Source organism: Salmo salar, chromosome 19 (genome assembly GCF_965601325.2).
Source record: "Salmo salar chromosome 19, fSalSal1, whole genome shotgun sequence".
Classification (NCBI taxonomy): Eukaryota; Metazoa; Chordata; class Actinopteri; order Salmoniformes; family Salmonidae; genus Salmo; species Salmo salar.
This window is the reverse complement of record NC_138309.1, coordinates 4,331,613-4,403,701: the sequence shown is the minus strand read 5'-3', so window position 1 is coordinate 4,403,701 and position 72,089 is coordinate 4,331,613. Positions and strand designations below refer to the sequence as shown.

At 43.1% G+C, this 72,089-nt stretch overlaps 1 protein-coding gene across 4 annotated transcripts; it reads left to right on the top strand.

Moving 5' to 3' along the window:
• Window positions 1-23,732: 23,732 nt before the first annotated feature.
• On the top strand, window positions 23,733-66,900 carry LOC106578298 (conserved oligomeric Golgi complex subunit 7). 4 transcript variants are annotated; one of them, XM_014156971.3, is made up of 19 exons: window positions 23,733-24,026; window positions 24,146-24,365; window positions 28,680-28,828; window positions 30,823-30,939; window positions 32,017-32,185; window positions 32,432-32,514; window positions 33,612-33,734; window positions 34,067-34,265; window positions 37,763-37,890; window positions 40,395-40,549; window positions 50,674-50,790; window positions 51,004-51,069; window positions 51,277-51,463; window positions 51,701-51,841; window positions 59,463-59,546; window positions 61,500-61,614; window positions 63,481-63,624; window positions 66,102-66,289; window positions 66,628-66,900. In XM_014156971.3, exons 2-18 carry the CDS (start codon window positions 24,203-24,205, stop codon window positions 66,266-66,268), a joined length of 2,307 nt encoding a protein of 768 aa, XP_014012446.2. In that variant the 5' UTR covers window positions 23,733-24,026; window positions 24,146-24,202; the 3' UTR covers window positions 66,269-66,289; window positions 66,628-66,900. The 4 variants fall into 4 exon arrangements, with proteins under 4 accessions (XP_014012446.2, XP_014012445.2, XP_045557951.2 ...); XM_014156970.3 differs by having other exon boundaries at window positions 23,737-24,026; window positions 31,999-32,185; XM_045701995.2 differs by lacking the exons at window positions 23,733-24,026; window positions 28,680-28,828 and having other exon boundaries at window positions 24,183-24,365.
• The last annotated feature ends 5,189 nt before the right edge of the window (window positions 66,901-72,089 follow it).

Genomic DNA, 72,089 nt, shown 5'->3' with positions numbered 1-72,089 from the left:
GAACGAGAGGAAGGGAAGCGACAGAGCCATTAGGCACAGGGTCAAAGATAAACCTAGAGCAAGTGTTATTATTAAAAACTTCTTAGGGATTGGTGTGCCGTCAACGGGGCAGTTGCAAATCATGCAGCGCCGTGTGTCACGATCGCATATTTTAGAAAAACAAATGTCGGTACATTTACAGTTGAAGTCAGAAGTTTACATACACTTAGGTTGGAGTCATTAAAACTCATTTTTCAAATACTCCACAAATCTCTTGTTAAACTATAGTTTTGGATAGTTGGTTAGGACATCCATTTTGTACATAAGTCAAGTAATTTTTCCAACAATTTGTTTAGACAGATTTTTAAGTGAAATATTCACTGTATCACAATTCCAGTGGGTCAGAGGTTAACATACACTAAGTTGACTGTGCCTTTAAAGAGCTTGGAAAATTCCAGAAAATGATGTGATGGCTTTAGAAGCTTCTGATAGGCTAATTGACATCATTTGAGTCAATTGGAGGTGTACCTGTGGATGTATTCCATGGCCTACCTTCAAACTCAGTGCCTCTTTGCTTGACATCATGGGGAAATCAGCCAAGACCTCAGAATAAAAATTGTAGACCTCCGCAAGTCTGGTTCATCCTTGGGAGCAATTTACAAATGGCTGAAGGTACCACGTTCATCTGTACAAACAATATTATGCAAGTATAAACACCATGGGACCATGCAGCTGTCATACCGCTCAGGAAGGAGACGCATTCTGTCTCCTAGAGATGAACGTACTTTGGTGAGGAAAATGCAAATCAATCCCAGAACAACAGCAAAGGACCTTGTGAAGATGCTGGAGGAAACAGGTACAAAAGTATCTATATCCACAGAAAAACAAGTCCTATATCAACATAACCTGAAAGGCCACTCAGCAAGGAAGAAGCCACTGCTCCAAAACCGCCATTAAAAAGCCGGAGTACGGTTTGCAACTGCACATGGGGACAAAGATTGTACTTTTTGGAGAAATGTCCTCTGGTCAGATGAAACAAAAATAGAACTGTTTGGCCATAATGACCGTCATTATATTTGGAGGAAAAAGGGGTAGGTGTCCAAGCCGAAGAACACCATCCCAACCGTGGTGGCATCATCATGTTGTGGGGGTGCTTTGCTGCAGGAGGGACTGGTGCACTTCACAAAATAGAGGGCATCATGAGGCAGGAAAATTATGTGGATATATTTTAGCAACATCTCAAGACATCAGTCAGGAAGTTAACCTGTTGGGGCTAGGGGGGCAGTATTTTCACGGCCGGATGAAAAACGTACCCAATTTGAAAAGGTTACTACTCTGGCCCAGAAACTAGAATATGCTTATTATTAGTAGATTTGGATAGAAAACACTGAAGGTTCTAAAACTGTTTGAATGGTGTCTGTAAGTATAACAGAACTCATATGGCAGGCAAAAACCTGAGAAAAATACAAGCAGGAAATGAAAATCTTGTGGCTGTACTATTTTCGAGTCATTGCCAATGGAACACAGTGACAAATGATTCATTTTGCAGTTCCTAAGGCTTCAGTCAACAGTCTTTATAAAGTTGTTTGAAGCATCTATGATGAACAGAGACCGGATGAGAAGGAAGGGAAGTTGATGTCCCTGGGATGACGTCACTTCATTATTGCGCGTTCATGTGAGATGAGACCTTGTGTTCCAAACGTTTTTCAAGACACAGGAAAGGTTCGGTTGAAATATTGACGTTTCATGTTAATGGCCCTAAAGATTGATGCTAAACAACGTTTGACATGTTTGAACGAACGACAGTGGGCAAACGTACAAAATCAGCAGGGGATCAAATACTTTTTTCCCTCACTGTAGCGCCGCTCCACCTTGGCTGCCTCCAGCTCCTCCTTAGGGCGCCCATACTCCCCAGCCTGGTGCCAAGGTCCTGCCCCATCCAGAATCTCTTCCCATGTCCATGACTCCACAAAGTTCTGCTGCTGCTCCTTCCTCCGCTGCTTGGTCCATTTGTGGTGGGTAGTTCTGTCACGGTTGTCATATGGATTGGACCAAAACGCAGCAGGAATATGTATACTCATCTTTTTTATTTTGAAGAAGGAGAAACAACTAAATACGTATACAAAAAAGAACAAACCGAAACAGTCCTGTCACGTGCAACAAACACTAAACAAGGAACAACTACCCACAAAATAGAAAAACACCCTTTTTAAATAGGACCTTCAATAAGAAGCAATGAGGAGCAGCTGCTTCCAATTGAAGGTCCACCCAGTAAACATCACATAGAAATAGACATACTAGAACTAACATAGAAATAGACTAACAAAGAACATAGCCCAACAAACCCCGAAACACTCTAAACACACACCCCCTGCCACGTCCTGACCAAACTACAATAACAAATAACCCCTTATACTGGTCAGGACGTGACAGAACTACAGTAAGTAAAGTGTATTTACACCCAGTAACAGAATTACGGTAACAGAATTTCATCATGGGTCCCTGATCTTGTCACGTCCTGACCAGTAATAGGGGTTATTTGTTATTATAGTTTGGTCAGGACGTGGCAGGGAGGTGTTTGTTTCATGTGGTTTGGGCTATGTATTTAGATAGAGGGGTGTTTGGTTTATGTGGTTCGGGGTTTGTTAGTCTATGTTCTCTGTTAGTGTATTTCTATATTCTGTCTAGTCTATTGTAGTTCTATGTTTAGTTAATTGGGGTTGGACCTTCAATTGGAGGCAGCTGGTTATCGTTGCCTCTGATTGAAGGTCCTATAATTAGTAGTTTGTTTGTCATGGGGTTTTGTGGGAGACTGTTTTTGTTTAGCTGTTTGCCTGACGAGACTGTGAAGTTTGTTTTGTATACATTTTCCTTCGTCACCAATAAAAAAAAAAAAAAGATGAGTATACATTTTCCCGCTGCGTCTTGGTCTCTACCCTACGACAACCGTGACAGATCTGTACTACACAGAAATGCTCAATTATGGATGTGTCATTCTCTTAATGGTGATGTATCCTAAATAGGTGACAAGCAATATCCTCCTTTGCATATTTGGGTATTATTCTGCACACTGGCTATTATTTCAATGAGCTCCGCCCTCAAACAAGACAACATTTGGTTGGTCCGGACTGGGCCAAATCTGAACCAATTACAGAAATCTATGATTGTTTCACAAGTTTTGACATCAAAGTGCAGTATGGCAGAGCTCATCAGAGTACAGGACAGTACAGCACACAAAGTAGACGAGTCAAGTTCTGTACAGTTCATAACAGTAAAGTATAGTACAGTCAAGTAGAGTATAATTTAATACAGTACAGTAGGAATATCGGCTCTTGGACCAACAGGCTAACAGATAACTTCTACCCCCAAGCCATGAGACTGCTAAATAGGCCGCCGTTGTAAATACGAATTTGTTCTTAACTGACTTACCTAGTTAAATAAAGGTTGAATAAAAAATATAAAAATAGCCAGAAACAATCTTTCTGCACTGACTAGCGTCCTGTCCAGGGACTCTACAAAACATTAAGAACACATTCCTAAAATAAAAAATCCTGCTTTATCCTCTGTCCTCTCCTTCATGTACACTGATTGTGGCTTTAACAAGTGACATCAATAAGGGATCATAGCTTTCACCTAGATTCACCTGGTCTGTCTGTCATGGAAAGAGCAGATGTCCTTAATGTGTTGTATACTCAGTGTATATACACACCATATACATACACTACATTGATACTCCCACAAAAAACCCAGACACATTCGCATATGCACACACAACACACATACTTTACCCTGCCTTCATGTACATGTCTACCTCAAATACTATAGCTCTTAACTCTCCACATTGATCTGGTACTCCCTGTATATAGCTCCACAGTGATCTGGTACTGGTACTGCCTGTATATAGCTCCACATTGATCTGGTACTGGTACTCCCTGTATATAGCTCCACATTGATCTGGTACTGCCTGTATATAGCTCCACATTGATCTGGTGCTGGTACTCCCTGTATATAGCTCCACATTGATCTGGTACTGGTACTCCCTGTATATAGCTCCACATTGATCTGGTGCTGGTACTCCCTGTATATAGCTCCACATTGATCTGGTACTCCCTGTATATAGCTCCACATTGATCTGGTACTGGTACTCCCTGTATATAGCTCCACATTGATCTGGTACTCCCTGTATATAGCTCCACATTGATCTGGTACTCCCTGTATATAGCTCCACAGTGATCTGGTACTCCCTGTATATAGCTCCACAGTGATCTGGTACTGGTACTCCCTGTATATAGCTCCACATTGATCTGGTACTGGTACTCCCTGTATATAAGCTCCACATTGATACTGGTACTGCCTGTATATAGCTCCACATTGATCTGGGGCTGGTACTCCCTGTAAATAGCTCCACAGTGATCTGGTACTGGTACTCCCTGTATATAGCTCCACAGTGATCTGGTACTGGTACTCCCTGTATATAGCTCCACATTGATCTGGTACTGGTACTCCCTGTATATAGCTCCACATTGATCTGGTACTCTCTGTATATAGCTCCACATTGATCTGGTACTGGTACTCCCTGTAAATAGCTCCACATTGACTGGCTGGTACTGCCTGTATATAGCTCCACATTGATCTGGTGCTGGTACTCCCTGTATATAGCTCCACATTGATCTGGTACTGGTACTCCCTGTATATAGCTCCACATTGATCTGGTACTGGTACTCCCTGGTACTGGTACTCATGCTACAGAAACAGGAGACAGGCTCCTATCCCAAGCCAAGGCTTGTGCAAGGCTACTTTGTTAGTGTATGTAGCCAATCAATCAAAACTGACTGGTTTAGAGTTATGCCTTTTTACTGATGCGTTTGCCACAAGGTGACAGTGGAAACTGGTATACACCAGGTGGGAAAAAATATCAGTCTCTTAGGGGAAGCAGGGTTGTTATGCTTTGAATGGTTTATGTATGTTCAAATTACTGTGTCTCAGGGAGGAACTGCAGTCAATCCAGAGGGAGCTGGAGGTGCTGTTGGAGCAGTACTCTCAGAAGTGTCTGGAGAACGCCCACCTGGCCCAGGCCCTCAGACAGTGTCAGAGGGAGAACCAGGAGCTAAACGTACATAACCAGGTACACACACACACACACACTGAGCAATGGGGCAAACGGCGCAACTGCGCTCCCACTTTCAAAGTAAGGGTGCAAATGTGCACTTTTTTTTAACAGATAATTATCATGATCCATTGGGTAATTTGTCATTTTCAATGATTAGTAATGTTTTGAGCTAGTCTGTATTAAAACAGATATGTCCATTTTATATATGATATAATAATTAACAGATTGTATTTTCTCTCCCGTCGACTCAAGATTAATGGTTTTGACCACTTAAAAGTTTTGCTTCATTCCCGCACGCCACTGTTTTGGTTCAGTGCAGTTAGAAAGCACTAGCTGCACCACTTGTGTTTGAAATGAATAGTATCCTGCAAAAATAAAATGGTTTATGTATTTTGTTGAGCTTTTACGTTTACCTTTTAGTCATTTAGCCTCTCTGGGCTAGGCGGGACGAATTCGTCCCACCTACGTAACAGCCACTGGCAGCCTGTGGCGCGATTTTCAAAACCTTAAAAATCCTATTACTTCAATTTCTCAAACATATGACTATTTTACAGCTATTTAAAGACAAGACTCTCGTTAATCTAACCACACTGTCCGATTTCAAAAAGGCTTTACAACGAAAGAAAAACATTAGATTATGTCAGCAGAGTACCAAGCCAGAAATAATCAGACACCCATTTTTCAAGCCAGCATATAATGTCACCAAAACCCAGAAGACAGCTAAATGCAGCACTCACCTTTGATGATCTTCATCAGATGACAACCCTAGGACATTATGTTATACAATACATGCATGTTTTGTTCAATCAAGTTCATATTTATATCAAAAACCAGCTTTTTACATTAGCATGTGACGTTCAGAACTAGCATACCCCCCGCAAACTTCCGGGGAATTCGCTAACATTTTACTAAATTACTCACGATAAACGTTCACAAAAAGCATAACAATTATTTTAAGAATTATAGATACAGACCTCCTCTATGCACTCGATATGTCCGATTTTAAAATAGCTTTTTGGTGAAAGCACATTTTGCAATATTCTAAGTACATAGCCCAGGCATCACGGGCTCGCTATTTAGACACCCGGCAAGTTTAGCACTCACCATAATCATATTTACTATTATAAAAGTTTGATTACCTTTTGTTGTCTTCGTCAGAATGCACACCCAGGACTGCTACTTCTATAACAAATGTTGGTTTGGTCCAAAATAATCCATCGTTATATCCGAATAGCTGCGTTTTGTTTGTGCGTTCCAGACACTATCCGAAATAGTAAAGAAGTGTCGCGCGCATGGCGCAATTCGTGACAATAAAATTCTAAATATTCCATTACCGTACTTCGAAGCATGTCAACCGCTGTTTAAAATCAATTTTTACGACATTTTTCTCGTAGAAAAGCGATAATATTCCGACAGGGAATCTCCTTTTCGGCAAACAGAGGAAAAAATCCCAAAGGCGGGGGCGGTCGGGTCACGAGCATAAGCCCAGTGTCCCTTGATCGGCCACTTGAGAAAGGCGATAATGTGTTTCAGCCTGGGGCTGGAATGACGACATTCTGTTTTTTCCCGTGCTCTGAGCGCCTATGGACGACGTGGGAAGTGTCACGTTAGAGCAGAGATCCTTAGTAAATGATAGAGATGGAGAAGAAGTTCAAGAAATGGTCAGACAGGCCACTTCCTGTAAAGGAATCTCTCAGGTTTTGACCTGCCATTTGAGTTCTGTTATACTCACAGACACCATTTAAACAGTTTTAGAAAATTTAGGGTGTTTTCTATCCATATGTAATAAGTATATGCATATTCTAGTTACTGGGTAGGAGTGGTAACCAGATTAAATCGGGTATGTTTTTTATCCAGCCGTGTCAATACTGCCCCCTATCCTAAACAGGTTAGCAGATTCTCTTATCCAGAGTGACTTACAATTAGTGCATTCATCTGAAGATAGCTAGGTGAGACAACAACAACACATCATTGTATCAAGTACATTTTCCCTCAACAAAGTATTTATCAGCAAAGTCAGTGCTAGTATCCCGTGCAGTCCCGTGTGGCTCAGTTGGTAGAGCATGGTGTTTGCAACGCCAGGGTTGTGGGTTCGATTCCCACGTGGGACCAGTATGGAAGAAAAAAATGTATGAAATGTATGCAGTCGCTCTGGATAAGAGTGTCTGCTAAATGACTAAAATGTAAATGTAGTAAGAAAAGGCCAGTGCCTTTTTTATTTTGGGGGAGGGGGCAATCCCCCTTGCTGCTCCGTAGGCAAACACCGGGGTCTTGAAGATTATGTGAGCTTTGAGAGGAAGCCAGTGGAGTGTGCGGATGAACAGAGTGACATGGGAGAACATAGGAAGGTTGAACACCAGGCGGGCTGCAGCATTCTGGATACGTTACAGGGGTTTTGATTGCACAAGCGGTGAGCCCAGCCAACTGAGAGTTGCTGTAGTCTAGACGGGAGATGACATGTGCCTGGATTAGGACCTGCACTGCTTCCTGTGTGAGGAAAGTTTGTACTATTAGGTTCTAAGTTCTAGTACAGATCCAGACGGACAAAGAAAAGCTCAGACTAGATGTGTTCACCACACAGGGCGTTGCAGCTGCAAAGGCACACATACAGGTCACAGCCTCAAGGGAGGAGGTCAGAGACATGACTGTGTGGTGCAAGGACAACAACCTCTCCCTCAATGTGATCAAGACAAAGCAGATGATTGTGGACTACAGGAAAAGGAGGACAGAGCACTCCCCCATTCTCATCGACGGGGCTGTAGTGAAGCAGGTTGAGCACTTCAAGGTCCTTGGCATCCACATCACCAACAAACTAACATGGTCCAAGCACACCAAGACAGTCATGAAGAGGGCACGACAAAACCTATTCCCTCAGGAGACTGAAAATATTTGGCATGGACCCTCAGATCCTCAAAGGGTTCTACAGCTGCACCATCGAGAGCATCCTGACAGGTTGCATCACCTCCTGGTATGGCAACTGATCGGCCTCCGACTGCAAGGCACTACAGAGGGTAGTGCGTACAGCCCAGTACTTCCCGGGGCCAAGCTTCCTGCCATCCAGGACCTCTATACCAGGCGGTGTCAGAGGAAGGCCCTAAAAATTGTCAAAGACTCCAGCCACCCTAGTCATAGACTGTTCTTTCTGCTACCGCATAGTAAGCGGTATCGGAGCGACAAGTCTAGGTCCAAGAGACTTCTAAACAGCTTCTACCCCCAAGGCATAAGACTCCTGAACATCAATCTAATCAAATGGCTACTCAGACTATTTGCATTGCCTCTCCCCCTCCCCTCTTCTACGCTGCTGCTACTCCCTGTTATTATCTATGCATAGTCACTTTAATAACTCTGCCTACATGTACATATTACCTCAATTACCTCGACACCGGTGCCCCCGCACATTGACTCTGTACCGGTACCCCCTGTATATATCCCCACTATTGTTATATACTGCTGCTCTTTAATTATTTGTTATTCTTATCTTTTACTTTTTTAACGTATTTTCTTAAAACTACATTGTTGGTTAAGGGCTTGTTAGTAAGCATTTCACTGTAAGGTCTACACCTGTTTTATTCGGAGCATGTGACAAATAACATTTGAAGCACAAATATTTATAACTTCCGACTAGGCCCCCTCCTCTCTCCGACTAGACCACCCTTCTATATCTAGGATGAACAGTCAGTCTCTGTTGCTGGGCAAGAACTGAGTCTGTTCCTCATGTTGGTGTTATCGTGTCCCAGCTTGAGTCCGGAACCTTCGCACTCCTCCGTGCCTTACACATTCCTATAGTCTTCTGCAATCCACTAGATCATTTCTCATACACAAAGAGCCTAAACGTAACACTATTTTCAATCTCTAAGAAAATATAAAAACTACATATTCATATTAAGAGTATATAAGGATATAGAACAGTAATTACGATCTATCAGCTCTAACTTCAGACACATGGCTCCTATTCCACACTATGGAATAATTTTTGCCCTCAGAGACAGGCACCCTTTCTCTCTGCCCAAATACAATGCACATACGGTGCATTCAGAAAGTATTCATCCCCTTGACTTTTTCCCACATTTTGTTACGTTACAGCCTTATTCTAAAATTGATTACATACATTTTTTTCCTCATCAATCTACACACAATAACCAACAATGACAAAGCGAAAACAGGTATTCAGAAATGTCCCTTCTGTTATAGATGTTTCAGTTACCACCAGTGCCTTGGTGAACTCTCCACCATGGTTGGAAGGTGCTGATATGGCCTCATCACCCGTGTCCTATTCTAACACCCCATAAGATTGTTTATCTGCTTCTAGGCTGTTCCATTTACATTGGATAACCGTCTGTTCCAAAATGACTCTGCCAGTATTGGTTTGCTCACTCATATTGATCAATTTGATCAACTCGTTTCACTACAATTGTGGTTTTATTAGTGTATTGCTCGGTTAACATCTTTCTAAGAGTCGTTATCCCAGCACAACATTTTATCGGGTATGAAAAGTCTGTTTCTATCTTTAACTTAATACAGTACACTATCGGCATTTGGGGAACAAACATTACTTTGACTCTACTCAGCCCTGAGCTACTCTCTGAAGACTGAACATTTGTGACATGTCTAGGGTTGGTTTCCTGCTCCCCTCTCTCTGGGAGGATGTGAAAGGATATGGTTTCTAAAGTGTAGTTTTCACCTCTTCCTCCACACAGGGGCGGTGTTGGCGCAGGCAGGAGGGACAGTCTCGTCTGGTTCTTCAGATGTGAAGTGCTGTACTGCTCTCTCCAGATCCCTTCCTGTAACACAATTGCTCTGCCCGGGGCACAACCCACCCTGAGAGTAGCCTTTTATCTATCCACTCTCCTATTCATTGTACTGGCATTGAAATATGGTCATTATTACTGTTCCCATGAATCACCACTGCTAGTGCTAGGAATAGGGTTATTAGTACACAGATGGATGCTGTTATGACAACACTTTTCTTAACATAACTCCTACTCTCCAGTCTCCTTTTCTCCAGCTGTTCTGCTAGTAGCGCCTCCTCCAGCTTACCCATTAGTCAGCCGGATCTCATTTCACATGAGAAGTATAGACCCACCGAGGAGAGGCTGGAGCTTTCACCGCTGTAGGCGTGGTAAGGAGTACCGTTTAAGGCCCAGAACAGTCCTGGAAGCCCGGTCAGCAGCTGGAGACCACGTGAACAGAACCTTGAGCGAGGTGAGTGCGGACAGGGGGGAAGCCAGGTTGCTGTAACCCCGGATAAAGCGGCGATTGAAGTTGTCGAACCACAGGAAGCGTTGCAGCTACACCCTGGAAGTAGGCTGCGGCCAATCTACCACCGCTCTCACCTTCCCGGGATCCATTTACACACTCCCTGCGGCAATGATGAAACCCAGAAAAGGGATGGTGGAACGATGGAACTCGCACTTCTCTGCTTTTACAAACAGCTGGTTCTACAGGAGGCATTGGAGAACCTGTCGGACGTGGATCACATGTTCTTGGGTGGAAGGGGAGAAGATGAGGATGTCATCTAGGCAGACAAAGATGAACTGGTTCCACATGTCGCGGAGAACATCATTGACCAGAGCCTGGAACACAGCAGGGGTGTTGGTAAGGCCAAATGGCATGACCAGATACTTGTAGTGACCGCTGGCTGTGTTGAAGGTGGTCTTCCACCTGTCCCCTTCCCGTATCTGCACCAGGTGGTAGGCGTTCTGTAGATCCAGCTTGGAAAACACAGTGGCCCCCTGGAGCGGCTCAAAGGCCGAGGTGATGAGTGGTAGCAGTTCTTCACAGTTATGTCGTTGGACCCCGGAAGTTGATGCACGGGCGCAGGGTCTTGTCCTTCTTCTCCACAAAGAAGAACCCTGCGCTGGCGGGAGAAGAAGGACGGATGAATCCGGCAGCAAGGGAGTCCCCAATGTAGGTCTCCATCGCCTTGGTATCTGGTCCCGACAGAGTGTACAGTAGTCCCCAGGGCGGAGTCGTGCTAGGGAGAAGGTCAATCCCGCAGTCATAAGGTCGGTGCGGTGGGAGCGAAGTGGCCCGGGCCTTGTTGAACACCTCCCAGAGGTCCTGGTACTCTGCAGGAATGGAGGAGAGGTCCGGGGCAGGTTGTGCTAAATTCAGGCAATGGATGTGGCAGAACGGGCTCCAGCCCATGATGGCACCAGTAGACCATTTAATGAGGGGATTGTGTCGCTGGAGCCAGGAGAATCCCAATACCATGGGAATCTGAGGGGACTTGATGAGCAGGAACTGGATAGCCTCGCTGTGGTTCCCTGACAAAAAACACGAGAGGGCCCCAGACAGAGATGGTCGTCTTGCTTCAGGTCCTTATAAAGCTATGCAGTTATTTGTTTTTTTGTGTATTATTTCTTACATTGTTAACCCCCAAAATCTCAAGTGTTTATACATACAGCCGGGAAGAACTATTGGATATAAAAGCAATGTCCTTACCATCACTACAACCAGGAATACGTCTTTCCCGAAGCAGATCCTTTGTTCGGACCTCCACCCTGGACATGCGATCTTATGCCAGAGGCCGACGCAAAATGACGCGGTCGCCGCAGGAGTGGCAGACGGAGTGGCCTACTGGTCCAACTCAGAAGGCGAGCACACCATCCACCAATGTCCAATCTCTAGATAACAAGGTGGATGAAATTAGGGCACGAGTTGCCTTCTATAGAGACATCAGAGATTGTAACATTCTCTGTTTCACAGAAACATGGCTCACTCGGGATATGTTGTCAGTCAGTACAGCCACCTGGTTTGTTCACGCATCGCGCCGACAGAAACAAACATCTCTCTGGTAAGAAGAAGGGCGGTGTCTATGCCTTGTGATTACACCATGAGTCGTTAATCATAACATATAGGAACTCAAGTCCTTTTGTTCACCTGACCTAGAATTCCTAACAATCAAATGCTATCCGCATTATCTTCTAAGAGAATTCTCTTTGATTATAGCCACAGCCGTGTATTTCCACCCCAAGCAGATCCCTCGTCGGCCTTGAAAGAACTTCACTGGACTCAATGTAAACTGGAAACCATACATCCTGAGGCTGCATTTATTAAAGCTGGGGATTTTAACAAAGCTAACCTAAGAGCAATACTTCCTAAATTCTATCAGCATATCAAATGCGCGACACGAGCTGCTAGCATTCTGGATCACTGCAACTATAAATCCCGCGATGCATACAAAGCCCTCCCCCGCCCTGGCTTTGGAAAATCTGACCATGACTCCATTTTGTTGCTCCCAGCCTATAGACAGAAACTAAAACAGGAAATGCCCATGCTCAGGTCAATAGAATGCTGGTCTGACCAATCGGATTCCACGCTTCAACATTGCTTCGATCACGTGAACTGGGATATGTCTGGATAGCCTCAGACAACAAGATTGATGTATACGCTGACTCGGTGAGCTAGTTTATTAGCAACCTTCCCTAACCAGAAACCGTGGATTGATGGCAGCATTCGCGCAAAACTGAAAGCGCAAACCATCGCTTTTAATCGTGGCAAGGTGACCAGAAACATGACCGAATACAAACAGTGCAGCTATTCCCTCCACAAGGCAATCAAACAAGCAAAGTGTCAGTAGAGAGACAAAGTAGAGTCGCAATTCAACGACTCAGACACAAGACGTATGTGGCAGGGTCTACAGTCAATCACGGATTACAAAAAGAAAACCAGCCCCGTCGCGGACATCGACGTCTTCCTTCCAGACAAATTAAACAACTTCTTTGCTCACTTTGAGGACAATACAGTGCCACTGACACGGCCCGCTACCAAAGCCTGTTCTTTGAGAGACTAATCAAGGGTCATATCACCTCCACCATACCTGATACCCTAGACCCACTCCAATTTGCTTACTGCCCCAATAGCTCCACTGACGACGCAATTGCCCCTGCCCTATCCCATCTGGACAAGAGGAATACCTATGTAAGAATGCTGTTCATTGACTACAGCTCAGCATTTAACACCATAGTACCACTCGTCATTAAGCTCGAGACTCTGGGTCTTGACCCCGCCCTGTGCAACTGGGTCCTGGCCTTTTTGATGGGCCGCCCCAAGGTGGTGAAGGTAGGAAACAACATCTCCACCCCGCTGATCCTCAACCCTGGGGCCCCACAAGGGTGCGTTCTCAGTCCTCTCCTGTACGTCCTGTCTGTGTGGTCATGCACGCTTCCTACTCAATCATCAAGTTTGCAGATGATACTACAGTGGTAGGCCTGATTACCAACAACGACGAGACGGCCTACAAGGAGGAGGTGAGGGCCCTCAGAGTGTGGTGTCAGGAAAATAACTTCTCACTTAACGTCAACAAAACAAAGGAGATGATCGTGGATTTCAGGAAACAACAGAGGGAGCACCCCCCATCCACATCAACGGGACAGTAGTGGAGAAGGTGGAAAGCTTTAAGTTCCTCGGAGTACACATCACGGACAAACTGAAATGGTCCACCCACACAGACAGCGTGGTGAAGAAAGCACAATAGCGCCTCTTCAACCTCAGGAGGCTGAAGACATTTGGCTTGTCATCTAAATCACTCACAAACTATTACAGATGCACAATCGAGAACATCCTGTCGGGCTGTATCAGTGCCTGCTATGGCAATTGCACCACCCTCAACCGCATGGCTCTCCAGAGGGTAGTGCGGTCTGCACAACGCATCACCGGGTGCAAATAACCTGCCCTCCAGGACACCTACAGCACCCGATGTCACTGGAAGGCCATAAAGATCATCAAGGACAACAACCACCCGAGCTACTGCCTGGTCACCCCACTATCATCCAGAAGGCGAGGTCAGTACAGGTGCATCAAAGCTGGGACCGAGAGACTGAAAAACAGCTTCTATCTCAAGGCCATTAGACTGTTAAACAGCCATCACTAACAGAGAGAGGCTGCTGCCAACATATAGACTCAAATCTCTGGCCACTTTAAAAATGGATCACTAGTCACTTTAAATAACACCACTTTAATAATGTTTACATATCCTACATTACTCATCTCATATGTATATAGTGTATTCTACACCATCTACTGCTCATCCATATATTTATATGTACATATTCTTATTCATCCCTCTACATTTGTGTTTATAAGGTAGTTGTTGTGAATTTGTTAGATTACTTGTTAGATATTACTGCATAGTTGGAACTAGAAGTACAAGCATTTCGCAACACTCGCATTAACATCTGCTAACCATGTGTATGTGACTAATAACATTTTATTTGACACACGTAGGTTGATGGGAGTGGTGTTGTGGGTGACCCGGCCTATAGAGCGTCCGTCCAGCGCTCTAACGTCCATGGGAATGGAGAGCGGCTGACTGGGGATCTGGGGATCAGCTCGGACGCCAGGGTAGCATCCAAAAAGCTCTCGTCGGCCCCAGAGTCAATGAGAACCCGGAGAGATTTGGACTGGTCTCCCCACAGCAGAATGCCAGGAAAAGGGGTACAAGCAAGGGAAGCAGGAACATTCTCCATATGGCCCTCCAGAGTACTGGCTCCTACCGGTGAGCCTGGTCTTTTTAAAAGGACAAGAGAACACAAAATGACCAAGAGTCCCGCAATACAGACAACTCTTTGTGTCGATCCTGTATTGACGTTCCGCTGGCAACAGCCCAGCTCTGCCTATTGGCATTGGCTCAGGAAGCGGTGTTTCGGCCGTCTTCGGCAGCCCTCGGGGCAGGTCGGGAAGCCTCGGGTTCTCTCAGCAACGAGACCGTCGGGAGCTTCCGGGATGACTCGGAGGCAAGGTGGGATCCCTGGGTGTGCGAAAAAAATCAAATTTCCTCTCCCTCCGTCGTTCCCGTAATCACCCATCGATATGGATGGTCAAAGCGATGAGGGAATCGAGCTCCGTAGGTAACTCCCGGGCTGCAAGCTTGTTCTTAACCTCCGAGACGCAGTGCAGGAACATTTTGAATAGTGCCTCGATTCCAAGCACTCTCCGCTGCCAATGTGCAGAAAGCCCCCGCATAATCAGCTACACTACGGGAGTCCTGCTGAAGCTGGCGACCTCTCGCCCGGAGATAGTGGCATCAAAAACCTTCCTCACTTCTCCCACGAACCCCTCCAGACTACCGCATGTGGCCGGCTGTTGTTCCCACATGGCATTAGCCCAGGTGAGAGCCCTCCCCGACATTAGAATGATGAGGTAGGCTATCTTGGAGCGATCTGAGGGGAAGGAGGAAGGCTGAAGCTCGAAGACGAGGGCACACTGAGCTAGGAACGCCCGACAGGTGCTCGGCTCTTCACAAGGCCATGAAGGAATTCCTCGTGCCTACCGATGGTAGCTCCCTGGGTGGAGATGGCATTACGCAGCTGGCTTGGGTCTGCTGGGTCAGTCATGGCCAGCTCGTACTATTAGGAAGCAAAGTAAGACCCGGATGCAGACACGTCGAATTGACAATGGTTTGATATTCCAACAGGGGCAGACAATAGACGGGTCAAGGCAGGCAGGGGTCAGTAAATCAGAGGGGGGCAAAGGTACCAGATGGCAGGCAGGCTCAGGGGCAGGCAGAGTGGTCAGGCAGATGGGCTCAGAGTCAGGACAGGCAAGGGTCAAAAACCAGGAGGGCAAGAATAAGAGGGAAAAAGCAGGAGCTGAGAAAACAAATGCTGGTTGACCTGACAAACAAGACGAACTGGCAATGGACAAACAGAGAACACAGATATAAATTCACAGGGGATAATGGGGAAGATGGGCGACACCTGGAGGGGGGTGGAGACAATCACAAGGACAGGTGAAACAGATCAGGGTGTGACAACTTCACTACCATGACACCCAACAGTACTCGTTACATTTTACATGCTTAGCGGGACATGATTTCTTCATCCCAATTCACACACTTATCAAGAGAATAACCCTGGTGATCCCTACTACCTCTGATCTGGCGGAATCACTAAACACACGTTTTGTTTGTAAATTGTTTGTTTGAGTGTGCCCTTGGCTATCCATCAATTTAAAAAAATAATAATAAAATGATGCTGTCTGGTTTGCTTAATGGTAAGAAATTGAAATGATTTATACTTGTACTTTTCTTCATTATTATTTTATTTTATATCCAGTTGCAGTTACAGTCTTGTCCCATCACAGCAGCTCCCCTACGGACTCGGGAGAGGCAAAGGTCGAGAGCCATGCGTCCTCCGAAACACGGCCCTGCCAAGCTGCACTGCTACTTGACACACTGCTCGCTTAACCCGAAAGCCAGCCGCACCAATGTGCCGCCCGAAGTCAGCTTGCAGGCGCCCGGCCCGCCACAAGGAGTCGCTTGATCACGATGGGACAAGGAAATCCCAGCCGGCCTAACCCAGATGATGCTGGGCCAAATGTGTGCCGCCTCATGAGTCTCCCGGTCACGGCTGGCTGTGACAGCCTGGGATCGAACCCCAGGGCTGTAGTGACATCTCAAGCACTGCGATGCAGTGCATTAGATTTCTGCGCCACTTGGGAGGCAATTTTACTTTTGATACTTATGTATATTTGAGGAATTACATTTACTTTTGATACTAAAGTGTATTTAAAACCAATTACTTTTAGACTTTTACTAGTAGTATTTTACTGGGTGACTTTACTGGAATCATTTTCTATCAAGGTATCTTTTACTCATGTATTAGAATTGGATACTTTTTTCACCAATGAATAATATATTAATAATTTCAAATTCCTTATAATAAGCAAAGCAGACGGAACCATTTTCTTGTTTGAAAAATTGACTGATAGCCAGGGATATGCTAATTGACAAAATATGCATTTGTGTTTAGTCGGGATGACCCCGTGTTCTCTTTATAAGTGTGTGAAATTCATGATTTTCCTGTCCTGCTAAGCATTCAAAATGTAACAAGTACATTTGCGTGTCAGGGAAAATATATTGAGTAAAAAGTACATTATTTTCTTTAGGAATGTCTTGAAGTAAAAGTTGTCAAAAATATATATAGTAAAGGAAAGTACTTTACATCACTGATTGAGAGCATCTTGACTGGCTGCATCACTGCTTGGTATGGCAACTGCTTGGCATCCAACCGCAAGGCGCTACAAAGGGTAGTGCGTACGGCCCAGTACTTCTCTGGGACCGAGCTCCCTGCCATCCAGGATCTCTATACCAGGCGGTGTCAGAGGATGGCCCTAAATAGTTGAAGACTCCAGCCACCCACGTCATAGACTGTTCTCCCTGCTACTGCACAGCAATCAGTACCGATGTAAGTGAAACCAACAGGACACTGAACAGCTTCTTCCCCTAAGCCATAAGACTGCTAAATAGTTGACCAAATAGCTACCCAGACTGTCTGCATTGACCCCCTTTTGCACTAACTCTTGACTCATCCCGTACACTGCTGCTACTGCTTATTGTCTATCCTGTTGCCTAGTCACTTTACCCCAACCTATATTTACATACCTACCTCAAACCCCTGCACATCGACTCAGTACTAGTGCCCAGTGTACATAGCCAAGTTATCGTTACTTGTGTATTTATTCCTTGTTATTACTTTCCTATTATTCTCTCTGCATTGTTTGGAAGGGCCTGTAAGTAAGCATGTCACTGTTAGTCTACACCTGTTGTTTACAAAGCATGTGCATTTTATTTGATGCCATTTTGTACATATACAGTTGAAGTCGGAAGTTGACATACACTTAGGTTGGAGTCATTAAAACTTGTTTTTCAACCACTCCACAAATGTCTTGTTAACAAAATATAGTTTTGACAAGTCGATTATGACAACTACTTTGTGCATGACACAAGTAATTTTTCCCAAAAATTTTTACAGACAGATTATTTCACTTAACTCACTGTATCACAATTCCAGTGGGTCAGAAGTTTACATACACTAAGTTGACTGTGCCTTAAACAGCTTGGAAAATTCCAGAAAATGTCATGGATTTAAAAGCTTCTGATAGGCTAATTGACATCATTTGAGCAGAGAGAAACAAACACTACTCAAAATATATATTAACCCACAAAACCCAGGAAGAAAAACCCCTACTTAAATATGATCTCCAATTAGAGACAACGAGGACCAGCTGCCTCCAATTGGAGATCAACCCAAAAAACAACAACATAGAAATAGAAAACTAGAACTAAACATAGATATAGAAAACAAAGACAAACCACCCAAAACACTCCCTGTCACGCCCTGACCTACTCTACTATAGAAAATGACATCTTACTAGGGTCAGGACGTGACAAGATTGTACTTTTTGGAGCAATGTCCTATAGTCTGATGAAACAAAAATAAAACTGTTTAGCCATAATGACCATTGTTATGTTTGGAGGAAAAAGGAGGAGGCTTGAAAGCTGAAGAACACCATCCCAACCGTGAAGAACGGGGGTGGCAGCAGCATGTTGTGGGGGTGCTTTGCTGCAGGAGGGACTGGTGCACTTCACAAAATAGATGGCATCATGAAGCAGGAAAATTATGTGGATATATTGAAGCAACATATCAAGACATCAGTCAGGATGTTAAAGCTTGGTCGCAAATTGGTCTTCCAAATGGACAATGACCCCAAGTATACTTCCAAAGTTGTGGCAAAATGGCTAAAGGACAACAAAGTCAAGGTATTGGAGTGGCCATCACAAAGCCCTGGCCTTAATCCCATAGAAAATTTGTGGGCAGAACTGAACAAGTGCGTGTGAGCAAGGAGGCCTACAAACCTGACTCAGTTACACCAGCTCTGTCAGGAGGAATGGGCCAAAATTCACCCAACTTATTGTGGGAAGCTTGTAGAAGGCTACCCAAAACGTTTGACCCGAGTTAAACAATTTAAAGGCAATGCTTCCAAATACTAATTGAGTGCATGTAAACTTCTGACCCACTGGGAATGTGATGAAATAAATATAATCTGAAATAAATCATTCTACTATTATTCTGACATTTCACATTCTTAAAATAAAGTGGTGATCCTAATTGACCTGAGACAAGGAATTTTTACTAGGATTACATTTCAGGAATTGTTAAAAACTGAGTTTAAATGTATTTGGCTAAGGTGTATGTTAACTTCAACTGTATGCTTCTTCTCATGAGCAACAAGTTTCCCATATGGACCTATACGCTCAGACCATTACATTTTCCGCAAATTAGACTTTTAGTCCCTCACCAAACATTGAAGAAGCATATCTCCGGTCCCTTTTGAGCGACAGTCATGACATCTCATGAGATACAAGATTCCTATAAGGACCTATAAGCTCCGTCCATTCACAAAGGTGAATATTTTGAAATGGTGTGTAGACTGTCGTCACTGTAAAAATAAATAAAATGAAATGTATTCGTCACATTCACAGTTTACAGCAGGTATAAAAGATTCAGCAAAATGCTTACCTGTATGTGTTAGCTCCCTCACCAATGCAGTACAATAATAACAATGAAGAGATTCAAGTAAAAAATAACAAATAGTAGATGATAGGATTGGGCGTCATCCAGATTTTCATATCATACCGTCCTTCTCTCACCCCAGGATTTACTGTATTACTGGCTTAGATGACAACAGTCCTCTGAGGCACTGGGAGGGGAAGGACTTTACCTGCTGGAGCATACCGGGGAGATTTGATTTGGGCACAAACAGAGCAGGAATTGATGTAGCGGGCGATGTCCTGCACCAAAGTGGGCCACCAGAACTTAACAGAGATCGATTGAGTGGTGCAGGTGATACCTATGTGTCCAGCAGCAAGGGATGTGTGCGCCCAGGTCAATAGCCGATCCCTTACCTCTTTGGGAACATAGGTACACTCCGGAGGACAGGTAGCAGGCGTGGGTTCCCTCTCCAGAGCCTGCCGGATGTCCACGTCTTATGTCCCAAAGAATGGGAACAACGATTCGGGAGGGCAGTATGATGGGCGCACTCAGGACAGGAACCGCTCCCGAATTGTGGAGAAAGGACAGGGCATTGGCTATGATGTTCTTTGAACTTGGGTGGTAAGACAGGGTGAAGTTGAATCTAGTAAAGAAAAGGGCCCACCTTACTTGGCTCTGGTTCTGCTGCGTCGCTGTACCCGAATGTACTCAAGGTTCCGATGGTCGGTGAGGATGAGAAAAAGGTCCGTGGCGCCCTCCAGCCAGTCTATTCAATCCTCCAATGCCAACTTCTTCCCCAGGATCTACTGGTTGCCGACGTCATAGTTCCTTCATGCAGGAGACAGTTTTTTAGAATAGTATGCACCTGGATACAATTTTTGTGGATTACCTTGATGTTGTGACAAGTCAGCCCCCACAGCCACTTCTGAGGCGTCCACCTCCACCACAAAGGGCAGCGTTGTTCTGGGTGTTTCAGTAGACGGAAGGCCTCATCGGCTGCAGGACTCCACACCAACTTACGGGCCACCTTTGAGGAGAGAGGGGAGGGGAGAGGTGATGGAGCTGAAGTGTTTGATGAAACGGCGGTAGAAGTTGGCAAACCCCAAAAAACATTGTGATCCCTTTATGGTGGTTGGGACCGGCCATGACATGACTGCATCAACCTTCCTCTCTTCCATAACTACTCCCAAAAAGGAGACGGCGGCCTGATGGAACTGGCGCTTCTCCACTTTCACGTACAGACGGTTCTTCAGGAGGCATCCCAGGACTACCCGGTCATGGGCGATGTGCTCCTCCAAGGTGGCCGAGTAGGTCAGAATGTCGTCGATATACACGACCACCTGACGCCGAAGCATGTCTTGAAACGCCTCATTCACGAATACCTGGAACACAGACAGAGCATTGGCTAATCCAAAAGGCATCACCAAGCACTCATAGTGCCCTGACATTGTGCTGAAGTTTTTCTCCATCTGTTGCTTGGCGCCACTTGCATAATAAGTTAGCTATATTTTCAGCACCAGGCAATGTTCACCTCCTTTTGATTGCGCTGCGGTTGCAGCTTTACATTTCAGCGCATAAAAAAATGGTCCGCTGACTGATTTATTAGTTGACAGTATCCTGCATTCTCTCTCCTCATGAATAAAGTTAAATTGTAACTTTTGCATTATTTAAGTAGGGTCACTTCCCTCTTGGGATATTGCATTTGGGACTTTTTGCATCTCAGGTCCAAGATAAAACATATATATATATAATTTCTTTGAATGAACAAAAATATTCATAATTAATTTGGGGGGCTTTGGGTGGCCGCCATTTGGGGAGTGCGATTGAGATTGCATCATCTGTGGATCTGTTGGGGCGGTATGCAAATTGGAGTGGGTCTAGGGTTTACAGGATGATGGTGTTGATATGAGCCATGATCAGCCTTACAAAGCACGTCGTGGCTACCAACGTGAGTGCTATGGGGCGGTAGTCATTTAGGCAGGTTACCTTCGCTTTCTTGGGGACAGGGACTATGGTGGTCTGCTTGAAACATGTAGGTATTACAGATTTGGTTAGGGAGATGTTGAAAATGTCAGTGAAGACACATGCCAGTTTGTCCCCACATGCTCTGAGTACACGTCCTGGTAATCCGTCTGGCCCTGCGGCCTTGCGATTATTTACCTGTTTAAAGGTCTTGCTCACATCGGCTACGGAGAGCATGATCACACAGTCGTCCAGAACAGCTGGAGCTCTCATGCTTGTTTCAGTGTTGCTTGTCTTGAAGCAAGCATAAAAGGCATTTAGCCCATCTGGTAGGCTCGCGTCACTGGGCAGCTCACGGCTGGGTTTCCCTTTGTAGTCCGTAATAGTTTGCAAGCCCTGCTACATCCGACGAGCATCAGAGCCAGTGTAGTAGGATTCAATCTTAGTCCTTCCTGATTGACGCTTTGCCTGTTTGATGGTTCATCTGAGGGCATAGATTTCTTATAAGAGTACTGATTAGTATCCTGCTCTGTGAAAGCGGCAGCTCTAGCCTTTAGCTCGGTGCGGATGTTGCCTGTAATCCTTGGCTTCTGGTTGGGATATGTACGTATGGTCTCTGTGGGGACAACGTCGTCGATGCACTTATTGATGAAGCCGGTGACTGAGGTGGTATACTCCTCAATGCCATTGGATTAATCCCGGAACATATTCCAGTCTGTTCTAGCAAAACAGTCCTTTAGCGTGGGATCCATGCCATCTGTCCACTTCCGTATTGAGCGAGTAACTGGTACTTCCTGCTTTAGTTTTTGCTTGTAAGCAGAAATCAGGAGGACAGAATTATTGTCAGATTTGCCAAATGGAGGATGAGGGAGAGCTTTGTATGCATCTCTGTGTGTGGAGTAAAGGTGGTCTCAAGTTGCACATGTGACATGCTGGTAGAAATTAGGTAAAACGGATTTAAGTTTGCCTGCATTAAAGTCCCCAACCACTAGGAGCGCCGCTTCTGGATGAGCATGTTCTTGTTTGCTTATGGCCTTATACAGCTTGTTGAGTGCGGTCTTAGTGCCGGTTTGTGGTGGTAAATAGACTCCCACAAAAAAATATAGATAAACTCTCTTGGTAGATAGTGTGGTCCACAGCTTTTCATGAGGAACTCTACTTCAGGCGAGCAATACCTCGTGACTACCTTAATATTAGACATCGCGCAACAGCTGTTACTGACAAACAGACACACACCCCCACTCCTCGTTTTACCAGATGTAGCTGATCTATCCTAACGATGCACGGAAAACCCAGCCAACTGTACATCATCCGTGTCGTCCTTCAGCCACGCCTCGGTGAAACATAAAATATTACCGTTTTTATGTCCCGTTGGCAGGATAGTCTCAAATTAAGCTCATCCAGTTTATTCTCCAGTGATTGCATGTTGGCTAATAAAACGGATGGTAGAGGTGGGTTACCCAATCGCCAACAAATTCTCAGAAGGCACCCTGATCTCCGCCCCCTGTATTTCCTTATTTTCTTAATGTGAATGACGGGGATTTGGGCCTTATCTGGGAGCAACATTATATCCTTCGTGTCCGACTCAAAGAAAAAATATTTGTCCAGTTCGAGGTGAGTAATCGTAGTTCTGATATCCAGAAGCTCTTTTCGGTCATAAGAGATGGTAGAATCAACATTATGTAAAAAAAAATATTACAAACATTGTGAAAAAACACACAAAATAGCACAATTGGTTAGGAGCCCGAAAAACGGCTGCCATCCCCTCCGGCACCATGGTGAAGGGATCCTGAGAGGATTCGTGTGAGTAGTAGATCTGTATCAACACAGAGGGATAGGCCAACGAGTGATTTTTACCATTCATAGCAATGGTTATCAACTGTACTGCAGGGATGGAACATAAGTTGCAGAAAATAGAGGTTGTGGTGGCAGCTGCAGATAAGTATTTGGGTGTACAAGATTTGACATCAGAAGAGTTACAGGGTGTCTTGAGTGATGGTGTCCTGCCCTTTCAGGCTGTTGGCCTGAAGTAGGACAAGACAGGTTTAAATATTGGAGTAGGGTGTTGTGTTTTTAACAAATTTAGGGTAAAATGGTAGGGTATTTGTTTATTTATTTGACTTTTTTCGAGCAAAGTATAACCTCATCAAAAAAGGCCACCATGAAGCAGGATTTGGTTTTTAAGGGACTTCGAGTGTAACACAAATAAATTTGTTCCTCAGTACTTTATTTTAATCTACACATGTTATAATTGATAGTGAAGGTTAACCTCACGGATGCTTTGAATTAATATTTTATAAAATATTTTATATAATCTTGATACATTGTCGAGCAGAGATCATTGCAATGGGCACGCGATATAGGAACCATTTATCCTCATTTGCTTCTAGGGGAAGGTCATAGAGTGAGCTCAAACCGGAATTTACTGTCATCAAAACTGAAAATCCGGTTTCTTTTTTTTAGATGTTTTAGTCCATTCAAATTAGCTCTGGAGGAGGCAGTTGCTTTGCTCGAACTCTATTTAGTTATTATGGTCATTTCATTCTCATGGGCTGTTTATTTTCTGTTCGTTTCTAAACCTGTAATGGGGAGATATTAGATTGTTTCAAATGAAAAGAAGCAGATCTACATCACCCGGACTTGGCTAACGTTTACCTGCATTTTAAGTCTATGTGCATGTCACATTCAGAAGTGAAATGGTGAGTGTTACTTGTAATATACATGTAGCTACTATTTGATAAATATATGAGCCATATAGTGAATGTTATTGGAAGTTAACGAAGCTGTCAATGTCCAATTTGTTTTAATCCCCACACAGAGCGTTGGGTTCTCTTGACCTAATTCACCAGCTATCTGAAGTTTTTCGGACGGCAGAATGGACTTCTCAAAATTTCTGGACGATGATTTCGATGTGAAGGACTGGGTGAATGGGGCTTTCAAGATGCAGAAGGATGCGCCTGGGAAGGCAGATGCGCACGCGGCGACGCTGGTCATGAAACTGCAGGTGTTCATCCAAGAAGTTAACAATGCAATAGAGGGTAACCAAAGATTTGTTTAACTAACTTTAACCTATGGGTTAACTGTGACGTGGGACATACTCCGTTAATGCCACTTCGATACAGCTACGACCTGAAGTGATTTTCGTAGCAGGTTAACGGTTCATTTTCGTTAACCCTTTTCCTAACATCCTAGCTAATTCCCCTAATCTGCCTTGGAAAAAGTAACTTCCTGTCATAGCTGAATCGAAGTGGCGTGAAAAGAGTGTTTCACACTGTGACGGGACATATACTCGGGGTTGGACTGCTCATTAGGCAGGATTAGGCTGCCATCTATGGCAGCAGGTTGATGAGGGCGGCAGAGAAACTGAACAAGATACACCAACAACACATGCAACCTCACACAATTCTGCCCAAAAACAAGGACAATTTCGCTCAACCAGTGTCATTTGCACATTTTTGGTGAGTGCTGATACCGCCATGTGATAACTGGTGCCCAAAGGCAGGGAAACAAAAATCTAACATAAATCATGTAGCAGATATAGCATATGGTAGAAAGAGTATGTGGCCTTTTCTGTATAAAATGTAATGAGATGGAAACTTTTTACATCATGTTGGTTAATCAGATTGAATAGCCTAACCTAAATGGTGCCCAGTCAATGAAAAAATATGCTGACATGTTAATAAACAAGTAAAATGGACAATATGGAATGGACAATCAGGCTACTCACAACTGCTGTCCAGGAGATTCCTCCTGTGGGTTAATTGTCATGATCAGTAGTTTCAAGTTTGTATCAGTACATTTTTTTTTTTAAGAGCTGCTCATAGCAAAAAAGCGAATACTTCTGTATTTCCCACTGTGTAAACACATTGCAAATAGGCTCAGGATAACTCCTGATAAAGTTGGGTTGCAGATATTCAGATCTTAAATAGCCACATTGATTAGTCACAGGAATCAGGACTAATAAAGCCAATGCAACGGACTGATTTACAAACAGTGAGCCTACCACATGGATGGGCATTCCAAAAATGATATTGCAGGCAGACATGGTAGGCTACATCCCAGTAAGAACGGGCTGACGTCTTTTTTTTTGGTCCTGTCTGGACCTGCCTTTTTTGGGGTGTTTTACAAACGCTAGGCCTACAACATAGATGGGCATTCCTAAAATGTAATTTCAGCTGACACTGTAGGCTGTATCTTAGTAAGCACGGACCGACACTGACGCCTTTTGGATGTCTTTTTTTTTTTTAATTGTATGTAGTCCGGACCAGCCTTGATTTCCCACATCCATGGACGTTAGTTTTTGGTCTGAGATTCTAAATTTGCAGGGGGTGGCAATTTTTTGTCTCACCTAGGTCGGCGAGGACCGGCCCTGCGTATGCTGAACAAAATAATAAAGCAACATGTAAATCTTATTTCTCTCAAATGTTGTCCACAAATTTGTTTACATCCCTGGGTTATGGTATGGGCAGGCATAAGCTACGGACAACGAGCACAATTGCATTTTATCGATGGCAATTTGAATGCACAGAGATACCGTGACGAGATCCTGAGGCCCATTGTTGTGCCATTCATCTGCTGCCATCACCTCATGTTTCAGCATGATAATACACAGCCCCATTTTGCAAGGATCTGTACACAATTCCTGGATGCTGAAAATGTCCCAGTTCTTCCATGGCCTGCATACTCACCAGACTTGTCACCCATTGAGCCTGTTTGGGATGAACTGGATCAACGTATCAACGTGTACGACAGCGTGTTCCAGTTCCCGCCAATATCCGGCAAGTTCACACAGCCATTGAAGAGGAGTGGGACAACATTTCACAGGCCACAATCAACAGCCTGATCAACTCTTTGCAAAGGGGATGTGTCGTGCTGCATGAGGCAAATGGTGGTCACACCAGATACTGACTGGTTTTCTGATCCACGCCCCTACCTTTTTTTAAGGTATCTGTACATCTGTATTCCCAGTCATGTGAAATCCATAGATTAGGGCCTAATTAATTCATTTCAATTGACTGATTTCCTTATATGAACTGTAACTCGGTAACATCACAAGCAGATGTTTTCACCACATCAAATTGGGGGGAATTGCACATAGTTTTTACCTCAGATTGGTGATGTTTAAAGTCAACAAAATTACACAATCAGTTGCTTAAAACAGATCAATATTTTTTGTACTCTTGATTTTTGTCATACGGGCTGGGGTCGCAGTACTTAGAACGCAGGTATAATTTTCTTTCTGAAATGGCATGGATCATTCAGGATGGTCTCTATAAAAGTCACTGGCCACACCAATAGTTGACTGTCAAATCAGTTTATGACTTAAATAGCAGCCAACTGTTGTCACTGTTGATATCTTATGGCGGGTCGTGATTCGTTGAGGATAACTTACTGAAAGTGGTTTCTTACCTTTTCCGTGGTGGCAGCCTTCTGAAATCAACATCTGCCATTCATCTAACCAACCATGTATAGGTTCTTCCATGTGGCCTTTTGGGTGTAGCACTTTTTAAACTGTTCAATCGTTTACCCCCCTGTTCTATTGATTTCAGCGTGATATCACACAAAAAGTGTTGCGTTACACTTACGTTATGTTAGCAACCCACTTAAATCAAAATGCAACACTTCAATATGTAGTTAGCTGTCTTCTACAAATTGTTCTCTAATCAGTGGTGCACACATTATTCCCAGATTCCGTGTGGTTTTTGAGCTGTGTTAGTTTTAACAGGACGTGCAACCTCATCTCCCCCTCTCACGCAATTGATTTCAATGTGACAATCGATGACTGTTTTATAGAAGTGTTGCCTTTCTCCAATATCAAAATTCAACGTTCCAAAATGGAGCTGACTGTGTTCTGCAGGTTGTCCTCTAACCAGTGATGTAAAAATATCTCCAGTTGCTATGTCTTTTTTGAGTTGTTGTGGTAGTTTCAACAGCGCATATCCCCCCCCCCAACCGATTGTGTGATTTATTGCCATTTGTGCATGTTCAGTTTAAGGTGCTGCCATTGAAGTAATATGATTACTGTTGTTGCGCATGTACACTACCGTTCAAAAGTTTGGGGTCGCTTAGAAATGTCCTTGTTTTTGAAAGAAAGCACTTTCTTTTTTTTTGTCCATTTTAAAATAACATCAAAAGGATCAGCAATACAGTGTAGACATTGTTAATGTTGTAAATAACTATTGTAGTTGGAAACGGCAGATTTTTATTAATGGAATATCTGCATAGGCGTACAGAGGCCCATTATCAGCAACCATCACTCCTGTGTTCCAATGGCACGTTGTGTTAGCTAATTCAAGTTTATCATTTTAAAAGGCTAATTGATCATTAGAAAAACATTTTGCAATTATGTTAGCACAGCTGAAAAGTGTTCTTCTGATTAAAGAAGCATCAGCATTTGTGGGTCCGATTACAGGCTCAAAATGGCCAGACACAAAGAACTTCCTTCTGAAACTCGTTGGTCTGTTCTTGTTCTGAGAAATTAAGGCTATTCCATGCGAGTATTTGCCAAAGAACTGAAGATCTCGTACAACGCTGTGTACTACTCCCTTCAGAGAACAGCACAAACTGGCTCTCACCAGAATAGAAAGAGGAGTGGGAGGCACAACTGAGCAAGAGGGCAAGTACGTTAGTGTGTCTAGTTTGAGAAACAGACCTTCATTAAATAGTACCTGCAAAACACCAGTCTCAACATCAACAGTGAAGAGGCGACTCCGGGATGCTGGCCTTCTTTTGAATGGGATTCTGGCCCCAAACTTTTGAACGGTTGTGTATGTCTAGATAGTACATTTTATTTTTAGGTTTTCAATATCACAAAATGTTTTTGCATATTGATTTGGACATTTTAAAACTGTGACATGGGGCTATTTTTCAATGTCTTGTCAACAGGAAGCAGCGACACCATTTTCAACTTAAGTTTTAGGATTTTAAATGGAACTTTCAACATTCATTTCCAATGGTATTGTACTTCATGAGGCAAAAACTGCTGTGTGAGTCCAAAAACGGGAAGTGATTGATCAATTTTGATGACATACTAGAAATCACCAAAACGGGTTTGCCCTGCCTAGACATACTCTAATTATTGTGTTTCATGTTACTGTATTGCTGCCTGTTCCACAAAGCTATTAAGGAAGTAAAGTATTCCAGGTTCAGTTGTTAACTGAACTGGAAGAACCAAGAGTCATAGGATACATATTCCTAACTAATTAAATGTAATTCCTTTATCTCAGTCAGTGCAGATCTACCTCTTCCATCTGACTTGGCACTGGCAGTTGTGTTGTGGTACCAATGCCATGTCGCCAGCTTCTCTGACTATTTACGGACACAACAGAAAACATTTTGGAATTATATTTCAGATAGTAGTAACCAGGCCCTGCAGAACATGCCCAGAGTGCTGCGGGATGTGGAGGCTCTTAAGCAGGAGGCGTCGTTCCTGAAGGAGCAGATGGTCCTGGTCAAGGAGGACATTAGGAAGTTTGAGCAGGACACTGTACAGTCCATGCAGGTATAGAGGTTATTTACAGTGGCAAGAAAAAATATGTGAACCCTTTGGAATTACCTGGAGTTCTGCCTAAATTTTACATCAAATTTGATCTGAGCTTCATTTAAGTCGCAACAATAGACAAACGCAATGTGGTTAAACTAATAACACACACATGATTGTATTCAATATAGACAAGAAAAATACATAATTTTAACATTCACAGTGTAGGTTTGAAAAAGTATGTGAACCCCTAGGCTAATGACTTCTCCAAAAGCTAATTGGAGTCAGAAGTCAACTAACCTGGAGTCGAATCAATGAGACGAGATTGGAGATTTTGGTTAGAGCTGCCCTGCCCTATAAAAAGCACTCACAAAATGTCAGTTTGCTATTCACAAGAAGCATTGCCTGATGTGAACCATTCCTTAAACAAAAGAGATCTCAGAAGACCTAAGATTAAGAATTGTTGCCTTGCATGAAGCTGGAAAGGGTAACTAAAGTATCTCTAAAAGTCAGTTCACTTTAAGACAAATTGTCTATAAATGGAGAAATTTCAGTACTGTTGCTAATCTCCCTAGGAGTGGCCGTCCTGCAAAGATGACTGCTCAATGAGGTTAAGAAGAATCCTAGTGTGTCAGCTAAAGACTTACAGAAATCTCTGGAAGATGCTAACATCTCGAATCTACAATACGTAAAACACTGAACAAGAGTGGTGTTCATGGGAGGACACCATGGACGAAGCCACTGCTGTCCAAACAAAGGATTACCTGGATGTTACACAGCGCTACTGGCAAAATATTCTGTGGACAGATGAACCTACAGTTGTGGAGTTTGGAAGGAACACACAACACTGTGGGGAGGAAAAAAAGGCACAGCACACCAACATCAAAACCTCATCCCGGTAGCCTAGTGGTTAGTGTGTTGGACTAGTAACCGGATGGTTGCAAGATCGAATCCCCGAGCTGACAAGGTAAAAATCTGTCGTTCTGCCCCTGAACAAGGCAGTTAACCCACTGTTCCTAGGCCGTCATTGAAAATAAGAATTTGTTCTTAAGTGACTTGCCTAGATAAATAAAGGTAAAATAAAAAAATCTAAAATAAAAATCCCACTGTAAACTATGGTGGAGAGGGCATCATGGTTTAGGGCTGCTTTGCTGCCTCAGGGCCTGGACAGCTTGCTATCATCGACGGAAAAATGAATTCCCAAGTTTATGAAGACATTTTGCAGGAGAATATGAGGCTATCTTGTCTGACATTTGAAGCACAACAGAAGTTAAGTGATGCAACAGGACAACAACCCAAAAGACAGAAGTAAATCAACAACAGAATGGCTTGAACAGAAGAAAATACGCCTTCTGGAGTGGCCCAGTCAGTCCTGACCTCAACCCGATTGAGATGCTGTTGCATGACTTCGAGCGGTTCACACCAGATATCCAAAGAATATTGCTGAACTGAAACAGTTTTGTAAAGCGGAATGGTCCAAAATTCCTCCTTACTGTTGTGCAGGTCTGATCTGCAACTACAGAAAACGTTTGGTTAAGGTTATTGCTGCCAAAGGAGGGTCAACCTGTTGTTAAATCCAAGGCTTCCCATACTTTTTCCAACCTGCACTGTGAATGTTTACACGGTGTGTTCAATAAAGACATGCACAATTTATAATTGTTTGTGTGTTATTAGTTTAAGCAGACTGTGTTTGTCTATTGTTGTGACTTAGATGAAGATCAGAGAAAATGTTCTGACCAATTTATGCAGAAATGCAGGTAATTCTAAAGGGTTCACATACTTTTTCTTCCCACTGAATATTACAAATACACAGACAGACTGGGTGAAGGGACTTGTACTAAGCAAAGACCCATAACACAGATGCAGCACAGTCCGTTCATGGCCACATACACAGGCACATAATACTCTACGATCTAGCACCTGGACAGGATATCATACTATCCAAATAGTATAACAAGCTCACAATGTGCAAAATATGAATTGTATGTTTTACTATTCTTGATTCTGTGCTGCAGGTCTTGGTGGAGCTTGATCAGGTCAAGTCTCGCATGCACCTGGCTGCCGATGCACTACAGGAAGCAGACAAATGGAGCACACTCAGTGCAGACATTGAGGAGACCTTCAAGACACAGGTGGCGTCAAACTCCCTCTAAAACTTTTGCTCTCCTATCCTGTGATATAGAACACTGGCAATTCACTCTTTGTACAGATTTAATACATTTAGGATTCAGAATGATTATTTTATTGGGTACAATAAAATAATTGGGCACATTTTATTTATGACAATATTATTCTTGTTCTACAAAGAGCACTACACATCCTGCCTTTTTGGTGTTCTTTAATAGTATGAGAGATCCCAAAATTCTAACTCCTCAAAAGGCAGAACTACATATTTATGTTCGGTGGTATAGAGTCAGGGTAGAGATCCCACATTTATGGGAAGCCATAGGGTCTACTGATTTTAATTTCAAATAAAATGGTATTTGTCGCATGCACCGAATACAGTGGGTGTGGATTTGTGTCGGTATGCATGTGTGTTTGTGTTGTCATGTGTGTTATGTGCGTGCGTATGTGAATGGATCTGGGTTTTGTGTCAGTGTCATGTGTATGTGTGAGGGACACCTGCTCATTCCTTGACAGATACTGACCAGGTGAATCCAGGTAAAAGCTATGATCCCTTATTGATGTCACTTGTTAAATCCACTTCAATCAGTGTAGATGAAGGGGAGGATATGGGTTAAAGAAGGATTTTTTAAGCCTTGGGCAATTGAGACGTGGCTTGTGTATGTGTGCTGTTCACATGGTGAATGGCTAAGACAAAATATTTAAGTTCCTTTGAACGGGATATGGTAGTAGGTGCCAGGCGTACCGGTTTGTGTCAAGAGCTGCAATGCTGCTGGGTTTTTCACACTCAACAGTTTCCAGTGTGTATCAAGAATGGTCCACCACCCAAAGGACATCCAGCCAGCTTGACACAACTGTGGGAAGCATTGGAGTCAACATGGGCCAGCATCCCTATGGAACGCTTTCCACACCTTGTAGAGTACATGCCCTGACGAATTGAGGCTGTTCTGAGGGCGGGTGGAGGGGGGGAACGACACAATATTAGGAAGGCATTCTTAATGTTTTGTAGACTTTGTGTATAGTCTTGTGCGTGTGCTTAGTCATTTTGTTTTAACCTAAACCTCCAGCGCTCCCTTGTTCCCCAGGATTTGACAGTGATCTCCTCTAAGCTCACCGCCATGCAGAACAGCCTAGCCATGCTGGTGGATACGCCAGACTACTCTGAGAAATGTGTCTACCTGGAGGCTCTGAAGAACAGGCTGGAGGCCCTGGCCAGCCCCCAGATAGTAGCCACCTTCAATTCCATGTCTGTAGGTAAGATACTGTTTTGTAAAGGATGGGATTGAGAGTTTGAATATTGAATCCGCATTAGTTTAGACATCCTGTTCAGACCATGCCAAGGTCTATGGTGGTTTTCATATACATTGGTCTCCTAAGTAATTGCTGATTAAACTCTTGACTGAATACTGTTGAAATTAAGTGTTTTGCTTTCATCTGAATCCAGTATTTATATTATTTCTAAACTCCTATTTCTCCTCTTCATGCTATTCTTTCCTGTAGACCAAGCCAAGCTGTTTGTGAAAGTCTTCACAGAGATAGACAGAATGCTCCAGCTCCTTGCCTACTACTACAAGTGTCATAAGGTATGTATTGCATTTATCACTGACTAATTTAATCAGTCCCCCCAGGATTTCTCAATGGTTTTTTGTTGTTGTGATATCTGCGGCCAAAAATGCTTAATTTTACGGCGGCATTACAGATTTATGTTTTGATCATGTTCATTTCAAATAAAGCAACTAAAAAGTCGTATGTGCTCAGTTCTAGTATTTTAAGCCGAATAGTCTCCGTCTCTATGCTGCCTGCAGCATGATCTATTTTCTTGCGTGAACACATGATAGACAGTTCTGGAGCCGCTGCGCTGAGCCGGAGGAGTGTAAATCAATCGATTCTTCATTGCGGCCGGAAGTTCAAACAAAAGGAATAATGATTCTCGAGTCAGTAAAACGGGTCATTCAAAAATAATGAATAAATCTCAAGCTGCACATCACTTCAGTCTTCAGTCATGGTGATCTGCTGCTGCTGTGGTGGCTGTTCGGACATAGTTTTCACATGCTTTGCATGACTTTCTCTTGTGTTCCAACACAGGTTGCATGGAGTGTGAAACAATTTGCCCCCACTTTAGCTGTAACTTTTTTCTTGATAAATGAAATGGATTCCTGTTCATTGTTCTGCCTGTCAGTTATCAACCATCAGATTCATTTTTTATTTTTTTTTGTCATTTAGCAGACGCTCTTATCCAGAGCGACTTACAGTAGTGAATACGTAGATTTCATTTCATGCATTTTTTTTTTTTTTTTTTGTACTGGCCCCCCGTGGGAATCGAACCCACAACCCTGGCGTTGCATGCACACACCATGCTGGCGTTGCAAACACCATGCTCTACCAACTGAGCCACAGGGAAGTCCAGATTCACACACTGGCAGGGCAAAAAAGTTTGAGGAGTGGTTTGATGGGGCTGTTTTCTGCGGTAACAGTGGTCGAAATTGCGAACTTTCTTTTGATCTGACCTTTTATGCAGTAAAAGTGCGTGATTGGTCAAAATTACGAGCTCTTTCATAATTTGCATGGTTTGGTTGATTTTTGCATGAATTATACGATCGCGGAATTGCGTAATCCTGGAGGGACTGTAATTGCTAGGGTTTTATGGGGTTTATCTGTAGGAGTGTGTGTTTGTTTCCAGGGTCAGCTGGTGAGTGTGTGGCAGGATCTGTCTCAGAGTGAGCTGAGTCTGAACCAGCAGCTGGCTGAACTCTACGACACCCTGCTCTCCACCTGGCACTCACAGCTACAGTGGAGCAGCCAGGTATGCTCACACAGATGCTGTCTCATACCGTAACACGCACAACAAGGCATCTTTCACACACTTCGTCTCACTGTAAAACGCACAGCTAAGTATCCTCACACTAAGTACAGCAACACACACCCTAGGTATCCTCACACACTCATACCATAAATTATACACCATTTTCATAGCATAACTTACGCTGGTAGGCTGTACAATAAAACACATTTGCCTTTTGCTTTAACGAACATGTCAGCAGAGCTTCAAGGATACACTATATCCATGTTTATTTTGCAGTCTACAGCCTAACCCCATGTCCCCAATTGACTGTGTATCATCTACCCCCCCACCAGGTATTTAAGAACCCGTACGAGGTGGTGACGGTGCTGCTGATCCAGATCCTGGGGGCCATGGTGCCCTCCATCCCTGTGTGTCTGAGCACGGCCATGGAGCGCACCCCCCAGGAGCAGCGGATGGACACCTTGCTGGAGCTCCACCACACCGCTGCCACCTTCGGCAGGAGCCTGGAGCAAGCTATGCTGCCACACCTGGGTCGGTTCACCTGCTACTACTCCTATGTAGTTTTAGGCCTATCATTTGTCTTTAACAGGGACAGTGCATATTAATCAACAAGTCAGTCAATGCTGAGGTGCGAAATAGTGCTGGATTTAGCTAGACAGCTTATTTTCATCCTTAATCAGTTGTCAACAGTGAGAGTGATGATATAGATGTTAATATTGTATTGATAAAAGATTTGGGTTAAATACATGTCAAATCCACAGCTACACAAACATAGAGTTTCAGTTATCTAAAAGCTTAGCAGTAAATGTCCACTCCCCAATTTGATTTATAGTGGATAGTCTGACTAGTCTCTTAACCTCTTGGGGCTAGGTGGGACGCTAGCGTGCCACCCGTGGTGCACTCCATCAACAGCAGGTGCATTTCAAGAGCGGCAAATTTGAATCCAAATAAATGTCAAAATTCAAATTTTTCAAAAATACAACTATGTTACACCATTTGAAAGATAAACATCTCCTTAATCTAACCACGTTTTACGATTTCAAAAAGGTTTTACGGCGAAAGCATAAATTTAGAGTATGTTAGGACAGTACATTTACAAGAGTTGTGTGTAATGTTTTGTCAAGTCAAAGACAGGGTCACCAAAACCATAAAACCAGCTAAAATGATACACTAACCTTTTACAATCTCCATCAGATGACACTCCTAGGACATTATGTTAGACAATGCATGCATTTTTAGTTCTATCAAGTTCATATTTATATACAAAAACAGCGTTTTACTATGGCATTGATGTTGAGGAAATCGTTTCCCTCCAATAACCGGCAGTCAAGTCAGCGTCACAAATTAAATAATTAAAATTAGAAAACATTGGTAAAATATTATATTGTCATTTAAAGAATTATAGATTTACATCTTTTGAACGCAATCAACTTGCCAGATTTAAAAATAACCTTACTGGGAAATCACACTTTGCAATAATCTGAGCACTGTGCCCAGAAAAATACGCGTTGCGATACAGACTAGACGTCATGTTGGGGAGATCTAAAATCGAAAATACTATGTAAATAATCCATTACCTTTGATTCTCTTCATCAGATGTCACTTCCAGGTATCACAGGTCCATAACGAATGTAGTTTTGTTCAAAAAAGCTCATCATTTATGTCCAAAAATCTCCGTCTCGTTAGCACATGATGTAAGCCAGCCGGACTTCTCGTCATGAACGAGGGGAAAAAATATATTTCCGTTCGTTCAAACATGTCAAACGTTGTATAGCATAAATCATTAGGGCCTTTTTTAACCAGAACATGAATAATATTCAAGGTGGACGAATGCATAGCCTTTTATAACGTATTGGAACGAGGGTACCCAACATGAAGTAGCGCGCCAGGTGTCTAATGGGACATCACCGTTCCATGGCTCTTGTTCGGTCAGATCTCCCTCCAGAAGACTCAAAACACTTTGTAAAGGCTGGTGACATCTAGTGGAAGCAATAGGAAGTGCCAAAATATTCCTAAACCCCTGTGTTTTTCAATGGGATAGGTTTAAACTCAATACAACACATCAGGTATCCACTTCCTGTCAGAAAATGTCTCAGGGTTTTGCCTGCCAAATGAGTTCTGTTATACTCACAGACACCATTCAAACAGTTTTGGAAACTTTAGAGTGTTTTCTATCCATATATAATAAGTATATGCATATTCTAGTTACTGGGTAGGATTAGTAACCAGATTAAATCGGGTACATTTTTTTTATCCAGACGTGCAAATGCTGCCCCCTAGACCCAACAGGTTAACCTGTTGGGGCTAGGGGGGAGTATTTTCACGGCCGGATAAAAATCGTACCCGATTTAAACTGGTTACTACTCTTTTCCAGAAACGAGAATATGCATACTATTAGTAGATTTGGATAGAAAACACTCTAAAGTTTCTAAAACTGTTTGAATGGTGTCTGTGAGTATAACAGAACTCATATGGCAGGCAAAACCTGAGAAGATTACAAGCAGGAGGTGCCCTGTCTGCGATTTTGTAGTTCTGCTTTTGCTTGTCTATCGAAACTACAGTATCCGTGGGGTTATGTTGCACTTTCTAAGGCTTCCATTGGCTCTCTAAAGCCGCCAGAAAGTGGATTGGGGCGCCACCTGTCTCTGGGCAAAGTATAGGAGCTCTGATTTTCAGTGGTCTGCCTGAGGACAAAGGGAATGGAAATGCTCGTTCACGCGAGATCACCATTTTTTTCTTTCCCTCTTGAATGAATACAACGTTGTCCGGTTGGAATATTATCACTATTTTACGAGAAAAATCGCATAAAAATTGATTTTAAAACATCGTTTGACATGCTTCTAAGTACGGTAAAGGAACATTTTGAATTTTTTTGTCACGAAATGCGCTCGCGCGTTACCGTTTGGATAGTGACCTGAACGCACGAACAAAACGGAGATATTTGCACATAACTATGGATTATTTGGAACCAAAACAACATTTGTTGTTGAAGTAGAAGTCCTGGGAGTGCATTCTGACGAAGAACAGCAAAGGTAATCCAATTTTTCTAATAGTAATTCTGAGTTTACTGAGCCTCGACGTTGGCGGGTGTCTGAATAGCTAGCCGTGATGGCCGAGCTATGTATTCAGAATATTGCAAAATGTGCTTTTGCCGAAAAGCTATTTTAAAATCTGACACCGCGATTGCATACAGGAGTTCTGTATCTATAATTCTTAAAATAATTTATGTATTTTTTTTTACGTTTATCATGAGTAATTTAGTAAATTCACCGGAAGTTTTGGGTGGGTATGCTAGTTCTGAACATCACATGCTAATGTAAAAAGCTGTTTTTTGATATAAATATGAACTTGATTGAACAAAACATGCATGTATTGTATAACATAATGTCCTAGGAGTGTCATCTGATGAAGATCATCAAAGGTTAGTGCTGCATTTAGCTGTGGTTTGTGTTTTTGTGTCATATATGCTTGCTTTGAAAATGGCTGTGTGATTATTTCTGGCTGGGTACTCTCCTGTCATAATCTAATGTTTTGTTTTCGCTGTAAAGCCTTTTTGAAATCGTACAATGTGGTTGGATTAACGAGAGTCTTATCTTTCAAATGGTGTAAAATAGTCACATGTTTGAGAAATTGAAGTTTAATGCATTTAAGGTTTTTGTATTTTGCGCCACGGTCTTCCAGTGGCTGTTGAATAGAGTGCTCACGTCCTACGTTTCCCATAGATGTTAAGGTGCCCTTGATTTGGCTTGACGTTTGCACTTTTGGGACTATTCCATAGGTAACATAATTATAGTAGGGAAACTAAAGTAAATGCAGCTCAAGTATTTGAAAGATCTGGTCATTACATGTTTATAATGACTAATGAATTGTAATGATGTATAAGGATGAATCCTGACTTTAGCTCCACCCACGAAATTCAAACTTTTCCTTAGGACTGATGTTAAGTGAGCGATTTGGGGGGGAAAATCCGGTGCTCACTGTTCAGACCTCAAGGTACTGTAGACTTACATTGTGGTTGTACCTCTCAGGTGAGAACAACTTGCTGAAGGTGAATGAGCTGGTCAGTTCCCTGTACGACCCCTACAAACCCTACCAGCTGCAGTATGGAGACCTGGAGAAGTCCCACCTCCTCATCCAGATCAGCGCCATGCCCCTGGTGAGAGACACGTACAGTCAGGTCCGAAATGATTGGCACCCTTGATAAAGATGAGCAAAAAAGGCTATAAAATAAATAATACAATTACTGAGATATATTGTATGCTCAAAACAATTTGAACATTTGTATTTTATACTAAAACAATTGAAAAAGAAAATAAATATTATATATATATATATATATATATATATATATATATATATATATATATATATATATATATATATATATATATATATATATATATATATATATATATAGACCAAATTAATGTCCCTCTTGTTTTCAATACCTCACCTTGCGACAAAGACACTGAGCCTTTTTGTAAAATGTTTTATGAGATTGGAGAACACATTGGGAGGGAACTTTGACCATTTCCCCCATACAGAATCTTTCCAGATCCTTGATATCCTTCGTCTGCGCATATATGACTACCCTCTTCAATTCAAACCACAGGTTTTTTTAATGGGGTTCAAGTCCGGAGATTGAAATGGCCATTGCAAACTGTTTATTTTGTGGTTAATTAAACATGTCTTCGTGGATTTTGTGCTTGGGGTTATTATCTTGCGGCCTAGTTTCAGCCTCCTGGCAGAGGCAACCAGGTTATCTAAAATGTCCTGGTACTAGGTCAAGTTCATGATTCCGTTGACCTTAATAAGGGCCCCAGGACCAGTGGATGCAAAATAGCCCCATAACATCAAAGATTCACTACCATATTTTAGGCATCGCATTTGCAAAAAAATATACAGTGGAACAGATTGGGTAGTGAAACACACACTCGGCCCTCTGATTGGACTAGCAAACTGCCAATCAGCACAGGTCGGGTGAGCTAGCGAACAGGGAGAGTTGATTTCCATAAATATGCTTGTGACTCAAATAATAGTGACTTGGTCCCACCTAGGTTTTATGCAGTATTTATCAAGGGTGGCAATAATTTGGGACCTTACTGTACGTACCAACATAGGGTTGGGCGGTACACTGTATCTACCGTATGCCGGGGTATTTTGAAAACCCATGGTATGATTTTCAATACCGTAGAAACGTATTTTCTTAAGTGTTTTATTACATTTTAATTTTTATTTAGACTTGTAAGTAAATACCTGTAATCAACTTGTGCATTTGCTTACAAGATAAAGCAGATTGCGTTCTTCATTTCACCTGTTACATAATTTTGCAGCTTGCTGGTAATTTCCCAAAACAAATGTTGTTTTTTTACAGCTAGTGCACAACGAGAGTTACTGTGCAGCATGGCGGAGGTGATCAAGTTTACACACTACTAAATGTTTACCAGCTAGATACAGTATCTTATATTAATAAGTTAAATGTGCTTAATACTCTCCAGTTGTGTATTCTTTGCTAACTTGCTAGTTATCTCAGTATCCTCAGCATAGAATCCCCTCCTGGATCAAGATCCCTGGTGTCTAATATTTGTTTTGTGTGTGCAGCAAACTGTTTTTAGACTTTTGAGGTATTACTTTATGAGCTGGGTTGTCTGTCCTTGCAATTAGTTTGTTCGCTTTCGCTCGTTAGCATTTAGCTAGCAACTGCAATGGGAATTTCAAATCAGATTTTATTGGTCACGTGCCGAATACAACCGGTGTAGACCTTACCGTGAAATGCTTACTTTCAAGCCCTTAACCAACAATGCAGTTTTAAGAAAATATTTACAAACTAAAGTAATTATTTTATATATATATATATATATATATATATATATATATCATAATGAGGCTATATACAGGGGGTACCGGTACTGAGTCAATGTGCAGGGGTACAGGTTAGTGAAGGTAATTTGTACAAGTAGGTAGGGTTAAAGTTACTGCATAGATATTAAACTGCGAGTAGCAGCAGTGTAAAAACAAAGGGGGGGAGTGTGTCACTGCAAATAATTGTTCAGCACTCTTATGGCTTGGTGGCAGAAGCTGTTAAGGAGCCTTTGGACCTAGACTTGGTGCTCTGGTACCGCTTGCCGTGAGAGAACAGTCTATGAGTTGGTTGACTGGAGTCTTTGACAATTTTTCGGGCCTTCCTCTGATACCACCTAGTGTATATAGGTCCTGGATGGCAGGAAGCTTAGTCCCAGTGATGTACTGGGCTATATGCACTACCTTCTGAAGTGCCTTACGGTTGTATGCAGAGCAGTTACCATACCTGGCGGTGATGCATTGACTTGTTAGTGTTTTGTTTGCATTCTGATAACGTTCATTAGGCTTTTTTTGTGTGCAGTGCTGGTAATACCATATACCCCGGTATGGCACAAGGGTGGTATGAAAATCTGGATACCGCCCAACCCTATACAGACACAGACACACACACACACACACACACACACACACCCCAACCCTGATACAATGGTAATTTCATATTTTAGTGTCATACCTGGGTAGGCAGGTGGAAAGGACCATGTGACCATTGACTGTGTTCCTCTTTCCTTCTCTCTTCATTACACTTTCTCTCCTCTCTCTCCCTCTACCTCTTTCTCCTTATCACCCTCCCTCTATCAGGAGCGTGGGGAGGTGATAGACTGTGTGGAGGAGCTGAGTCACTCAGTGGGGAAGCTGTTTGGCCTGGCCAGTGTTGCTGTGGACCGCTGTGCCAAATTGACCGACGGCCTGGCCGTGTGTGGCCTCCTCAAGGCCCTCAAAGCCCTCTTCACCAAGTAATTATACACTACAGTTCATACTTGTATGTATACACTACAGTTCATACTTGCACACACTTAATTACACTACACAGCTACACAGTACACAGCTACAAAGTACAAACACTTACAGTGGGGTACGAGTTATTGACACCCTTGATAAAGATGAGTAATAATGACTGTATAACCAACATAATTTAAATACTGAGCTATGTTGTATGCTTTAAAAAATTCAGAAATTATTTTATACTAATACAATTGCTCAGTGAAAGATATTTAGTTTTACCCTTTATACTCATACACATGAGTTGAAAATGGCAGTTTTGGGCAGTGGCTGTACAGTTGCATGCTATACATGACGTCAGACATGCTCTGCACAGCGCTGTATGAATTTCCTTGTCAAAGCCTAACACTGTAAGATTGTATTTTATAACTTAGCTAGTTATGTTGGCAGTATAATAACCTTTCAAACCATGCCCACCTGACCCAGATTGTGATTTATACTGGACCGTTTCTGGATTGCGTAAAGAACAACAGTAATTGTGTGATGACGGGATGCAGGGTTGTGTTCAAAACAAAATACCTACAAGTGTGCTTTCTATAATTCCTCAATGGCACAAGTAGGAGAGCTTAAAAAAGCACCTCTCCCTGACCAAATCTCTAATACCCACATGTTTCAAGCAGACCACCTTAGGCCCTGTGCCCAAGAATGCAAAGGTAACCTGCCTAAATGACTACCGCCCCGTAGCACTCATGTCGGTAGCCATGAAGTTCTTTGAAAGGTTGGTCATGGCTCACATTAACACCATCGTCCTGGAAACCCTAGACCCATTCCAATTCGCACACCGCCCCAACAGATCCGCAGATGACGCAATCTCAATCTCCACACTCCCCTTTTCCACCTGGACAAAAGCAACACCTATGTGAGAATGCTGGTTATTGACTACAGCTCGGTGTTCAACACCATAGTGCTCACAAAGCTCATCACTAAGCTAAGGACCCTGGGACTAAACACTTCCCTCTCCAACTGGATCCTGGACTTCCTGATGGGCTGCCCACAGGTGGTAAGGGTAGGCAACAACACATCTGCCATGCTGATCCTCAACACCGGGGCCTCTCAGGGGTGTGTGCTTAGTCCCTTCCTGTACTCCCTGTTCACCCACGACTGCGTGGCCAAGCACGACTCCAACACATCATTGTTTGCTGATGACACAAGTGGTAGGCCTGATAACCGACAATGATAAGACAGCCTATAGGGAGGAGGTCAGAGACCTGGCAGTGTGGTGCCAGGACAACAACCTCTCCCTCAACATGAGCAAGACAAAGGAGATGATCGTGGACTACAGGAAAAGGAGGGCCAGGCAGGCCCCCATTAACATTGACGGGGCTGTAGTGGAGCGGGACAAGAGATTCATGTTCCTTGGTGTCCACATCACCAACAAACTATCATGGTCCAAACACCAAGACAGTCGTGAAGAGAGGCACGACAACACCTTTTCCCCCTCAGGAGACTGAAAAGATTTGGCATGGGTCCCCAGATCCTCATAAAGTTCTACAGCTGCACCACATTTACATTTACGTCATTTAGCAGACCCTCTTATCCAGAGCGAATTACAAATTGGTGCATTCACCTTATGATATCCAGTGGAACAACCACTTTACAATAGTACATCTATATCTTTTTGGGGGGAGGGTTAGAAGGATTACTTAATCCTATCCCAGGTATTCCTTTAAAGAGGTGGGGTTTCAGGTGTCTCCGGAAGGTGGTGATTGACTCCGCTGTCCTGGCGTCGTGAGGGAGCATGTTCCACCATTGGGGTGCCAGAGCAGTGAACAGTTTTGACTGGGCTGAGCGGGAACTGTGCTTCCGCAGAGGTAGGGAGGCGAGCAGGCCAGAGGTGGATGAACGCAGTGCCCTTCTTTGGGTGTAGGGACTGATCAGAGCCTGAAGGTACGGAGGTGCCGTTCCCCTCACAGCTCCGTAGGCAAGCACCATGGTCTTGTAGCAGATGCGAGCTTCAACTGGAAGCCAGTGGAGTGTGCGGAGGAGCGGGGTGACGTGAGAGAACTTGGGAAGGTTGAACACCAGACGGGCTGCGGCGTTCTGGATGAGTTGTAGGGGTTTAATGGCACAGGCAGGGAGCCCCGCCAACAGCGAGTTGCAGTAATCCAGACGGGAGATGACAAGTGCCTGGATTAGGACCAGCGCCGCTTCCTGTGTAAGGCAGGGTCGTACTCTTCGAATGTTGTAGAGCATGAACCTACAGGATCAGGTCACTGCCTTGATGATAGCGGAGAACGACAGGGTGTTGTCCAGGGTCACGCCAAGGCTCTTAGCACTCTGGGAGGAGGACACAATGGACATGCAGAGATGCGATTCTCCATCTGGTTATCAGAAGGGGGAAAGGAGAAGATTAATTGTGTGTCGTATGCGTAGCAATGATAGGAGAGACCATGTGAGGATATGACAAGAGCCAAGTGACTTGGTGTATGAGAATAGGAGAGGGCCTAGAACTGAGCCCTGGGGGACACCAGTGGTGAGAGCACGTGGTGCAGAGACGGATTCTCGCCACGCCACTTGGTAGGAGCGACCTGTCAGTTAGGACGCAATCCAAGAGTGAGCCGCGCCAGAGATGCCCAACTCGGAGAGGGTGGAGAGGAGGATCTGATGGTTCACAGTATCAAAGGCAGCAGATGGGTCTAGAAGGATGAGAGCAGAGGAGAGAGAGTTAGCTTTAGCAGTGCGGAGAGCCTCCGTGACACAGAGAAGAGCAGTCTCAGTTGAATGACCAGTCTTGAAACCTGACTGATTTGGATCAAGAAGGTCATTCTGAGAGAGATAGCAAGAGAGCTGGCCAAGGACGGCACGCTCAAGAGTTTTGGAGAGGTAAGAAAGAAGGGATACTGGTCTGTAGTTGTTGACATCGGAGGGATCGAGTGTAGGTTTTTTGAGAAGGGGTGCAACTCTCGCTCTCTTGAAGACGGAAGGGACGTAGCCAGCAGTCAAAGATGAGTTGATGAGCGAGGTGAGGTAAGGGAGAAGGTCTCCGGAAATGGTCTGGACCATTTGAGAGCATCCTGACCGGTTGCATCACCGCCTTTTTAATGGCAACTGCTCGTCATCTGACCGTGTGTGTCTGTATAGGGTTGGGCGGTATCCAGATTTTCATACCTTCATACCATCCTTGAAATGTTTTTGACAAAAATGAAAACACAAATCAGGCCAAACTCTTTTGGTCCTTTAAAAACCTGCTGTATGTAAAATATTGTATGCTATAGCTTCGAAAATAAATAAATGTCACTCTGGATGACAACATAATGACGTTAGTGTCCAACAGTAGGGCTGTTTTCCTAAAGAACTTAAATCTGCTTCATGTTTTGTTTCCTTGCCACGATACTGATATCGTCCCGTATTTTCCTTGAATGTTCTTACCCTGGATATATTCTGTAACATGATATTTTCAGAATTTGTTATCAACAAATGCTGCAAAAAGTACAGTAAATGTAAAATTCACATAAAATCAACAGTGTAATGTCTGGATTCAGTCTTGTCAGGTGAACTGTTGTGTCCTCACCTTTTGGTCTAATAATTTTACCCATACTCTCAAATCCAATTTTATTGGTCACGTGTCGAATACAACAGGTGTAGACTTTACAGTGAAAGGCTTACTTATGAGCCAATTCCCAAAGTCCGTTTTAAAGGTAAGTCCAATATTTGCTAAAGAAAAGGTAACAAAATAAAAACAATCACGAGGCTATATCGAAGTAGTATGAGTACCAAGTTAATGTGCAGAGGATCCAGGTAGTTGAGGAATACAGTTTGTACAGTTGAAGTCGGAAGTTTACATACACCTTAGCCAAATATATTTAAAATCAGTTTTTCACAATTCCTGACATTTTTAAACCTAGTAAAAATTCCCTGTCTTAGGTCAGTTAGGATCACCTTTATATTTTAAGAATTTCAAATGTCAGAATAATAGAGGGAATGATTTATTTCAGCTTTTATGTCTTTCATCACATTCCCAGTGGGTCAGAAGTTTACATGCACTCAATTAGTATTTGGTAGCATTGCCTAAATTGTTTAACTTGAGTCAAACGTTTCGGGTAGCCTTCCACAAGCTTCCCACAATAAGTTGGGTGAATTTTGGCCCATTCCTCCTGACAGAGCTGGTGTAACTGAGTCAGGTTTGTAGGCCTCCTTGCTCGCACACGCTTTTTCAGTTCTGCCCACACATTTTCTATGGGATTGAGGTCAGGGCTTTGTGATGGTCACTCCAATACCTTGACTTTGTTGTTCTTAAGCCATTTTGTCACAACTTAGGAGGTATGCTTGGGGTCATTGTCCATTTGGAAGACCCATTTGCGACCAAGCTTTAACTTCCTGACTGATGTCTTGAGATGTTGCTTCAATATATCCACAGCATTTCCCTTCCTCATGATGCCATCTATTTTGTGAGGTGCACCAGTCCCTCCTGCAGCAAAGCACCCCCACAACATGATGCTGCCAACCCCGTGCTTCACAGTTGGGATGGTGTTCTTCGGCTTGCAAGCCTCCACCTTAATGATGGTCATTATGGCCAAACAGTCCTATTTTTGTTTCATCAGACCAGAGGACATTTGTCCAAAAACTACGATCTTTGTCCCCATGTGCAGTTGCAAACCATAGTCTGGTGGTTTTGGAGCAGTGGTTTCTTCCTTGCTGAGTGGCCTTTCAGGTTATGTCGGTATATGACTCGTTTTACTGTGGATATAGATACTTTTGTACCTGTTTCCTCCAGTATCTTCACAAGGTCCTTTGCTGTTGTCCTGGGATTGATTTGCACTTTTCGCACCAAAGTACGTTCATCTCTAGGAGACAGAACGCGTCTCCTTACTGAGCGCTATGACGGCTGCGTGGTCCCATGGTGTTTATACTTGTGTACTATTGTTTGTACAGATGAATGTGGTACCTTCAGGGGTTTGGAAATTGCTCCCAAGGATGAACCAGAGTTGTGGAGGTGTACAATTCTTTTTCTGAGGTCTTGGCTGATTTCTTTTGATTTTCCCATGATGTCAAGCAAAGAGGCACTGAGTTTGAAGGTAGGCCTTGAAATGCATCCACAGGTACACCTCCAATTGACTCAAATGATGTCAATTAGCCCATCAGAAGCTTCTTAAGCCATGACATCATTTTCGGGAATTTTCCAAGCTGTTTAAAGGCACAGTCAATTTAGTGTATGTAAACTTCTGACCCACTGGAATTGTGAAATAATCTGTCTGAAAACAATTGTTGGAAAAATTACTTGTCATGCACATTAGATGTCCTAACCGACTTTCCAAAACTATAGTTTGTTTACAAGAAATTTGTGGAGTGGTTGAAAAACAAGTTTTAATGACTCCAACCTAAGTGTCTTTAAACTTCCGACTTCAACTGTACATGTGGGTAGGGGTAAAAGAGACTAGGCAATCAGGATATATAATAAACAGAGTAGCAGCAGTGTGTATGTGTGTGTGCTGGAGTGTCAAGGTAGTGTATATGTGAGTGTGGGTAGAGTTTAGTGGGTGTGCATAGAGCCAGTGCAAGCGAGTCGGTGCAAAACAATTTAAGATAAATAATACGAGGGTCAAAGCAAATTGTCCAGGTAGCCATTTGATTAGCTGTTCAGCAGGCTTGGCGGTAGAAGCTGTTCAGGTTCCTTCAGACTTGGCGCTCTAGTACTGCTTGTAGTGTGGTAGCAGAGCGAACAATCTGTGATTTGGCTGGTAGGAGTCTTTGACAATTTTTTGGGCCTTCCTGACACAGCCTGGTATAGAGGTCCTGGATGTCAGGGAGTTCGGCTCCAGTGATGTACTGGGCCGTACGTACTTCCCTCTGTAGCACCTTGGGGTTCTTAAAGTTGGATGCCAAGCAATTGCCATACCAAGCAGTGATGCACCCAGTCAAGATGATCTCTATATTGCAGCTGTCTAACTTTTTGAGGATCTGAGGGCCATGCCAAATTTGTTCAGCTTCCTGAGTGGGAAAAGGCGTTGTCGTGCCCTCTTCACGACTGTGTTGGTGTTTTTGGACCATGATTAGGTCCTTAGTGACGTAGACACCGAGGAACTTGAAGCTCTTGCCCTGCTCCATTACAGTCCACAATAAGCTTGTTTGTCTTGCCCATGGTGAGGGAGAGGTTGTTGTCCTGGCATTACTCTGCCAGGTCTCTGACCTCCTCCCCATAGGCTGTCTGAGCTTCGGTGATCAGGCCTGCCACTGCCGTATCGTCTGCAAATTCAATGATGGTGTTGGAGTCGTGGGTGAACAAGGAGTACAGGAATGGACTAAGCACGCACCCCTGGGAGGCGCTGGCATTCTTAGGTACAGGGACTATGATGGTTTGCTTGAAACATGTAGGTATTACAGACTCGGTCAGAGAGAGGTTGAAAATGTCAGTGAAGATACTTGCCAGCTGGTCAGCGTGTGCTCTGAGTATGTGTCCTGGTAATCTGTCTGGCTCTACAGCCTTTAGAATGTTAACCTGTTTAAAGGTCTTACTTAGATCGGTAACGGAGAGAGTTATCATACAGTCATCCATAACAGCTGGTGCTCTCACACATGGTTCAGTGTTAGTTGCCTTGAAGCATGCATAGTAGTGCATTGGCACGTGTGGTAGGCTCACATCACTGGGCAGCTCTTGGCTGGGTTTCTGTTTGTATTCAGTGATAGTTTGCAAGCCCTGCCACGTCTGACGAGCATCAGAGCCGGCCACAGGGCACTGTGGGGACAACGTCATTGATGCACTTATTAATGAAGCCAATGACTGGGGACTGTATCAGTCTTCTGGGAAGGCTTTCCGCCAGATGTAGGAACATTGCTGCGAGGGCTTTCTTCCATTCAACCACAAGAGCATTAGCGACGTCGGGCACTGATGTTGGGCGATTAGACCTGGCTCGCAGTTGGCGTTCGATGGGGTTGAGGTCAGGGCTCTGTGCAGGCCAGTCAAGTTCTTCCACACCGATCTCGACAAACCCTTTCTGTATAGACCTCGCTTTGTGCATTGTCATGCTGAAACAGGAAATGGCATTCCCCAAACTGTTGCCACAAAGTTGGAAGCACAGAATTGTCTAGAATGTCATTGTATGCTGCAGCGTTAAGATTTCCCTTCCTTGGAACTAAGGGGCCTAGCTCAAACCATGAAAAACAACCCCAGTGTCACAGGCTGAGGGGCGTCGCTGTTGGCCCCGGGCTGAGGGGCGTCGCTGTTGGCCCCGGGCTGAGGGGCGTCGCTGGAGAGTGGGGAGACTTACAGGAGACTGGGTGCGCAGAGCAGGCACGGGGCACACTGGGCCGTGGAGGCGCACCGGAGGTTTGGAGCTTAGGGCTGGCACACCCCGTCCTGGCTGGATGGTCACTGTAGCCCGGCACGGGCAGAGCGCTGGCACAGGGTGAACTGGGCTGTGCTGGAGAATGAGGGCTGTCGTGCGTAGAGCAGGTGCAGGGTAAGCTGGGCCGAGGAGACACACTGGAGACCAGATACGTTGTGCCGGCGCACTTCTCCCTGGCTGCCGGCCAACTCTCGCACAACAACGTTGAGGAGCCTGTACCGACTTCACCGGACTGTGCGTGCGTATGGGCGAGAGAGTGCGCATCACCCCGTAATGCATCGCTCGCCCCTCTGCACGCCTGCTCTGTCGTGCCCTCTCCGCCAGTACCTCCCTCCGGAATCTCTCATCAAGCTCCGTGCTTGACTCCATGACTGGCTCCGGTTTGGGGGGGCTGCTCCTCAGCCTCCTCTTGCCGTCCCAGCCGTTCCTCCCATTATCGCCGTTCCGCCCTCGCTGCCTCTATCTCCTCCGGCGGGCGGCGATACTTTCCCGGCTTTGTCCACTGTCCTGCCCCATCTAGTATCTCCTCCCAGGTCCATGACTCCAAATGCCTCCTCCCACGCTGCTTGGTCTTCTTATGGTGGGTGGTTCTGTCACAAGCGTCGAAGGGATTAGACCAAGGCGCAGCGTGTATAGTGCTCATTCTTCCTTTTAATGAAAACATTTCAAATACAAAATAACAAACGACCAACAGTTCCGTCAGGTAACAACAACTAAACGGAAAACAACCACCCACAAAACCCAAAGGAAAACAGGCTGCCTAAGTATGGCTTCCAATCAGAGACAATGAAAGACACCTGCCTCTGATTGGAAACCATACTCGGCCAAACATAGAAAACAAAACATAGAAAACTAGAACAAATTCCCCTAGAACAAAAAACCCCCAAACCACACAAAACAATCCCCCTGCCACGCCCTGACCATACTACTATGCCATATGACCCTTTTTTCCCGGTCAGGACGTGACACCCAGACCATTATTCCTCTTCCACCAAATGTTACAGTTGGCACTATGCATTCGGGCAAGTAGCGTTCTCTTGTCATCTGCCAAACCCAGATTCGTCCATTGGAATGCCAGAGTCCAATGGCGGTGAGCTTTACACCACTCCTAGAGCATGGTGGTCTTAGGCTTGGCCATGGAAACCCATTTCATGAAGCTACCGACAAACAGTTCTTGTTCTGACATTGCTTTCAGAGGCAGTTTGGAACTCGGTAGTGAGTGTTGCAACCGAGGACAGGTGATTATTTTTTTATATATTATTTTTTTTATATATATTTTTTTTGTTGAGTTATACACTTCAGCACACGGTGGTACCGTTCTGTGAGCTTTGTGGCTGAGCCGTTGTTGCTCCTACACGTTGCCACTTCTCAATAACAACACTTACAGTTGAGCGGGGCAGCTCTAGCAGGGCAGAAATTTGACAAACTGACTTGTTGGAAAGGTGGCATCCTATGGCGGTGCCACGTTGAAAGTCACTGAACTCTTCAGTAAGAATATTCTACAGAAATTGTTTGTCTATGGAGATTGCATGGCAATGTAGAGTATGTTATCGGATTAATCCTGGAACATATTCCAGTATGTGCATGCGAAACAGTCCGGTAGCTTAGCATCCGCTTCATTGGACCACTTCCTTATTAAGCATGTCGTGGAAATTCTTACACACGGACACTCAAAGTCAATCTTAATGAATCATTGTTTATTGTCAGCGCGCTGGTGTTTTTATAAAAAAATATATTTTTATACAGATTCATTTAAATTGACTTACTGAAATCAGTTGCCGTCTCTCAATTGGTCATGGATGATGTGTCTCCTCCTGGGCAGCTCACATTAATGGTCTGGTCTGGATGGGTCCTCGTCCTCTTTTGGTCAGACGGGAATTTCCTTCACGCTTCATTAAATGCGCCACCGGTTTTCCTCGCAGACCCTCACTGGAAAGCTCCGCAGGCAGATTCAATCATGCTGTTCGTTGACGCCAAATTTTCATGGAAATTCTTACACAGGGACACTCAGTAAATCTTAAATGAATCATTGTTTATTGTCAGCGAGCTGGAGAGGTTCCAACCAACTCAATTCACCATAGTACACATGTCAATCAGGAGCTCTTCTGGGCAGTCCCAGCAGTTGTCTTATGTACGGCTATACACAGACAAGTTATATTTGCGTGATTTAGCATGATTAATTCATCATTACTGCTTTTGTTTTATTCATGTGACCGACCAATACTGTTTCATAACATGTGACAGACCAACACCTCACGAGGCTTCTCTTTAAGCTGAGACAGATATATTTAGTTTGTTCTCAAAGCAAGGTCTGGGTATACTGCCAAATTGCAGCTACTGATAAGAGGAGGATTTGTTCAGTCAACCACTTGCATGAACACAGAAAATGTTTTATAGAACAGCACATGAATAGAACACAGAAATTAGTTTAAGAAAAGCACAAACATTAAAATCTCCATTACACTGGTACTTCATGTTTTTAATTTTTGCTTGTCAGCAGGAATCGGGAGGATAGAGTTATGGTCAAAGGGAGGGAGAGCATTGTATGCGTTTCTGTGTGTGGAGTAAAGGTGATCAATTGTATTAGTATAAAATAATATAATTTCCCCCCCCCCAAAATGTGCATACAATAACTGATTCATATTATTTATTTTATTCAGTCATTATTGCTCGTCTTTACCATCGGTGTTAATTATTTCAGACCCCACTGTATATACTACACAGTAAATGTGAATATTCCTGTTGACTTTGCCCTCATTTCCCTCACATATGTGTCTTGGCCATATTTTCCACAGGTATGTGTCAGACTTCTCCACCACTCTGCAGTCAATCAGGAAGAAGTGCAGGTTGGAGGACACGCCCAGTGCTGCTGTGTTCCAAGAGGACTGGACCGCCTTCCAGAACTCTGTCAGGTGGGTTTTGTGCAAACCGAAACCAAACTCTGCTGACTCTATTTTCCTTTGCCCATTGTAATTTCAGGACGGTTCCAACAACTATGGTTAATGTATAACCAGGCCACTGCAGTACAGCTCGGCTGGGCTTGGCTCAGTAGTATGAAAAGGATCTAGTTGTGCATGAACTGTATTTAACTTTTTTTGATTCCCCATGTTTCCTCTGCATTGCAGAATCATTGCCACCTGTGGGGAGTTGCTGAGACAGTGTGGTGCCTATGAGCAGCAGCTGTCAAACAAGTAAGACCAACACCATCACAATTGCTGAATTCCAAATCAACCCCCAGCCCCTACTCTGTAGTAACCTGACTCCCTGACTGATATCCATTCTTACTTCCCCCATTCTCTTGCCATGTCCTATAGGTGAAGTTTACTAAAGTACATTTTATTTAAATGTGCATTATATAGTACATGCGTCTCAACACACCTTACATGATGATCCTATAGGATCCTGGCCACGGCAGGCAAGTACCTGTCTGAGTCATACAGCCCTCTGAGCCTGGCGGGCATCCAGGAGGCCAGCTCCACGGAGAGGAAGACCAGCGGCAGGAACCCCTGGCAGGAGTACAACTACCTACAGAGGGGCAACATGGCAGAGTACAACAGCCTGATGGAGGTCCTCTACTCCCTCAAGGTATGGATGGTGATGCTGACGGAAAATGGAGATGACTTGGCACTGTTAACTTTAATTTGTGTCTGTGTATAGTTTTTTTAGAATGGGTACAATCAGGGAGAAAATATAGTCTTGAGGTTAATGTCTTTGTCATTTTTGCTTCGTTAAAGCCTTGTAATGCAATTAAGTGTGAGTATATTTTTAGGGAGTTAGGTCTGTTGTGAGGTCTGGCATGTTCAAGTTGCCATTGCTTTGTAGGAGAAGGGGACAGGTAACTCCAGTCTTTTGGCTGAGCCCCGAGTGGCTCTGACCCGTCTCAACCAGCAGGCCAATCAGCTGGCTTTCGACTCTGTCTTCCTGCAGATCAAACATCAACTCTGCCTGGTCTCCACAATGGAGGTGAGTGTGAGTGTGAGTGTGTGTGTGTTTATTAGAGAATGACCAGTGGATTTTTTTTAGGGCCGATGCCAATTTTTGGGGGTCAAGGAGGCCGATGGCCGATATTGAATATCATTACATTTGAATAAATGTTGGACAAAATTTCCATGAGATGCATTAATGCATACATTTTTTCATCAAACTATAAATGTGACTGTTTAACTACATAACAATATCATGGTAGTAATTGTATTTGAATGGTAAATCTCTTTATCAACTAGGTAAATTAAGATTGCATAGGCCTATTCACAATACAGGTGAATGCATATTCAATAGAAGTGTGTGCATGCATTGAGTTATTGAGCTTGTTTTGGCTGATCAGTGAAGTCTATGGTGCTACAGATGACAAACAATGTGTTTGCCTTCCACTTGGGGCTTATATTGGCCTACTGATCACTCCAGCATGTCATGCCTGTATGGAAGGACATCATATATGCACTGCTGTTAGTTTGAGAATATAAAATAACATCTATTCAATGCAAATGGGCCCAACGTAACGTCATGATGTGTGATCACGGATGCTTATGAAACTAGTGTGTGTGTGTGTGTGTGTGTGTATTAATATATATTAATATATGTGTGTGTATATGTATTAATATATACATGTGTATATAATATATATGTGTGTATATAATATATATGTATGTGTATAATATATATATGTGTGTGTATATGTATGAATGTGTGTATATATATGTGTGTATATATATATATATATACTGCTCAAAAAAATAAAGCGAACACGTAAACAACACAATGTAACTCCAAGTCAATCACACTTCTGTGAAATCAAACTGTCCACTTAGGAAGCAACACTGATTGACAATACATTTCACATGCTGTTGTGCAAATGGAATAGACAACAGGTGGAAATTATAGGCAATTAGCAAGACACCCCCAGTAAAGGAGTGGTTCTGCAGGTGGTGACCACAGACCACTTCTCAGTTCCTATGCTTCCCGGCTGATGTTTTGGTCACTTTTGAATGCTGGCGGTGCTTTCACTCTAGTGGTAGCATGAGACGGAGTCTACAACCCACATAAGTGGCTCAGGTAGTGCAGCTCATCCAGGATGGCACATCAATGCGAGCTGTGGCAAGAAGGTTTGCTGTGTCTGTCAGCGTAGTGTCCAGAGCATGGAGGCGCTACCAGGAGACAGGCCAGTACATCAGGAGACGTGGAGGAGGCCGTAGGAGGGCAACAACCCAGCAGCAAGACCGCTACCGCCGCCTTTGTGCAAGGAGGAGCAGGAGGAGCACTGCCAGAGCCCTCAAAATGACCTCCAGCAGGCCACAAATGTGCATGTGTCTGCTCAAACGGTCAGAAACAGACTCCATGAGGGTAGTATGAGGGCCCGACGTCAACAGGTGGGGGTTGTGCTTACAGCCCAACACCGTGCAGGACGTTTGGCATTTGCCAGAGAACACCAAGATTGGCAAATTCGCCACTGGTGCCCTGTGCTCTTCACAGATGGAAGCAGGTTCACACTGAGCACATGTGACAGACGTGACAGAGTCTGGAGACGCCGTGGAGAATGTTCTGCTGCCTGCAACATCCTCCAGCATGACCGGTTTGGCGGTGGGTCAGTCATGGTGTAGGGTGGCATTTCTTTGGGGGGCCGCACAGCCCTCCATGTGCTCGCCAGAGGTAGCCTGACTGCCATTAGGTACCGAGATGAGATCCTCAGACCCCTTGTGAGACCATATGCTGGTGCGGTTGGCCCTGGGTTCCTCCTAATGCAAGACAATGCTAGGCCTCATGTGGCTGGAGTGTGTCAGCAGTTCCTGCAAGAGGAAGGCATTGATGCTATGGACTGGCCCGCCCGTTCCCCAGACCTGAATCCAATTGAGCACATCTGGGACATCCATGTCTCGCTCCATCCACCAACGCCACGTTGCACCACAGACTATCTAGGAGTTGGCGGATGCTTTAGTCCAGGTCTGGGAGGAGATCCCTCAGGAGACCATCCGCCACCTCATCAGGAGCATGCCCAGGCGTTGTAGGGAGGTCATACAGGCACGTGGAGGCCACACACACTACTGAGCCTCATTTTGACTTGTTTTTAAGGACATTACATCAAAGTTGGATCAGCCTTTAATTTCGAGTGTGACTCCAAATCCAGACCTCCATGGGTTGATAAATTGGATTTCCATTGATTATTTTTGTGTGATTTTTGTTGTCAGCACATTCAACTATGTAAAGAAAAAAGTATTTAATAAGATTATTTCATTCATTCAGATCTAGGATGTGTTATTTTAGTGTTCCCTTTTATTTTTTTGAGCAGTGTATATTTTTTTTGGTGATCTGGAAAATATAATTTTTCAGCTGTCTAAACAACTCCGCTGCCAGGACTACATTTTAAACAACTCAATTGGCTAGTTCAACTATGTCAACTTGTTTCTACTGCTACGATTGGATAATGCGAGGCCTTAACTTCCCTTCCTTTCCCATCTCCTCACATCTCTCTCCATCTCTCAAATCACTTTGTCCTGTTTACTGCTACTATGAAAACTAGCTCAATGGCCATGACATTCGCTACCAAGCCATAAGTGTTTTAATATCTAACAAGGAGAGCGAGGGATGGCAAAAAAATATATATTTACAACAGGACAATAGCCTATCACGTGAATGATGCCCAGCGTAATAAACAATGCCTTTTTTTTGCGACTTGTTCGAATCATAGTCAAACACCTCATGTTGCCTAGCCCATAGGCCTATATGTTTTAATAAGGTTTGTATTACAACTAAAGTGGCCAAATAACTTCCTAAAATGAAGCACATTAATCCGCTTTACAAGGGGTGTAGAGCCTAACATGCTGACCACATTTATCGCAACGCGTGCGTGAGCGTTGCAAAATAAATGTACACAGAGAGGAGCTTGTGCATTTCAGGTAAAATTACAACCCAATGTTTATATCCTAGGACAAATTAGCTAGCAACAGCAAGCTAGCTAGCTAAATTGCATATCGACCTGTCCCCAAGTGAATACATTTGGTTCAGAATTTGGTTTTGATATTTCAACCTGCGTGTCCTGATCGCGTCTGGTATGGGTGGACAAAATCAACATGTGCACGATTGGTCTGGTCTGCATGTAACTGGCATATATAAGCAGCACGTGAGATTCAAGTTTGGGAAGATAATTTTCACCATAAAGATGCACCTTTATAATAAAAGCATTACATGCATAATTGCATTTGCTGTCACTTTTGATAATGGTGTTTTCCACTAATGGAACATTGTCGCTTATAACCTACTACCATGTGCACATTGCTGCGCTTATAATGTGAAGAAATAGCCTAATAGTTTATCAACATTTTAAGCTAAACATTCTGATCTGTTGCGTCAGCCACATTGCATAAACATTTTTTTTTTTTATGCTAGTGGTTGTATTAATTTGGGATCTATCGCATCCCTAAACTGTCTCAGACTATGTTTGGAATGTTTATTTCTTGCACAGAATAGAATAGGTCGACTTTTGTATTATGGAGGATAGTAGATTGACATAGGCTAGTGCTTTTGCTGTTCGTTAGGCCTACTCATCTTGTTGGCTGATGAAAAGTAAATGTGGGCAGTTCTTCCAATTTTTTTCATTTCACCTTTATTTAACCAGGTAGGCCAGTTGAGAACAAGTTCTCATTTACAACTGCGACCTGTGGGGACTTGCTTCCAGTTAGCCATAAGAGCATTAGTGAGGTCGGGCACCGATGTTGGGCGATTAGGCCTGGCTCGCAGTCGGCGTTCCAATTCTTCCCAAAGGTGTTCGATGGGGTTTAGGTCAGGGCTCTGTGCAGGCCAGTCAAGTTCTTCCACACCGATCTCAGCAAACACTTTCTGTATGGACCTCGCTTTGTGCATAGGGGCATTGTCATGCTGAAAAAGAGCCTTCCCCAAACTGTTGCCACAAAGTTTGAAGCACAGAATTGTCTCGAATGTCACGCTGTAGGGTTAAGATTTCCCTTCACTGGAACTAAGGGGCCTAGCCCGAACCATGAAAAACAGCCCGAGACCATTATTCCTCCTCTACCAAACTTTGCAGTTGACACTTTTAGGGCTGTGGCGGTCACAAAATTTTGTCAGCCGGTGATTGTCAAGCAAATAACTGTTGGTCTCACGGTAATTGACCATTAATTAACGAACACATTTAGCATCTCCTGGGTTCCACACATAGCCTACAAGCCATTTTAAAAAGTCTAATAAATCCATGTAATATGGCCTACACCTTAATAAATAAATCCATTATTTATTTTAGACGGGTCTAAAGAAGCATGATATGAAGAAAATTTAGCCTATTTCAGAAGAATAGCATACTCTCAGTTAGTATGTTAGGTCCTGATGTGGCTATGCTAAATGGCTGTCAGCTACATTAGTTTATTTAGCAGACAAGATTTGCTTATAATTAATTACGTGACATTATTTTATAGTGTGAAGAATACAATTGAACAAAGCTGAATAAAATATAAAATATTTTCTCCAAACGATTTGACGGAGTGCGCACATGTTGGTGTTGAGCGGTGTTGAGCGGTTAAAAATAAATAGGTACTGCTATATGCTTAATTTAGAGTTATAAATGTAACTTTAGTTGTTCTACAAACATGGGGCTATATGTTTTGAATTTTAATACATTGTAAGGCTGCATTAGACTAATGATGATTTGAAAAAAAGTTGCTTGAAAGGCATGAGCTCCGCTTGGTTTTTTTGCCCAGACCTGTACACACTCCATCAGTCTCTCATACACAATTTGACAAGCACCTGATAATGCCTCGAATTTCACTGCAGCATCCCCTTTGTGTCTATAATCCACCCTAAATAAATCCATGTCTTTTGTGGCCCGGAGTTCTGCGTTGTGCCCTTCTCTCTAAGTGTGCTGCGCAATCTGAATCGTCTCGGCTCTCTGTCACTGATTGGGTCTTTCTCACAGGCTACAAGTTAAGACAGACACATCCGTGACACAACTGCGCGTGTCCTTATACTATTCCGTGGTGCATATTGAAGATATTCATCTTTTAGTCTTTGCTAGGTAAAGCTCGGCCTCATCTCAGCTCACTGGTCACCATAACAACACCCACCCATAGCACGCGCTCCAGCAGGTATATCTCACTGGTCATCCCCAAAGCCAATTCCTCCTTTGGTCGCCTTTCCTTCCAGTTCTCTGCTGCCAATGACTGGAACGAACTGCAAAAATCACTGAAGCTGGAGACTCGCATCTCCCTCACTAGCTTTAAGCACCAGCTGTCAGAGCAGCTCACAGATCACTGCACCTGTACATAGCCCATCTGTAAACAGCCCATCTATCTACCTCTTCCCCATGTTGTATTTATTTATTTATCTTGCTCCTTTGCACCCCAGTATCTCTACTTGCACATTCATCTTCTGCACATCTACCATTCCAGTGTTTAATTGGTATATTGTAATTACTTCGCCATCATGGCCTATTTACTGCCTTAAAAACTTCTTATGGATACGTGGGACGGTAGCGTCCCACCTGGTCAACATCCGGTGAAATGGCAGAGCGCCAAATTCAAATTAAATTACTATAAATATTAAACTTTCATGAAATCACAAGTGTTGTTAATGCCCATGATTTTGGAATGAGATGTTCAACCAGCAGGTGTCCACATAGCTATACTACTTTACCAAAACTATCTGCTTAGCTAGCTTGCTTATTGCATGCATTTCCGGGCACATCGACACAAGCCTTATTATTAGTGAAATAACTAAACTAATATTTGCAACAGGAGTTTGATTTTGGTCACTGTCAATTCATCCATTTCTCAATACTGCACCTTTCTGTTGGAGAATGAGCTAGCTTGCGGCTGCTGATTTTCCCAGCTAGACAGTCCTTGGCATTGTGCAGTGCTTGTGGCTCAAGCAGTGAGTGGTGGCTGGCATAACAGCAGCTTTGCTATGTAGAGGGACTATCGGCAAAGCTAGTATCGGCTCGGACGATTATCGGTTGTTCTCTAGCGTGTACTAGTGTGTGAGTGTGTGTGTGTGCAGTCAGAGTGAGTCTTGTTTCTGTATGTAAATGTATGGCTTATACAGTGGGAAGAAAGTATGTGAACCCTTTAGAATTACCTGGATTTCTGCATAAATTGGTCATAACATTTTATCTGATCTTCATCTAAGTCACAACAATAGACAAACACAATCTGCTTAAACTAATAAAACACAAACAATTATAATTGTACATGTCTTTATTGAAAACACCGTGTAAACATTCACAGTGCAGGTTGGAAAAAGTATGGGAACCCTTGGATTTAACAACAGGTTGACCCTCCTTTGGCAGCAATAACCTTAACCAAACGTTTTCTGTAGTTGCAGATCAGACCTGCACAACAGTAAGGAGGAATTTTGGACCATTCCGCTTTACAAAACTGCTTCAGTTCAGCAATATTCTTGGGATGTCTGGTGTGAACCGCTCGAAGTCATGCCACAGCATCTCAATCGGGTTGAGGTCAGGACTGACTGGGCCACTCCAGAAGGCGTATTTTCTTCTGTTCAAGCCATTCTGTTGTTGATTTACTTCTGTCTTTTGGGTTGTTGTCCTGTTGCATCACCTAACTTCTGTTGTGCATCAATTGGTGGACAGATAGCCTTACATTCTCCTGCAAAATGCTGTGATAAACTTGGGAATTCATTTTTCCATTGCAGGCTGTCCCTCCACCATAGTTTACATTTGGGATGAGGTTTTGATGTTGGTGTGCTGTGCCTTCTCCACACATAGTGTTCTGTGTTCCTTCCAAACAACACAACTTTAGTTTCATCTATCCACAGAATATTTTGGAACATCCAGGTGTTCTTTTGCAAACTTCTGATGTGCAGCAATGTTTTTTTTTTTTTGGACAGCAGTGGCTTCTTCCATGGTGTCCTTCCATGAACACCATTCTTGTTCAGTGTGTTACATATTGTACACTCGTCAACAGAGATGTTAGCATCTTCCCAGAGATTTCTGTAAGTCTTCAGCTGACACTCTAGGATTCTTCTTAACCTCTTTGAGCAGTCATCTTTGCAGGTCGGCCACTCCTAGGGAGAGTAGCAACAGTGCTGAAATGTATCCATTTATAGACAATTTGTCTTACCGTGAACTGACTTTTAGAGATACATTAGTTACCCTTTCCAGCTTCATGCAAGGCAACAATTCTTAATCTTAGGTCTTCTGAGATCTCTTTTGTTCGAGGCATGGTTCACATCAGGCAATGCTTCTTGTGAATAGCAAACTGAAATTTTGTGTTTTTTTTTTTTTTATGGGGCAGGCCAGCTCTAACCAAAATCTCTAATCTCGTCTCATTGATTCGACTCCAGGTTAGTTGACTCCTGACTCCAATTAGCTTTTGGAGAAATTATTAGCCTAGGGGTTCACATACTTTTTCAAACCTAAACTGTGAATGTTTAAATGATGTATTCAATATAGACAAGAAAAATACAATAATTTGTGTGTTATTAGTTTAAGCACACTGTGTTTGTCTATTGTTGTGACTTAGATGAAGATCAGATCAAATTTATGCAGAACTCCAGGTAATTCCAAAGGGTTCACATACTTTTTCTTGCCACTGTATGTTCCATCTTGTACCATGGCTGTTATCAGAGCCGAGATGCAGGAGGCTTTGGAGAGAGCTATGCTGAAGACCTGCCTACTTTCAGCTTGTCCCCACAGGAGTACATCACCAATGTAAGTTTTTCCTGCTATGGGCTCAACATCTACAGGCTAATTCAAGTTAAAGAGTAAAATATAATTTTTGATATGTATTGTCATGACTCTCTCGCCTTGATGAGGATCACAGGTGCCAGATCAGCCTTGCACATGGCTGACAGATAGCTAGACCCCCCCCCCCCTCCCACAGGATAGGAGAGGGGGGAGTTGGGCTGGTTTTATGACTTAATAGCTGGTCATAAATAGTTGGCACAAACTCTACCTCTGGCTCTCTAGTATGGGGAGGCAAAAATCTCTTTGTTCCAGAGACTTTTGCCGCCAAAACCTTTTCTCCAAGAGTATGAACTTTGGAACAATATTCATAAGAGAGGAATGGTCTGTGGGGATTTAAAGAATAATTCTGTCATGTTGCTTCTCATTTTGTGATGTCATTAAAAACTATATAACGGAAATACTGTAACTTAGGAAGTAAACACATTCTAGCTGTAAAGTTTCCATCCAATAGGATGTTAATACAAAATGAAGAACGATGAAACTATTTCTGAAAAGATAGAAATGTGATTTTGATCTTCTAATGAGATAATGGTTTTCATGTCCCTTGCACACTAAGCCACACCCCTAATGAGGTCAGAAGAGCATGTCAGTGTGACAGAACCGCCTTTCTGACCAGAGTGTTCAAAGGACTCACTAAGAATTAACGTAGCAGACCAAAACATGCCTAGTTGCTGCTGACGTGTGAAGTGGTCGAGAGCCTGAACCTGAATAATCAACCTTGAGACCACTAGAAGACCAGCCTGACGGACAGCGTGAGCTGAACGTTACTAATGTTTAAAACTACAAGACCAGACAGTGTGGAGCGGTGGCTACATGGCTGAAAATGGTGAGACCCGTACATTGCAGGGTTACTACTGGCGTGTAAAGTGGTCGGGTGCTGTACCCTGAATAATCAACCATTCATAACAAAAGACGTGAGACGTTAGTCTACACGTTGAAATGGTGAGAATCTGGAGCTCTCAACTTCAACACTAGAAGAGAAGATAACCTCACCTAGGAGACCAGAAACATTCTCAGTCTGCAGCTGTGCATGTAAAAGTGCTCTAAGAACTTTGACTAAAGACACAAGTTAGGAAGGAGAATCCCCACAGACCATTGGTACATCTGAAGTATCTGTCTAACAAGCACTCCACTACCAGAGAAGCTCTACAAAGATGGACATTGTGACTTCTGGTGGACCACCATAGTCTTACATATAGCCACTACCCATAGACGGATCGATTGGTTTCAGTGGATAGATGACGATCAGGGACAGCTATGTGTAAATATATATCGCATTTCCAATCCGCATGAGCGGTGGTTAGGGTGCTAAGTATTAATATTTCTGTGAGTGTAGCTTCCAAATGTATCCAAGTGTTGTACCCCTCCCTCTCCATATGTGTAACAAGCTGTCATATCTTGTCAGTCCTCTAGGGACTTTTATCTCATGTATGTGTATTCTGTGTTATTTAGTTAGTAAATAAATAAATGATTAAATAAAGTACTAGATATTCAGAAGGGCTAGGGTTCTTGCAGATCCAAGGATTATGCGATGTTCAGAATGAGACTGAGGTAATAATGATTAATAAGTGACTGTTATTGATGTAAGAGATATCTATACATCTTTAGTTTAAGTCCGGAGATAGTAACTCATTAAACAACTTTTCCCGTGGTGCCCCAAATTCCTAATGAGTTTATTGTTAATGATTAATTTAATCGAGTAACAATTAAACAGTTAGTTGATACAATAAATAAGTAATCAGATTAATGATCGTCATGTCACGACAGTATTATGTAATACATAGCCTGTCTTTAGAAAACAATAGTGGGGTTTTCTATTGGAAATGTTCAGTTAGTGTTACTATAGTACCATGAATGTTCAGGCTAGCAGACATGAGTGTGTTAAGGTGGCTAACTGCCTGTGTTTCGCCCTGACAGATAGGACAGTACATCATGTCTCTGCCGCTCCACTTGGAGCCCTTTGTGACGCAAGAGGACCCGGCACTGGAATTGGCTCTGCATGCAGGCAAACTGCCCTTCCCTCCTGAGCAAGGTGACTGTCTCTCCTCTTCTCTCTCTTTCGGTCTCTCCCTCCATCTGTCTTTGAAATTGTGTTTTCTACATTGGATAAAAGTAGAGACTCGGAGCTAGAAAATGGTATATCATACACTGCATTTGAGGAACAATGGGAAAGTAATTCTGCTTTGAAAGTTGATCAACTTGTAAACTCAGTTTTGAGGAAATCTATTTTGCTAAGACGACTAGAGCAGAGATATTATCAATATGTTTTGCCCTAATACCCTCAAAACCAACAAAAATAATGGTTGGTGACAATTCACTGATTTTAAAGGTCCTGAACAGTCAAAATCATGTTTTTCATGAAATTGGATGATAATTGGATGAAACCAGATCAAAGTAGGACTACCAAAATATGAAAAATGACTGTTGCTTCTACATTCATAAAATTGTATCAAAGTTACTGGTCCCCTCCCCCATGTCAAACACTTGGATTCAGGAGGCTGGATGGAGGCAAGATTATTAAGGGCTTTTTGTGACATCACAAAAGTAGTAATTTGAATACATCAATGGTAAAATGTTATTCTCTTACCGAATTTAAATAAGTTGCACCTTGTAACCAACATCGCAGGAGAAAGGTTTGCTGAGGGGCATGGTTTACATACAAGCTATTCGGAAAGTATTTGTACCGTTACGGCTTTATTCTAAAATGTATTAAATTAATTATTGTCCTCATCAATATACACACACACACACACACACACACACACACACACACACACACACACACAATACCCCTTAATGTCAAAGCAAAAAACTGTTTTTTAGAAATGTTTGCAAATGTGTAATTAAAAAAAAAAACAGAAACCTTATTTACATAAGTATTCGGACCCTTTGCTATGAGACTCAAAATTGAGCTCAGGTGCATCCTGTTTCCATTGATCATCCTTGAGATGTTTCTACAACTTGGATTCAGTCTAATGAAGCAAAATGGGAAATGTTGTTTTTTATATTGGATAAAAGTAGAGACTCAGAGCTACAAAATGGCATATCATGCACTGCATTTGAGGAACAATGGGAAAGTAACTGTGCTTTGAAAGTTGATCAACTTGTAAACTCACTTTTGAGAAAATGGCTTTTTGAATGTTTTGGTGTCTAGTGAAGAGCTCTTCTTTGTCTACACCCATTCAGCATCATTCACACACTCTTAAGCTTTAGCACTACCCATCTCGTTTCACTCTCGGAGTGTTCAGAGCGCACAGTTGACGCTATGGCCGATTATTTGTTTACCTCTGGATAACATGAAAACAGCCTAACCAGCTCTGCTGGCAACAATTTCATTATGCTTTTTTGCAGACGTTTACTGACACTGGCCATATTCAACGGGTGCTGTACACGTCACATAACGAGCCAGCCAGCCAGCTAACGTTAGCTATTGAAACAACAATGAACACAGTGCCAAAGATGCCACAATGCTGGGAGCTAACCAACCAGGTTCAATGTTAGCTAGCTGACATTAGGCTCTAACTAGAAAAGCAAACGGCTCTGGGATACGAATAATAACGTCAGCTAGGGAGCCAGCTAGCTAGCTAGCTAGCTAGCTAGCTAACAGTACACTTTAGCTTGAAATAAAACCACTTTCTGTCAAAATAGAAATGTGTAACATCTGTAGCTAGCTATCTTACCTGTATACATCATCATGCATGATGGACGCGTTTCCCTGTCAGGAATGCCATACCACGGTTTCTCTTAGTATGAAGATGTAATCCGGAGACAGGTGTTTTCTCAATCTCTTTAGCTATCATACTCAAATTCCACTGATTTCAAAACTTGATCCTCCAGTAAGCATTTCACTGTAAACCTGTTGTATTCGACTCATGTGACAAATAACATTTGATTTGAGGTGATGACCTTCCGGAGCTGGACAACACGGCAGACTACTGGCTGGGCTCTATCGCCAGGGCGACGATGCAGACGTACTGTGACGCCATCCTGCTCATCCCAGAGCTCACGGCCCACTCTACCAAACAGCTGGCCACCGACATTGGTACCTGACCACCATCACTTACCTACAAAATATGCTTGATAGATCTAGAATTAGGGAACTATGTTGTACATGGAGCAAACATGTTTATAAGTATGTCATTGCTTCTTGTGTGCTGTTTGATCATCTGGAGTTGGTTGTTTAGAAAAAATCAAATTCTACTGTGGGTTTTTATGTAGACTCATAATATTTTCAGACGATTTAACGTAAACCAAGAAGCAATACATACTTATACACACATTGGTTGTAAGTATGAAGTTATTTGTAACTACACTGATGTTGCTAGTAATAGAGCATCATCAAGTATTCCAAAGTCCTACTTGCCAAAGCATCAATAAGTTTATCATTAAGCTTTGCAGGTACACTCTACGTCTATTTGTATTCTCGGAAACTCACAACTAAACTGTTGCGTAATTGCATCATATGCTCGATTTAAGTTCAGGGGGGACATGTTAGAGAAAGGTACGAACGTGACTTGTGAAGTCTCCACCCCCTTTCAAGTCTATAGGATGTTCCCCTCCCTTTCAGAAATTCGAAAGATGCGAGAACCGGAAAAAAAATCTGCAAACTGTTCCTCGTTGTCGTCACATCCCACAATCATCTGTTGACAGACGCTACGATACCATTTATGTTACGTCTCCACAAGAGATGAATTGGTAATTATATAGAAATAATGTAGTAATTAATAGGTAATAATATACAATGCCTTCAAAGTAGTCACAACTTTACTTTATTCACATTTTTTTGTGTTACAGCCTCAATTTTAAAATGGATTAAATTGAGATTTTGTTTGTCACTGGCCTACACACAATGCCCCATAATGTCAGTGGAATTATGTTTTGGGACATTTTTACAAATTAATAAAAAATTACAATCTGAAATGTCTTGAATCAATAAGAATTCAACCCCTTTGTTATGGCAAACCTAAATAAGTTCAGGATTAAAAATGTGCCCTAAATAAGTTCAGGAGTAAAAATGTGCTTAAGAGCAGTGTGTGAGGTTGTAAGTAACAAGAACATTTCCCAGGACATAGACATATCTGATATTGGCAGAAAGCTTAATTTCTTGTTAATCTAACTGCGCTGTCCAATTTACAGTAGCTATTGCAGTGAAAGAATACCATGCTGTTGTTTGAGGAGAGTGCACATTTTTTAACAAAGTTTATTAATAAACAAATTAGGCACATTTGGGCAGTCTTGATACATTTTGAACATAAATGCAATGGTTCATTGATCAGTCTAAAAGTTTTCACATACACTGCTACCATTTGGTGGCCAAAATATAAATTGCACCTAGATTCCTAAGTCGTATAAGATGATAAAGTAAAACAAAAAAAAAACATTGTTTTCTTCTTTGTATTTTACCTAATGTACATTCATTTCGCATTTCCACAAACTTCAAAGTGTTTTCTTTCAAATGGTATCAAGAATATGCATATCCTTTGCCTCAGGTCCTGAGCTACAGGCAGTTAGATTTGGGCATGTCATTTTAGGCGAAAATTGAAAAAAAGGGTCCGATCTTTTAACAAGTCACATAAGTTGCATGGACTCATTTTTTTGTGCGATCATAGTGTTTAACATAATTTTTTTCTGTACCCCACACAAGGTATGTAAGGTTCCTCAGTCATGCAGAGAATTTCAAACACAGATTCAACCCCAAAGACCAGGGAGGTTTTCCAATGCTTCGCAAAGAAGGGCACCTAATGGTAGATGGGTACAACAACAACAACAAAAAACAGACATTGAATATCCCTTTGAGCATGGTGAAGTTATTAATTACACTTTGGATTGTGTATCAATACACTCAGTCACTACAAAGATACATGCATCCTTCCTAACTCAGTTGCTGGTGAGGAAAGAAACTGCTCAGGGATTTCACCATGAGGCCAATGCTGACTTTAGAATAGTTTGAGTTTAATGGCTGTGATAGGAGAAAACAGAGGATGGATCAACAACATTGTAGTTACTCCAAAATACTAACCTAATTGACAGAGTGAAAATAAGGAAGCCTGTACAGAATACAAATATTCCAAAACATGCATCCTGTTTGCAACAAGGCATTAACGTGAAACTTAAACATTTTTGGCAAATCTAACTTTTTGTCCTGAATACAAAGTGTTATGTTTGGGGCAAATCCAATACAACACATTACTGAGTATCACTCAACATATTTTCAAGCATAGTGGTGGCTGCGTCATGTTATGGGTATGCTTGTAATCGTTAAGGACTGGGGAGTTTTTCACTATAAAAAAGATAGGGAATGGCACTAAGCACAGGCAAAATCCTAGAAGAAACCTGGTTCAGTCTGCTTTCCACCAGACACTCGGCGATGAATTCACCTTTCAGCAGGACAATAACCTTAAAACACAAGGCCAAATCTACACTGGAGTTGCTGTTAATACTTTCTGAAGGCACTAGTATGTCCATACTGTGTTTTCAGGGTGTCTGTAACAGTGTTGGTCTTCTTCTAACTCCCCACAGACTATCTGAGCAATGTGATGGATGCTTTGGGCTTGCAGCCCTCCAGGACCCTGCAGCAGATTGTGACCCTGCTGAGGGCCAAGCCAGAGGAGTACAGACTGACAGCCAAACTGCTACCCCGTAGACTGGTGTCCACCATCGCTGCCCTGAGGGGGCTGGAACACTGACCACGGTCACACTCTAAACAGGTAATGGACTATGGACAAACATTTGCTCTTTTGCTAACTCTGGCACATTGACATTTATATGAACACGGAAATGTTGATTTAATGTGCACTGTTCCTGTCACATAAGTCAAACATTAGAAATATAGGGCCCAGAGTTCTCTCACCCTAACACAAATACGTTGTTTCCTTCCTGATCTGTGTTGGTCAGACATATCTTGTGTTTACACCTGACTAAAAAAACTAATCCCGTGTCAAAGAATGTAGATGAAAAACAATCAATTGACAAACATTATACTAAGTATAAATATGGATTTATGTAATGTAACAATCACATAAACAATCTGTTTCCCTTTCTGTAGATATGATAACTAGAATCTGGAGTCTGGACCCCTGGTATGGCAGAAACCTGAGAAGTCTTCATTTAGGGATATTTCCATCATGAAATGGCTATAAGCAACATCTGGTTATGAAATATTTAAACTGCTTTGGAATTATACTGTTTATGTTGTCTTTTTTTATATTGCTTTCTATTATGGCTAATTTCTGGAAATCAGGGTAGAAATGGTTTTGCTTATTTGTAATGTACTGGAATCTGTCCACTAATTTAATAAACGTCTGGCCTCTTTCTTCAACTCTTTGATAATGAAGTTAATTGAAGATTCAAATTAAATGTCTGATTGAAAAGAGACCTTTTTATTTTTAGAACCAAATCTCTATGTGTGATGTAAATGTCATGTTATAGAAGGGTTCAGACACCTCTTTTGTGATTAAACTTGTGTAGTATGGGGCCCTGAAAAAATATGAACAAAGGCAACAACAAAAAAAGACCCAAATATGTCCTTTTCGAAACGGCAAAGCTCTGTTTAGTGATGCAGGTTGTTAGATGTTGTACACATGAAACTGTTATTCCGAACTTTATCCTCAACATTATATTACATTTTTTTGCGACTCGAGCAATACCTCTGTCCATTCCAATGTGAAGGAAACACTTGAGTAAATGAGAGGCACAAAGTATACTGAACAAAAATATGAACGCAACATGCAACAATTTCAAAGATTTTACTGAGTGACAGTTCATGTAGGGAAGTCAATCAGTTGAAATAAATGTATTAGCCCCTAATCTATGGATTTCACATGACTGGGACAGATATTTTAAGAAGTTAGGGGCGTGGATCAGAAAACCAGTCAGTATCTGGTGTGACCACCATTTGTCTCATGCAGCGTGACTTCTCCTTCACATAGCGTTGATCAGGCTGTTGATTGTGGCCTGTGGAATGTTGTCCCACTCTTCAATGGCTGTGCGAAGTTGCTGGATATTGGCGGGAACTGGAACACGCTGTCATACACGTCGATCCAGAGCATCCCAAACATGCTCAATGGGTGACATGTCTGGTGAGTATGCAGGCCATGGAAGAACTGGGACATTATCAGCTTCCAGGAATTGTGTATAGATCCTTGCGACATGGTGCCGTGCGTTATGTTGAAACATGAGGTGATGGTGGCAGATGAATGGCATGACAATGGGCCTCAGGATCTCATCACGGTACCTCTGCATTCAAATTGACATTGATAAAATGCAATTGTGTTCGTTGTCCGTAGCTTATGCCTTCCCATACCATAATCCCACCGCCACCATGGGGCACTCTGTTCACAACGTTGACATCAGCAAACCGCTCGCCCACACTATACCATACACGTGGTCTGCGGTTGTAAGACCGATTTGGACATACTGCCACATTTTTAAAAAAGGACGTTGGAGGCAGTTTACGGTAGAGAAATTAAAATTAAATTATCTGCAAACAGCTCTGGTGGACCTACCTACAGTCAGCATTGCAATTGCACGCTCCATCATCTTGAGACATCTGTGGCATTGTGCAAATTTTGTGTAATGATCTTGCTATTTAATCAGCTTCTTGATATTCCACACCTATCAGGTGGATGGATTATCTTGGCGAAGGAGAAATGCTTACTAACAGGGATGTAAACAAATTTGTGAACAAAATTTGAGAGAAATAAGTATTTTGTGGGTATGGAAGAATTCTGGGATCAACACTTTACATGTTGTGTTTATTGAAAGCATGGAGTGCTTCCACACAGGTAGTTCCAGACAATTGTAGAATCTATGCCAAGGTGAATTGAAGCTGTTCTGGTGGCTCTTGGTGGCCCAACGCCCTATTATGACACTTTATGTAAGTGTCTCCTTTAATTTGTCAGTTTTCTGTAGCAGCAGGCTACACAGAGAATGGAACAGCTGGATAGGTGAAAGGGGTATATAGGCTAACGTTGCGGATAAAGTTCGGAATGACTATTTCATGTGTACAACATCTAAAGAATTTTTTGGGGGGGACATACAACACATCAAGGATGAGGAAGTAATTTGATGTTTGGGGTCAGTTTCTCAAAAACAAGTAAAAAAAATTAAATGACTACTCCTGTAGCCCTTTGTACTCATACCTGTATACGGGTTGAAAATAGCAGATTTCAAATCAAATTTATTTGTCACGTGCTGAATACCATGTGCCGTGTAATGCTTACTTACAAGCCCTTAATCAACAATGCAGTTAAGAAAATGGAGTTCAGAAAATGTTTACTAAATAAAATAGTTATAAAATAAAAATAATAATGAGGCTATATACAGGGGTACCGGAACCGAGTCAATGTGCGGGGGTACAGGTTAGTCCAGGTAATTTGTACATGTATGTAGGGGTAAAGTGACTATGCATAGATAATAAACAGCAAGAAGCAGCAGTGTAAAAACAAGGGGGGGTGTGTCAATGTAAATAGTCCGGTGGCCATTTGATTAATTGTTCAGCAGTCTTATGGCTTGGGGGTAGAAGCTGAGCTGTTAATGAGTCTTTTGGACCTAGACTTGGCGCTCCGGTACAGCTTACTGTGCGGCAGCAGAGAAAACAGTGTATGAGTTGGGTGACTGGAGTCTTTGACAATTTTTGTTGGACCTTCCTCTGACACCACCTAGTATATATAGGTCCTGGATGGCAGGAAGCTTGGCCCCAGTGATGTACTGGGCTGTACGCACTACCTTCTGTAGTGCCTTACTGTCAGATGCAGAGCAGTTGCCATACCAGGCGGTGATGCAACCGGACATGATGCTCTCGATGGTGCTTTTTGTGGATCTGGGGACCCATGCCAAATCTTTTCAGTCTCCTGGGGGGGGGGGGGGGAAGCATTGTCGCGCCCTCTTCATGACTTTCTTGGTGTGTTTGGACCATGTTACTTTGTTGGTGATGTGAACACCAAGGAACTTGAAACTCGAACCGCTCCACTACAGCCCGTCGATGTGAATGTGGGCGTGTTTGGCCCTCCTTTTCCTGTAGTCCATGATCATCTCCTTTGTCTTGCTCACGTTGAGGGAGAGGTTGTTGTCCTGGCACCACACTGCCAGGTCTCTGACCACCACCCTATAGGCTGTCTCATCGTTGTCGGTTATCAGGCCTACCACCGTTGTCGTCAGCAAACTTAATGATGGTGTTGGAGTCGTGCTTGGCCGTGCAGTTGTGGATGAACAGGGAGTACAGGAGGGGACTAAGCATGCACCCCTGAGGGATCAGCGTGGCAGATGTGTTGTTACCTACCCTTACGACCTGGGGGTGGCCTGTCAGGAAGTCCATGATCCAGTTGCAGAGGGAGGTGTTTAGTCCCGGGGTCCATAGCTTAGTGATGAGATTGTGGGCACTATGGTGTTGCATGCTGAGCTGTAGTCAATGAACAGGATTCTCACATGGTGTTTCTTTTGTACATGTGGGAAAGGGCAGTGTGGACTGAGATTGCGTCATCTTCGGATCTGTTGGGGCGGTATGCGAACTGGATTGGGTCTAGCATTTCCGGGATGATGTTATTGATGTGAGCATGACCAGCCTTTCAAAGCACTTCATAGCTACCGACGTGAGTGCTATGGGGTGGTAGTCATTTAGGCAGGTTACCTTCGCTTTCTTGGGCACAGGGACTATGGTGGTCTGCTTGAAACATGTAGGTATTACAGACCCGGTCAGGGAGAAGTTGAAAATGTCAGTGAATACACTTGCCAGTTGGTCTGCGCACGCTCTGAGTACACGTCCCGGTAATCCGTCTGGCCCGCGGCCTTGTGAATGTCACATTGGCTTCAGAGAGCGTGATCACACAGTCGTCCAGAACAGCTGGTGCTCTCATGCATGTTTCAGCGTTGCTTGCCTCAAAGCGAGCGTAAAAGGCATTTAGCCCGTCTGGTAGGCTTTCGTCACTGGGCAGCTCACGTCTAGGTTCCCTTTGTAGTCCGTAATAGTTTGCGAGCCCTGCCACATCCGACGAGCGTCACAGCTGGTGTAGTAAGATTCAATCTTAGTCCTGTGTTTACGGATTAGTGTCCCGCTCCTTGAAAGCGGCAGCTCTAGCCTTTAGCTCTGTGCGGATGTTGCCTGTAATCCATGGCTTCTGATTGGGATATGTACGTACGGTCACTGTGGGGACGACGTCGTCGACGCACTTAGTCACCGGCTTCATCAATGAGGTGTCATACTCCTCAATGTCATTGGATGAATCCCAGAACATATTCCAGTCTGTGCTAGCAAAACAGTCCTGTAGTGTAACATCCGCGTCATCTGACCACTTGCGTATTGAGCGAGTATCTGGTACTTCCTGCTTTAGTTTTAGCTTGTAAGCAGAAATCAGGAGGATAGATTTGGGCACTAATAAGCGCCTAAATCCTCGGGGCTCCCAAGTGGCGCTGCGGTCTAAGGCACTGCATCTCCGTGCTAGAGGCATCACTACAGACCCTGGTTTGATTCCAGGCTGTATCACAACCGGCCGTGATTGGGAGTCCCATAGGGTGACGCACAATTGGCCCAGCGACGTTAGGGTTTGGCCAGGGTAGGCTGTCATTGTAAATAAGAATTTGTTCTTAACTCACTTGCCTAGTAAATAAAGGTACAAAAAATATATATAATTGGAACATAGAGGCTATACAGTAACGTGCTATACATGAAGTCTGTTCTTCAAAGCGCTGTATGGGTTTTGACTGACAGCCGCTCTGAACTTGAGCACCGCGCACGACAAGAAGTTGCCCCCATCCCTCCCTGTAATTGGGCAACTTTTGCAAATGTTTTGTTGCCTGAGTGAGGGAAATGCTGTAAATTAAGATGACTCAGTGTATTTTGAAAGATGAGTATGGAGCGATTTCTGTGCCAACAGAGATTGTATTTTATAATTTTGAATTTGAATTATGATATTGAATGTGTATTTAATATTTTGTAATGTTTAATGCACAAATTGAATCATTGAATTCAAAAATTGAACTTGTATTTCATGATTTTAAACTGAACTGAATGAATAGTGCATTCAGTTTAAAAATACAATTTCAATTTCATTTAATATTCAAATTCAATATCTACACTGTGTGTACAAAACATTATGAACACCTTCCTAATATTGAGTTGCATTCCCCCCTCAGAACAGCCTCAATTCGTTGGGGTATAGACTAGAGGTCGGCCGATTATGATTTTTCAACGCCGATACCATTTATTGGAGGACCAAAAAAAGCCGATACCGATTAATCGGCCGTTTTTATTTAGTTTTTTTAATTTATTTGTAATAATGACAATTACAACAATACTGAATGAACACTTATTTTAACTTAATATAATAATATAATACATAAATACTATAAATTTAGCCTCAAATAAATAATGAAACATGTTCAGTTTGGTTTAAATAATGCAAAAACAAAGTGTTGGAGAAGAAAGTAAAAGTGCAATATGTGCCATGTAAGAAAGCTAACGTTTAAGTTCCTTGCTCAGAACATGAGAACATATGAAAGCTGGTGGTTCCT

Bases quoted from the DNA above. Each gene is read 5' to 3' on its own strand.
- LOC106578298 (XM_014156970.3), top strand. From the start codon at position 24,203: ATGGACTTCTCAAAATTTCTGGACGATGATTTCGATGTGAAGGACTGG. The intron at 32,186-32,431 runs GTAAGATACTGT...TCTTTCCTGTAG, and splicing joins CTTCAATTCCATGTCTGTAG to ACCAAGCCAAGCTGTTTGTG. The intron at 50,791-51,003 runs GTGGGTTTTGTG...TCTGCATTGCAG, and splicing joins GCCTTCCAGAACTCTGTCAG to AATCATTGCCACCTGTGGGG.